At 39.1% G+C, this 66,242-nt stretch overlaps 8 protein-coding genes, 2 long non-coding RNA genes and 1 pseudogene across 13 annotated transcripts; 5 read left to right on the top strand and 6 right to left on the bottom strand.

Annotated features, from left to right (window-relative positions):
* The first annotated feature begins 5,782 nt into the window (after positions 1-5,782).
* On the top strand, positions 5,783-7,187 carry LOC106305314. The gene is made up of 5 exons (XR_001262959.1): positions 5,783-5,957; positions 6,325-6,402; positions 6,474-6,540; positions 6,724-6,781; positions 6,988-7,187. It is a non-coding gene; the product is annotated as an uncharacterized LOC106305314 (long non-coding RNA).
* Positions 7,188-14,270: 7,083 nt separating this feature from the next.
* Positions 14,271-17,701, top strand: LOC106301187 (diacylglycerol kinase 3). Its single transcript, XM_013737534.1, has 10 exons — positions 14,271-14,808; positions 15,759-15,881; positions 15,969-16,106; positions 16,175-16,260; positions 16,346-16,592; positions 16,672-16,742; positions 16,819-16,896; positions 16,975-17,062; positions 17,147-17,263; positions 17,355-17,701. Exons 1-10 carry the CDS (start codon positions 14,467-14,469, stop codon positions 17,511-17,513), a joined length of 1,449 nt encoding a protein of 482 aa, XP_013592988.1. The 5' UTR covers positions 14,271-14,466; the 3' UTR covers positions 17,514-17,701.
* Positions 17,702-18,314: 613 nt separating this feature from the next.
* Positions 18,315-20,080, top strand: LOC106304253 (small nuclear ribonucleoprotein E). The gene is made up of 6 exons (XM_013740661.1): positions 18,315-18,440; positions 18,549-18,575; positions 18,654-18,716; positions 19,485-19,563; positions 19,675-19,720; positions 19,834-20,080. The coding sequence occupies exons 1-6, from the start codon at positions 18,399-18,401 to the stop codon at positions 19,841-19,843; spliced, it is 267 nt and encodes an 88-aa protein (XP_013596115.1). The 5' UTR covers positions 18,315-18,398; the 3' UTR covers positions 19,844-20,080.
* Positions 20,081-29,364: 9,284 nt separating this feature from the next.
* LOC106302047 (signal recognition particle receptor subunit beta) lies at positions 29,365-31,586 on the top strand. 2 transcript variants are annotated; one of them, XM_013738561.1, is made up of 7 exons: positions 29,365-29,443; positions 29,860-30,018; positions 30,350-30,432; positions 30,548-30,634; positions 30,728-30,870; positions 30,965-31,096; positions 31,203-31,586. In XM_013738561.1, exons 2-7 carry the CDS (start codon positions 29,877-29,879, stop codon positions 31,390-31,392), a joined length of 777 nt encoding a protein of 258 aa, XP_013594015.1. In that variant the 5' UTR covers positions 29,365-29,443; positions 29,860-29,876; the 3' UTR covers positions 31,393-31,586. The 2 variants fall into 2 exon arrangements, with proteins under 2 accessions (XP_013594015.1, XP_013594014.1); XM_013738560.1 differs by having other exon boundaries at positions 29,365-29,447.
* A 940-nt stretch (positions 31,587-32,526) lies between these two features.
* Positions 32,527-35,429, bottom strand: LOC106302372 (annotated as a pseudogene).
* Positions 35,430-36,371: 942 nt separating this feature from the next.
* Positions 36,372-38,904, top strand: LOC106307080. 3 transcript variants are annotated; one of them, XR_001263264.1, is made up of 6 exons: positions 36,375-37,200; positions 37,324-37,362; positions 37,461-37,648; positions 37,760-37,944; positions 38,033-38,417; positions 38,504-38,904. It is a non-coding gene; the product is annotated as an uncharacterized LOC106307080 (long non-coding RNA). The 3 variants fall into 3 exon arrangements; XR_001263263.1 differs by having other exon boundaries at positions 36,372-37,200; positions 37,324-37,385; positions 38,033-38,904; XR_001263262.1 differs by having other exon boundaries at positions 36,374-37,200; positions 38,033-38,904.
* A 2,457-nt stretch (positions 38,905-41,361) lies between these two features.
* On the bottom strand, positions 41,362-41,880 carry LOC106302371 (uncharacterized mitochondrial protein AtMg00810-like). Its single transcript, XM_013738895.1, has one exon. It carries the CDS (start codon positions 41,878-41,880, stop codon positions 41,362-41,364), a length of 519 nt encoding a protein of 172 aa, XP_013594349.1.
* A 13,166-nt stretch (positions 41,881-55,046) lies between these two features.
* LOC106302370 lies at positions 55,047-55,805 on the bottom strand. The gene has a single exon (XM_013738894.1). It carries the CDS (start codon positions 55,803-55,805, stop codon positions 55,047-55,049), a length of 759 nt encoding a protein of 252 aa, XP_013594348.1.
* Positions 55,806-55,852: 47 nt separating this feature from the next.
* Positions 55,853-56,730, bottom strand: LOC106302369. Its single transcript, XM_013738893.1, has 2 exons — positions 56,368-56,730; positions 55,853-56,245 (listed from the first exon to the last, which is right to left on the bottom strand). Exons 1-2 carry the CDS (start codon positions 56,728-56,730, stop codon positions 55,853-55,855), a joined length of 756 nt encoding a protein of 251 aa, XP_013594347.1.
* Positions 56,731-61,140: 4,410 nt separating this feature from the next.
* LOC106302368 lies at positions 61,141-61,698 on the bottom strand. Its single transcript, XM_013738892.1, has one exon. The coding sequence runs from the start codon at positions 61,696-61,698 to the stop codon at positions 61,141-61,143; it is 558 nt and encodes a 185-aa protein (XP_013594346.1).
* Positions 61,699-62,101: 403 nt separating this feature from the next.
* LOC106302367 lies at positions 62,102-63,373 on the bottom strand. The gene is made up of 2 exons (XM_013738891.1): positions 63,107-63,373; positions 62,102-63,058 (listed from the first exon to the last, which is right to left on the bottom strand). Exons 1-2 carry the CDS (start codon positions 63,371-63,373, stop codon positions 62,102-62,104), a joined length of 1,224 nt encoding a protein of 407 aa, XP_013594345.1.
* Between the last annotated feature and the right edge of the window lie 2,869 nt (positions 63,374-66,242).

The following is a 66,242-nucleotide window of genomic DNA, read 5'->3' as shown; positions in this document are numbered from 1 at the left end:
ACAGAAGAAGTTGAATGGGTTAGAAATTTTTTGGAAGATATTCCTATGTGGGAAAAACATGTGCCAGCTATACGCATACATTGTGATAGTCAATCAACTATAGCTCGGGCTCAGAGTAATCTCTACAATGGTAAATCTCGTCACATCAGAAGACGACAGAAAACCATTAGACAACTTATCTTAACTGGTGTAATCACAATAGACTACGTCAAATCGGCTGACAACCTAGCGGATCCATTTACTAAAGGTATGCCACGAGATGTTGTTGCTAAATCATCAAAAGGAATGAGTTTAAAGCCTATGACAAATGAGGATCCTAGATTGCAACCCTACCTATCATGACTGTAGATCCCAAGACGTAGGTTCAAAGGAAAAACAAAATCTAACCAAAGCACTTGAGACAAAGTAGTTTCTTCCCAGTTCCTAAGATGATAAAAGTGCTAACGAATGTGAGAAGGATAAGCGTAAGCTTTTAATGATTCCATAGCTTCTAAAGCGGAGTATTACTCAATACTTTTCATGGTCAATCACCTAATGAGTGTGAAATGGGTTCGTTTCTAGGAAAATGAATGCAATGCTATATTCTCTAAGTTCACTCATGAAAACCAGAATTAGTTCAGGGCCACAATGAACATAATACAGAACTAAGTTCTACGAGAAAATGAAGATGTGTTATGCATGTTGTCTCGGTCTATATAAAACACTGGTTGGTTCAAGATATCATGTCCACATTCTGGTAAAGTAAACCCGACAGATATTAACTATGAGTGGTTCAAAGCTTAAAAATGCCACCAACTCAAATACAGTGAATTTTTCGCAAACACTCTCGATAAGTCAGTCTGTTTAGTCATTAGTATAAGTCTAGTCAGTAAATTTTATATAGTTTTAGAGTCTATCGAGTCTGCATTTAGTCGCATATGTTTAGAGTCATTTCTATTCATTTGGAGGATTGTTGGACCCAATTATTTAGCCCATTGGCTAAAATAATAAATGGTCAAATGTGAAAACGAAATGGGCCTCCAGGTTTTAATAAAAAGCCTTGTTGGCTTAGGTTAAATGAATGAAGAAGTGGAGCAAAGTCCCACATCGCCTAGCAAGAGAGAAATGGAGCAATATATATATATATATATATGTTCCCTTATTATCATTGCTTAAACGGCTTCAGGGGATAAGATGGCTCCCCACGCGCACGTCGCCGCCGCCGTACGGCCGGCTTGGCGTGGACTTGGGTCTTGATAGAGGGACTCCAGCCCAATAATATTCTTTTTTGACCAATTTAAGCTCAATTTTTTGCCATTCAATTTGGGAAAAAAACAGCATGCAATTTTATTTAAAACGAGAAGTAGTTTGTCTAGAAAATAAAAACGCCATGCATTTTATCCTCTCGAAATTTTTAAACAAGATAAGAGAGAGTCTAGGGAAATAAGTTTTCAAAACTCAACTTCCTGTGATCTCCGCGAGATTTCCACCAACGTGCGCACGCGCTGCATCAGTTACGGAAAGTGGTTCGTCTTCTCCTCTTTAAAAACTCTTCTCCTCTTTCATTTCTCATTAAGTTTTTACGCAACAAAAATCACCAAATCCCTCAGTGTAAGTGTAGAGAGTGTTTCGTAGATATATTAGTTCGTTAGGGCATTCACGAGTGAAGCGTGAATCGTCTCCCACGGTTGTATCCTGGGACTCGATATTCGTACAGTTCCGTCTCACTACAGAGCGAATATTCAGAGTTAAGAAAATAGATTGTATCTCGACTCCATGTCCGTTTCTGAAAAAGGTTTTGTTTTCTCGGTTTCCATCCGAGTTTGATAATCGTTTCTTTCCTTAAATCGCTTTATTTATTACAGTTATTTCAATTCGGTTTCCGGTTTTTAAAGAGTTGTTGGGTTTTGCATTTCTCATGTAAAGTTTCTTGATTTCAACGCTCTGTCCAAGGCAAAGTGACGAAAATGTTCATTCCCCAGAGGAAGCAGTTTCCGGCGACCGACCGGAAGGGAAAGGTTGTAGCTTTGGCCGGAAAAATCCCGACGCCTTCTCAGCCAAAGGGTCTATTTAGAGCCGCCTCTGGTTCAATGATATGATGAATGATTAAAGGACGTTCAAAAAGGTTGGCTTTTCAGAACAAAAAATAGGAAAACTTGAGATGCTGGGAAATAATTTTAAACATATGGCACTGTCGAGATAATATTGATTCTTTTGGAGAAAGAAGGTTAGTGATGAGGAGGTGGTAAGAGGGAAGTAGCGTTGGTAAAGACGTGTCGTTAGGGAGGTATAGGAGATACGAAATGGGATCATTGTTTTTTATGTTTTTCTGTGGTATTCTTTTCTATTGAATTTAAGTGTAAATTTATTTTTCCAATAACTCACAATAATCTTAGATATAAATTATTGATGAAATCCATATTTTCCAATAAGGAGAGTTTTGATAGGAATTTTACAAATACCATATCCAATAAGCATGGATTTGTTAAAACTTTTACAAATACTATATCCAATAAGAGGGGATTTGGGAAAAAACTAAAAAAGGTTCAAATCCCTAATACAATAAGCCTCCCTTAAAATACCAAGACCTTTAAAAATATATTTACAAGTTATCCCCGATAAAACTAAATATTTACCTTAACAAGATCACATTTCAACTTGCACAATAAGAATTGACCAATCCACAATAATTTATCTTCAGCATGTAATAAGTGAAAACCACTCCTCAAATATGCATACAAATCTAAATGTATGAGATAGCTCTGCCAAACCGCTCATCACCGCTGCAAGTTGTAATACTCCACTTATATGTGGGGTTAGGTATTTGACTATCTTTAAGTAAAATAGTTAAGATTGGTAATACAAGGACTTATTAGACAACTGATGAGTAGGATAACAAAGGAGGTGATAATTGTTAAGTGTTTTGTACCGGGTTGACCTAGGAACTTGAATTTGGTGTGGATGTGACCAGCATAAACCACTCTTAGAGCATGATTATTGGGGGTTCTTAGCGTGAGGTTCTTATTCCGCTAAGAACCCCACGCTAAGAACCCCACCTTGATAATCATGCTCTTATAGTTTATTTTTTGCTTTTTTTTTTTGTAACACTGCTAAAACTCTTCAAATACGGCTTCCTCTCTGTGAAGGAGGGGATCCAAAGTTTTACACACAAACACTCAAATACCAAAAGTATACTTCCTATTCTGAAGCTCCAAATAGTTTTTTTTATGAAAGCTGTAAGCATATATCTGATGAAGCTTCAAGGTAGCGTTTCTGCTATAAATTATATGCATGTTCAAATTATATATCCAAGTAAATAACAGGTCGTTAGTCTGCAAAGTTTGTTCAGTTCAAAGTTTTCGGTATTAAACTTTATGTTATCTGTTTTATGATCAACTTAAAAAACGGTTTGTCTGACAATTTCAGAAGAGAATTGTTCAGTTCAAGTCTTACCATCTACCATGTGATATATATGATTTGCTTAGTTTATGATGTATTTTAATCCAAAATACTATATGGTTATCGGCATGGTCTTCAAGGGGAACCGGCTGTACACAAGAGAAAAGCTAAAGGAAAAAACAATTTAAATTATTTAATAAGAACAAAAAGGATTATGCGATGGTGGAGCATCTTATCATGTGGTTAATTAAATCCAAACTACTTTACTTCAAAGATGTAACGTGAGTGGGTTCCTCCTTGGTGGCGATGCCACAATAGAGACAATTAATAACCCCCACTTTTAGTAAACTATGTAAAACTAACCAATTCATAAGTTTTTACAGAATTGTACATCATGAAGATGGTCGGAGAGAACCATTCAAATCGTTCCACGGCGATTTTAGGTATAGTTTATATCTGTCAAAAAAATTCAACGTTTATATATAAAAAAAAAATTGAGATGCTATTAAAAATCTCAATTTCCTATACAACACTTAAACGTGTTTTCTATTTTAACATTTATTTATTTTATTTTTATAAATTATAAAAATTATTATATCAAAAGCTTACAACCGATAGTTACATCTGTATTATAAAATAAATATGTCTATCGATTATATTTGTACTATTCTGAATTGTATTATGTAAATATACACTTGACAATAATTTTATTTATATTTCGTTGAAGATTTGGAGTAAATTTTTTTAGTTAATTTGTCGATCCCCAAAACTTCTACATCAAGAATCCTATACAATAAAAAAAAATTTCTCTCTTCTCCTTGGACCACAAGAGCAAGAGAGGGTGGGCAAAAATAGGACACGGGGACTCTTCTAAAAAAACTTTTGTTTGTTTTCATTTCGTTTTGTTATAATCCAAGGTAGACATTTCTTCTCTCATACGCAAAGTCGGGATACTTTGATTGGAAATGCTTCCACGCTTTTGCATCTGAAGGATGTCTGATCTCACCATCTGTTGAGTGCTCCGCATGCCATCTCATTGGTTGCGCTGTGCGTTCAGACAGATACAACCTCTGCAACCTTTCCGTCAAAGGTAAATACCACATCCTTTTATATGGCACTGGAACTCTTCCAATTGTATCTTTATAACGAGGCTTTCCACAAAATTTGCATGTAACCCGCTGTTCATCCGCCCTCCAATAAATCATGCAGTTGTCGCTGCATACATCTATTACCTGATACGATAAACCAAGACCAGCTACGAGTTTCTGAACCTCGTAGTATGAACCAGGAGCTACATTATCCTCGGGTAGAATACCTTTTACAAAATCAGCAATCGCATCCACACAGTCTTCAGCCAAATTATAATCTGTTTTAATGCCCATCAATCTTGTAGCAGATGATAAAGCTGAATGACCATCTCTGCAACCTTCGTACAATGGTTGCTTTCCAGCATCCAACATATCATAAAATCTCCTAGCTTCTGCATTGGGTAAATCTTCCCCTCTAAAATGATCATTTACCATATGCTCAGTACCTACACCATAATCTACATCCGTTCTAATTGGTTCTTCTAATCTAACCGCTGGCTAAGGTTCGCTAGTACTACCATGTTCATAATCAGTTTCCCCATGATGATACCAAATTTTGTAACTTCGTGTAAACCCACTCAAATATAGATGAGTCCAAACATCCCACTCTTTAATAACCTTTCTATTTTTACAATTAGAGCAAGGACATCTTAACATACCTGTTTTTGCTTCCGGTTGTCGGTGAACTAACCCCATGAATTCGGTTATACCTCGTTGGTATTCTTCCGTAAGCAATCTCGTGTTCGGATCCAAATGAGGTCAATCGATCCAAGAACGAAAATAATTTGAAGAAGACATATTTTTTATGAATCAAATTCGTGTGTAAAGAGAGTAAGAGGGAGCATGAAGATATGGAGTGAATGAAGAGGAAGAGGAGTGCTTGTATATATAGATTAAATCCTGCCGACATACCGAGGAAATTCCGACGGAAAAGGCTAGTTAGTCGGAATTTCCTCGGAATTTTGTAAAATCCCCCAACGGCTCTCCAACGGCTATAATATTTCCTCAGAATTCATCAGAGTTTTCCTCGGAATTTCCTCGGAATATTCCGACGGACTGTAGTTTCCTCGGAATTCCGTCGGTATATTCCGAGGATTTCATTTTCCGTCGGAATGTCCGTCAGAATATCGCTGTTTTCTTGTAGTGGGCCCACTCCATACTTTCGCTGTCTTTTCTTTTGTCCAAGCAAACCGTCGCTACTGTCCCGGTTCCGCTTCCCATTCTCCTTTCGTCGCCGCCGTGACGTTAAGCAAAAAGGTCAATAACTCTAGGAATCCCACTAACTTTTCTTCAATGCATCTTCAATTCTAGAACCGTCATCTTCATGTAATATATAAACACGCTGTTTGAGAAGCTCAATTGCAGGTAAGAATTTTTTCTTTCTTCCACGACGTTCCTCCTTGGTTGGGAAGGGCGAAGATCATCTCCAAGCTCATCCTTTTATGGGAACCTCTCCGGATTGATATTGAGATGTTATTCATCGACAAACAAGTAATGATTCTCTTTACTATTCCTATATTCTCCCTATTTAAGAATCAAAAACCCTGACTAATTGCATTCACATAGGGCACTCTGATTACAAGGCTTCATCTCCCCTTATCGTGTAGCAAAATACGAAGTTATATTGCTATTGATGCCAAATATGAAAAAGTTGTATTTGGGAGTGATAAGTGAGAGTTTCCTGTGAGTTCGTGTTTATATCATCTGTTAAAACCCGAACAAATAAATCTAAGCAATGAAAAGCTATGGTCATCTGTGTATACTCTTTTTATCTTAACTATCCCCAGCAGTGTTATATATTTCTTAAACTTCCTCTTGAATTCTAACTTGGTATCTTGTAATGCAATTTTGTCAATAGAACTACTGAAGTCGAACCAACTCCAGAAGATATATAAATGGACTAAGGAGAGGAAGAAACTGCAGAAAGTAACTTCAGGTACATTGTGTCTTCTTCTTTCTACTCGGAAAGATAAATAATTTAATATGTTTCCATGTATTCTACCGCAGACAAATTAGAGGATTTCCAATATTCTAGCTAACGGCCTTGAAGAACAATGATATTACTTCTTTGGAGGTAGACTATATGCAGTTTTGGTATTCATTTTATATGTAACTACCAATCATTACCATGGACAATAACTCTAGCCTGATGTCCTTCACGTCAGGTCAAAGATATTAAAAACTGAAACATAGCCTGCTAGCATGTTTGATAGATTCAGTAGTTTTGACTCTTCAGGATGTTTTTTTTCTTAAACAGGGAACTGCAGCAGAAAATCATTCCAAATCGAAGTTGATCTCACAAAAAGATTCTTCAGGTTTTATTTGTTTCGTCCCTTTTTAGATTGTTAAATCGGTAACATATTTTTCCAGGATGAGATTGACAAGCAAGTCATGAGAATCCAAACGCTAGATTGAAATATACTCTCGATGATTGGTTAAATTTGCTTACGCTGATTTCATTACATCCATCATTTTATCTTAATCTTGATAGATACAACGTTTTTCTTGTGAGTGTGCTCAGGTTGCAGAGTTTTAGGGGCCATCAACTTTGACATACACCATAACAAGCCAGAAATTGTATGATGAGTAAGTATTTTCTGAATCGATTCAGAATAACTTACACATAAGACGGATGCTTATACGTTCGAAACATCAACCACTGTAAGCTTATGTGGCTTTGACGGCAGCGCCCGCCCCCTCAAGTGGTTCTAAGTACGGAGATGTTCAGACAATCCAGATCGTGAATGTGGCGGAGCTTGGCGCAATGGTACAACACATGTTATTGATGCATTAATATGCCAAACTCTTCCGATCTCCACTACTGCACTGTAACAAAAAGAAAATCCAAGGAAACAATAATGGCTCAGATATATTTGTGGTTTAAAGCAACAAAATAAAATTGTGGTCTTAGTATTTTGAAATTCCACGTTATTATACTTCTACTAAAATTATACTATTATTATTGTTATAATTTTGTTTTAAAAGAAGAACTTAAAAATAAAAATTTAAAATATGCTAAAAATTATTTATGTCATGCTTTTTTTTGTTAACCAAATGAATAAGATTGTAAAAAGTCACTATCAATATTCTCTAATAAACAATTAGAATATATTAAAAAGATAATGATTAATAGTAATATTAAATAAAGATAAATGGTTGATTTTAAGTTGTTTTTAAAAAGAGAGACATTGATCAAGCATGTATGGAATCTTTACCGGTATTAGCCAACTCTGTTCATGATAACCTCTTCTATAAAAAAAAAATCAACATCAACCTTTTGGCGGACCATCTATTTGCATCACTTACAAACTATCACGATTTAATTACCAAATACCTTTCCGCCAGAAACGCTGAGATTCACTATGTCAAAGACAACTAAGAATATTTCTATTAAAACAACACTGCTTAGGAGTCTATTATCTCTAAACAGCCGCAGAAGGTTTATATCAATGTAGTTCACCTATACCGCATTAGCAAGCTTATTTTTGCATTAGCAAGTTATGCATGAGTGAAATGACACTTGGAAAAAATATACTTGGACAAATTAGGAAGAACACAAAGAAAAAACTACACGATATTAATGTAGGAAAGACATCAATAACGTCAATGCACTAAACACTTGTAAAAAACTCCAGTGTTACTTAACAACACTCACAACAGCAAATGCCACAGTAACATATCTCTCCAACAACATAAAAAGATGCGACCAATCTTAATATTACAAGAAAATAAAAGAAATTATATATTCCATATAAAACCCACTCTACAAAAGTTTATATTTTATGCTCCAACCATTAGCCATTCAATTTGTGTATTCAAACAATGTAAACATTGTTCGGCTACTTTGAAATATTTTACTCACCTCGCATATGTACATAAAATAACAAATTCCTTATAAACAAAATAGACATCCAATTTATAAATGCAAAGCTGATCCTCAACATCATTGAGACTTCCATAATAACGGCTCCACAACTCTGACAAATAGCTACAACATCTTACCATTATAATATAAAAACCTCTGAATATTCAATCAATATACAATTTTTAACTTACTAAACGTCCACCCGAAAACTCACAACATCAATAATTATATTTTTGTTACAAATTTGTTTTTTTTTTAATTCTTACAAATATCAGACATTCTACTACACAATTAACAAATATTCATAGTCGGGTTTATGTTGACAGTGAGACCATTGATACTATTTGTGAAGATTTTTTGTGTTCTTTTGTTGTTGATGTTTTTTGTCGAGCTAAGATTAATTTGTTTTTTTTTTCATTTGGTTTTTAGAGCAAGCTTTGAAGTTTTTTTTTTGGTGGAGAGTGTTCTCTATCGAAATATTTTCTACATATTTTTGGAACTTCCCTTGAATTTGATATATTTTGTTTAATAAAACCATAATATAAATTGTAAATTCATTAAAAATATATATACGAACCGGCGCGTAGCGCCGGAATACCACTAGTATTTAATAAGGGAGAATTTTGTTTCTCGCTTTCATGTTACCATTATTCATCTTTACCACCAATAAAATAACATTTTCAAAAATACATTTTCATTAAGTGACAAAAGACTCTTATATCATTGTTCTCTATATATATAATAAATAACTATTTTAAAAAAGTAAATTTTTTTTTATGTTTCCGAATTATACTCTTTAAAATTCAAACATTTTATAAATTTTTTTTTTTTTAATTTCTTTTTGAAAATCGAAAATTATGTCAATTCTTCATATAAAAGTACATTGAAAAATGAAAAAAAATTCCTAGAATAATTATTTTTAAGTTTTTGTCACAAAAATAGCAATCAATGAGGAAAATGACCAAAAGAAGTTTTATTAAAGAGTAAAAATACATTTATACCCTACGTAGCACGGAAGCTTCATCAGACGTCTGCTTCCCGGTTCGGAACCGGAATTGGAATCGGAACCTTGTAGCAGCTTACGGAATCTTGCTTCCAAAACGCTTCTAAAATATTATCTTTAACAACACGTTGGAAGCTTACGATTCCGATTTAGAATCACATTTTCGTTCTTTAAAAAAATAAAATGTCTTATACCAATAAAAATATAAAGTTAGTTTTTGATTTATAAAAATTCCTAATTTTAATAGTATTGAATAGAGATAATAGAAATGTACAAATATTAAAATTAAGACAATAAATTATCTTTATGCATTGAGGTTTTTATTAAAGATAAATCATATATTCAAATATATTATGTCAATTGATTATACAGTATTAAAAATAATTAATATAATAATTTATTTTAAATTTAATTTATGTGTATTTTGCAGTTTTAATATGAAATCATTTTAAAATTATTATAAATGAATAAATGCTTTCTTTTAAATTTATATCATATAATTTTTATTCTAGATGTTTCAAAAAAATTCTTATATATGTATATATACGCTTCCAACGCATACCCACTTTCTAATTTTTTAATTAATCTCGCTTATGCGCTTCCATACGCTTCCGCTTACACATACCCGCTCCCGTTTCCGTGAAACATAGTTTATACTCTATATTAATTAATGTAGACTTAGAGTTTGAGTTAAATGGTGAGGTTTTAAAGATATGTTTCAAATTTAAAAAAAATAAATATTAAAATGTTTAAAATAAAAAGAAGTTATTTTGGTTATTTTTTTTATTGAAAACTATTTTTTTTGAGAAAAAACTAAAAAAAAAAGATATTTGAGAGATTGCCTTTGGAAAATTTAGATGATAAATTACAAAAAGAAAAACCAAAAATCCAACGGTGAATGATGAATACTGAATGTGAATGGAAAGTGTAGCTCTCAAAAGTAATTCCTGATTGGTAAGCACATTAACAACGTGGGGCCCATTCTGCGCAAGATCCACTCAAACTTGTCTGGTCTCCTTCGTTGCTTGTTTTACAATTACACCGACGCCAAACTATTCACTTGTGTACTTACGAAAACGCCACTCAGGGCATCTCTACTAACACTATTTTAGTGTCAAAGCCACATTATTTTAGTGTAATTTCAACGTTAAAACTAAGGTTTTCTCTAACCGTAACACTAAAATTCATACTGAAACTATTTTAATATTATATGTATTAAGTTTTTTATTTATCATTTATTTAATTGTATATTTTAGTAATAAAATAAGTAAATAGTGTTTTATTAGAATCAATAGTATTTTAGTGTGGTAAATAGTATCATACCAAATTGAGTGTTAAATTTTAGTGATGCACTAAAATAGTGCGATTTTTGCAGTTTTGTTGGAGAAAATTTGGTGCAAAAATCACACTAAAATAGTGTTTTGCAATTAGATTGGAGATGACCTCATTATAATTGTCAGTGATTTTATTTTATTTATTTTAAAATTAAATTATTCCCACATTATTTAATAATCATATTTAACCAATTTAAACACTATGGAACTGTTTAAAAAAAAAAACACTAATGGAACAATTTTAAATATAATAAATGAAATCATATTTTATTCTAACAATGTCTTAATTAATTATTTGGTTTTAATTTTGCCCAAAATATCATGACTTCAGTCTTTTTTTTTCACACTAAAAGATCATTCATCATTCATCCACAGGAAACTTACAGGGGTGAGATACATGGGTGGAATGCGGTTTTGATAAACAGAGCTAGCAAGAACATAAGTTCCTAGAGACATCAGCCAGCAGAATTACATGAATTCTCTGGAGCCAAAATTAAACTAAACAACCAAGATTAAAGCTCAGAACCATCAGAAACCTAGAAACATTAAACAAGAGCCAAAGCAAATGAAGCCGTCGCAGGAGGAGGAAAGAGATAAGCGCACACCACAGACACACTTATTGAGGGGAACTCTGTAACTCATGAAACAACTCCGGAACACACCTGACGAGCGCAGAGAACAGACAGAGAAACCCAAGAGAAAGAAGAGACATTTTACTTAACAAACCTCCAAAACCGGTGCAGAAGGACCATAGCCCCACATCCTTGATAGTTCGAGACATGATAAAGTTGAATAAAATCCAAATTTTATTTTATTTGCTGATTTATACACGTCAAAACAAATAACTTGTACCTTACCTAAATTAATATAAAACCTTAAAAGTATTAAACTATACTCCTTCCGTTTTTTAATATAAGTTGTTTTAGAATTGTGCACGTAGATTAAAAAGATTAAAAAATCATTAATTTTTTATATTTTGTAAACAAAAACATCATTAATTATTTACCTAACCACAAATCAACCGATAATAAAATAGAAGGTATATTATCATTGGTCATACAACATTAAGTGTTAATAAATTTTACATCGAAAACCGAAAACGTCATATAATTTGGAACATAAAAATTTTTCTAAAACAACTTATATAAAAAAACGGAGTGAGTGTTAAGTTAAAAGTTTCTTTTTATTATTAGCCAAGCAATATAAAACATATGAATAAATGGAAGAAAGAGAATGAACAGAAAAAAAATAGGAAAGGAGAGTAAATGTTTACTCCACTCAATGCTGGTGAAATAGTTTTCCCCACTTTCAGCCATATTCACCTAAAATACTTTTAAACTTGATTGGTAAATATTAAGCAGGAAATATAGTAAAACGAGAAAAAGACTCTCTCTCTTCCTTTACTCTCCCTTCTCTCTAAGATAAATTAGAAGATTTCAGCTCTAGCTCCGGCAATCGGAGACAACGGCGGCAGTGCCGGTGTGCGTTAGCTCCGACGCCGGAGGCACCTATCCCCTCCTCTCATCATGTTTTATCTTTGCTTATCTCCCTTAGTCTCTCTCTCAGCCATCGACATGTCTGGTGCTCTGGTTGGATTCCACTCGCCGGAACCCTAGATCTACCTCGAGGGGATATAGATCCGGTGTTAGGTGGTGTTTCTATGGAGTTTCAACGAGATGGCGAGGCTTGCTGAGGATAGAAGTCTGCTTTTTAGGGTTCGTCTTTGGAGGATCTCGAGTTTCCCTTTTATAGATCTATTGTCGTCGAGGCGGTGATGGCGCGTGGTGGCTGGACTATGCTCGCTCCTCTGGTTCTTCATCTTGTGTGGCTATTAAAGCCTTTTGTTTGTGGAGTGGAGTGTGTTAGCCTTCTTGGAGTCGGGGTATGGTGTCTTGTCTCAAATCCAAGTCGTGTTTCTGCTCAGAGGAGGCGATGGTGGCGTTCCATCGGCGCGTACACAAGGTTGCTTGTTGATCGTGTGGTCAGGGTTTCTGTGTGGTCATGCGTGTGCGTTGTTAGGAGGTTGCATCTTCCTTTGTCGTCTATGGTAGAGCTCGTTGTGCCTCTCATGACGCTCTTTGTTTTCTAGTTCGTCTCACTTCTAGGTTTGGGTTGTTGCTCGCTCGGTTGAGCTGTTTGGTGCCGCTTCCTTGCCACTCTTAGTCTCACCAGCAAGGAGTAGTTCAGAAGCGCAATGAGACCGTCCTAGGTTCTCTAGTTCTCGGGTCAAGGAGTCGGTTGGGGCCAGTGTTTGAGTCATCTTGGTCTTCGTCGGCGGGGTGACTTGATTGGAGTTTTTTAGCCATCCCAGTGCTGGGATTGCCAATTGGTGATCTTGGTAGGATTTGCTCTTTCTTATTGCAGGTACTAAAGACCCAAAATTTGGTTTGTTATCATCGCATCCCGATTTGTTCGGAGGTTCTGAGTTGCCTGATCTTCGCGGTTCTGTGATCCCGCACCTCCTCAGTCTGCGGTTCAGTAAGGTTCTGGTGGCGTCTTTCAAAGTTTGCTATCTCTTACATCTAACCCCTCGTGTCTAGCGCTTCATGTCGAGTCAAGATACAAGTTTTGGGGAGATTATCAAGATCTAGCTACTCCTGCGATGTCACGAGGAGTCCGACATCCGAGGAAACAAGGTAAATTCCACCTTCTTGTGGTCAACATTAATGGCTGAGAACAGAGATTGATTTTCTGAAGATACCGGAGCAAACTAGCGGATGGCATCGGTTAAGTGGGCGAGCGAAGCTACGTTTTGTAATGGTTAATTTCAGAAAATTTTGGTTGAACCAAGCTTGTATCAAACACTGAATTCCGGTTTGACCGGTTGATAAATATAGGTACTTAAAAAAAATAGAGTAATATTTACTCCAAAATGACTATCCGGTCACACTCATCAATTAACTTCCTTCTGTCGTAAAAAAAAAAAAGGAGTCATTTAACTATATTTTTTTTAACGCTGATTTATTATAATATTACAATTATGAGAAAGATTACACAGAAGATTCGACAACCGACAATACTATCTGCCTTATGAGGATCTACGCCTAACTGCATCCCCTGAGCCGTTCTACGAAGACCTACGTCTGGCCGGATTTTACTTGCACCTTGTTGAAGATCCATTGTAAGCATTTCTTCCATAGTCTGCATAATTGTTTAATAAATCGCTTTTTCCGGGAATTGAAACCTGGACCTCCTATACTGCGCAATCTGAAAGAAATTGCATAGTCTGAGATTTGAACCCTAGACCTGGATGTAAAAGATTTTAAACCTTAACCACTAGAGTACAGTGCTTCCACTTTAACTATATTTTGATGACAAAATCAATTAGTTTTACCCAGAAATGTATGTAATCTCTAGCTGTCCTGTAATAATATTCAAATCTTGGAGATCATTGTGATTTTACAAATAATCATTTAGAGGAATATAATATAACTTTCATAGAAATTAAAGATTTTGTCAAAGATCTTAAGACAATACAGAGTGTCAGTTCTGTGAATTAACACCTAGATGAACATTTTATGACGTCACATTAAATCCAACCGTGTCATTCCTTTTGAAAAAAACATATTGCTACACGTTTTCTTCGCTGTCTTCAAAATTCAACATCTCTGGAGAAAAAAAAAGAATATAAAAACGAAAAAACAAACAAACTGGTCAATGGAGATTGGTTGATTTGAATCCACAAGAAAGAGAAAAAAAAACCAGTCGTCAAAATCCAATTTTTGATTTATCTGGGTTTCGAATATTCTCCATTTCCACCAATCACAGCACGAAAAGTATTCACCTTTTTTGGGTTTAATGGATGCAACGACGGAGAAATTCGTTGCTGCACGGTCATCTACGGTTGATTCCACGGCGGCGATGAGAGGTTGTGGGCTTGCTAATCTGACGTGGGTCGGTGTAGACAAGGAGGAGCTGCGTCAGAGGCTGTTGATGCCTGAGTATCTCCGTTTAGCCATGCGCGACTGTATCAAAAGGAAAGATGCCACCGCGATTCCTGACCATTTGCTTCTTCCTGGCGGAGGTGTTGCTGATATGGCTCCTCTTGCGCCGATGGTTGTGTTTATCAATCCCAAAAGTGGTGGTCGGCATGGTCCGGTGCTTAAAGAGAGGCTTCAACAGTTGATGAGCGATGAACAGGTTTGGTTTTGTCTTTGTAACTGACTTCTTCTTTTTTTCTGGTTAAGACCAAACAAAAAATGTTTTTTTTTAATTGGGTTTGTGAAATCTAATTCATATATACTTTGTGAATGTAGCTGGCCTGATCTATGGATTGGTTTAGTGTGTAGCAGAGATGTGTTTTGTGTTCTGTCTTAATCAGATTCTCTTTTATTCTTTGCTTCAGTTAAGAAAATTATTCAACTGTTATAAATGTTCATTCTTGGTTGATGTTAGATCTTTTGGTTAGGTAGGGGAATTTTTTTTTTTTGGTCGTTGGAATGATAAGTTGACTCTTTAAGAAGGAACATTTTGAGTGTTCTGCAATGAAACTCTGTTTCTGGTTAAGGCCAAACAATTTGTTTTTGTTGGGTTTGTGAAGAGATTTGAAATCTAATTCATACCTACTTAGATTGTGAACGTAACCTGCCTGATCTATGGATAACTGATTGGTTTAGTGTGTAAAGAGAGATGTGTTTTGTGTTCTGTCTTAACAAGATTTTCTATTATTTATTTTTCAACTGTTTGTTTTTTTGTGTTAACCAGCGGGGTTGGCCTGGTGGTGTTGAGAGAGCTTCGGCCTCAATACGCACTCGTGTTCGAACCGCTGGCCAGGCAATTGGGGTATCTAATTCCCCATAGTACCAAATGGTCCGCCTCGCGCCGAGGGGTTGGCCCCTGGGGGTGGAAGTCCCTCCAGGTTAAACAAAAAAAAAAAAAAAAAAAAAAAAAAAAAAAAAAACTGTTTGTTTTGTGTTTCATGCTTAGTTGATGCTGGATCTAGTTGGAAAAATTGTGTTGCAATGATGAGTCGACTTCAAAGATTGAATATTTTGAGTCTTCTCTAATGCTGAGTTTATGTTTGAACGGTGGAAAATTATTTGGAATTTAGTGAATTTTTTTTTTCATTGGTGAATCTGTACAAAAAACAGGTGTTTGATCTGACGGAAGTGAAGCCACATGAGTTTGTTCGATACGGTTTGGCGTGTTTGGAGAAAGTGGCAGCTGAAGGAGATGAATGTGCCAAAGAATGCAGAGCTAGGTTGAGGATTATGGTGAGTGTACACAATATTTGTCCAGTCTCATATCTTCTTAACTAACGTTTTCAGCTGTTAAAATGTGAAATGTTGTTGGTTGGATAGGTTGCAGGAGGTGATGGTACTGTTGGTTGGGTTCTTGGATGTCTTGGAGAGCTTAACAAAGATGAAACATCACATATTCCTCCTGTTGGCGTCATCCCTCTCGGTACAGGAAATGATCTCTCAAGGAGTTTTGGTTGGGTGTGTCAATCTTTCTTCTCTCTTTTATGTTTTCACGACAAGTTTTCTTACTGGTTGCTTCTCTTTAGGGTGGTTCGTTCCCTTTTGCATGGAGATCTGCTGTTAAAAGAACACTCCATCGCGCAAGCATGGGCCCAGTTGCTCGACTAGATAGGTAAAAAAGAGTTTTGTTTTGCAGCTTTCTTTTTCTGTTTGTCTTTGCTGTTAATATGTGTGTGCTCTGCTATGGTTATTTGCAGCTGGAAGATTCTAGTGTCAATGCCATCTGGAGAAGTGGTGGATCCTCCTTACTCTTTAAAAGCATCCGAGGAAAATGAACTCGACCAGGGTTTAGAGGCAGGAGTAGACGCCCCGCCAGTGGCAAAGACCTATGAAGGAGTGTTCTACAATTACTTAAGCATAGGTATGGATGCTCAAGTTGCGTATGGCTTCCATCATCTTCGCAACACTAAACCATATCTTGCTCAAGGCCCTATCTCTAACAAGGTTTGTGTTCTACTATCTTCAGCCAAACTTGAAATCTATCTGTTATTATTTAACCACACAACGTGTTGCTTTCGTGCAGCTTATTTATTCGGGCTTTAGCTGCACCCAGGGTTGGTTTTGCACACCTTGTGTCAGTGATCCAGGCTTAAGGTTAGTTATTTCCGCTTCTGATTGTGATTGTTGTGTTAATAAATCTGTTGATTGTTTGTGCTGCTTGAATCTTCAGGGGACTTAGGAACATATTGAAAATCCACATCAAGAAGGTTAACTGCTCTCAATGGGAAGAGATAGCAGTCCCCAGAAAGTAAGCTTTCTATACATATATATATACTCTTCCAACTTATTACATTATATGATCTTAATGCATTGGTTTGTCTTGTAGTGTGAGATCAGTTGTGGCATTGAATCTTCAAAGCTATGGAAGTGGAAGTCATCCCTGGGGTAATCTAAAACCTGACTATCTAGAGAAGGTATTTGTTTCTTCTACTGTTTTCAATTCATCAAAATCATTGAACTCAAATATTTAATGGTTTTCTGTTTTTATTTTTCCTCAGAGAGGTTTTGTGGAGGCACATTCTGATGATGGTTTGATAGAGATCTTTGCTTTCAAGCACGGATGGCATGCGTCATTTGTCATGACTGAGCTCATCTCAGCCAAGCACATAGCTCAGGTAACTTAGATAAACACACCACTTAAAAATGCAGAATCATATAACCATAGCGTTGTACTAACAAGATTCTGGTTTTGGTGATCAATATTAGGCTGCTGCTGTTAGATTTGAGCTAAGAGGAGGTGACTGGAAAGATGCGTTCTTGCAAATGGATGGTGAGCCATGGAAGCAACCTATGAATCCTGAGTATTCAACGTTTGTGGAGATTAAAAAAGTTCCATTTCAATCTCTGATGATAAATGGGGCATGATCGCCTATTCAAAGCTTGGATTCTTAGTAGAAAAGGCTAATTGGTTTTGTATTTGGATATGATTATTTAGCCAGCATAGATAGCTGCTATGGTTATTGTTACTGTTGGTTATGTAAATCTCTGCGTTGTGAGAAATGAAGTTTGTGTTTGATACCATACAATACAAGTAAGGAACAAGCTCTCCCATATTCCTCTTGTGCACACAAAATAAATAAGGCTGAAGATAGTAAGCCTACAAGGAAACATTTATTTTGTACTCTGCCTTGCCTCCTAGTTTGTGCTGTAGACTTTGGTCTACAAGATGATTCTCTCAATGGATCACTTGAACTCTACATCAATGCAAGATGCTGCTTCTTAATAGGATTATCCTAGACCTTGGCATAATATAAATATTATAAATACTCAACATTATGTTTATTTTAATCCGGAATATAAAAATAGTTCAGAATATTATTGTCCAAATCAAAATGAGTTCATATCAAATAGACTTTAGAAAGTTATAAAACAGATCTAAACCCGATATATATATATATATAAATAAAGCCTAGGATTAAATTCGAAAACCTGAAAAATCGAAAAACACAACCCGGATGACAAAAAAAAAAACCCGAGACACAGAAAAAGATTTTTGCATTTTGGGATAATGAAAAAGAGGAGAGGAAGATCTGAAATTTTGGCCCAATAAGCGTATTATTGTGACTGGGCCGAAAGTTACACTTTAAAGATATGCGATGACCAAAACAAAAGTTTATTAATTAAAATGCTATAAAGAGCGCATCTCTGGTCGTGATTTAGGGTTTTATTAGTCTTCTTCTTCTTGTCCACCGAAGCTTGGGAGAGGGAGAGAGAGAGAGAGAGAGAGAGAGAGTTCAGACGTCGGGAGCAATGGCGAGCACCAAAGTTCAAAGGATTATGACCCAACCTATCGTACGTGCATCTTCTCTGTTATTGTTTCGACTACTCTCTCTCTCTCTCTTTGTTCTTTTACTAATTTTTCCTTTTGTTTTTTCCCGGTGGTATCGGCGGCGGATCCAGAACTTGATTTTTAGGTTTCTTCAAAGCGTAAGCTCCTTAATCACTCGAACCATTGGATTCGCGTTGGTTTATTGTATTCTGAGTCGTGCTCTCTATGTGATGCAGAAAGCTAGGATCCAGATTTGGCTTTTTGAGCAGAAAGATTTGAGGATTGAAGGAAGAATCACTGTAAGTCGCCATCGAATATTCTCTTGTTTCTCTGTGAATCTGTCTCTAACAGAGCTCCATAAGCATTAACTATGTGATTCCTAGATTAGTTTTCTTCGGAAATCGATTTTGAATACTAGTGATAATCTCTAAGCTCTGTTGCATTTGTTACGTGCTGGCAGATTTGCTACTCCACCGAACCACTGATAATAGAAAACTATCCTTTGATTCTTTGGGATTGTCTACGCTTTATCCTTGCTTAGACTGCGTTTTTATTGTTATACCTTTGTTGATGAGTTATGAATGATTGAAGCTGTTCTTTTAGGCTGACTCTGTTAAATTCAGAGAAACGTGAGATGTACGATGGAGTCATTGGTTTTAACTATGTAGCTGTCTTCATTCTTTCAGTTTGATTTTTCTTAGGGTAAAGATTGACTCTCTCCTTTTTTTAAGAGACTGCTTATATCTCAGATATTTGACATGTATGAGTTCTGAGTGTGTCATTCTCATTGGTTTTACAACTTGGAGTTATCTACTTGACTTGTTTCAATTTTTATTGCAATACTATGATTCTTCTTGAGTTAATAAGATTCAGGCTTTTCTTAGACTGACTCTTTGCTAATTCAGAAAATCTTGACTTTGGATGTTCCTTGTTCACTTATTATTAACATTTTTTTTTTCTTGAGTTACAGTTGAAGTTTTTTCGTAGCTCTATTATATTGATTTAAGATTTGTGATTATGACATTCTTATTGATTTCCTCGCTTCAATTTCTCTTCTTTTTCTGCAGGGGTTTGACGAATACATGAACCTAGTGTTGGATGAAGCTGAAGAAGTGAGCATCAAGAAGAACACCAGAAAACAACTTGGTGAGTCTTTTTTATTCCTGGACTCGCTCTTTGATAACAAGTCTCTCTCTCTCTCTCTTTTTATTTGTTATCTTATGGTTCAATAACCCTGTGTAAAATGCCTATTTTCAGGAAGGATTCTACTTAAAGGAGACAACATAACGCTGATGATGAACACGTAAGTAACACAACAATCTCCACTCTTGTCCTTTTTCTTTTATGAAATAACAACTTGGATTTATCACACAACGAGAAATTGAAAACACACAATCATTTTTTTTATGTTAACAGGGGAAAGTGATGACTATTCTCTCAAGAAACACTCTCAAGGATTAGTATATCCAAAGCTTTTGCTAAGTATATGTTGAGTTGAGCTCTTCTTCTTCTTCAGTTAACTGACAATGCCTTCTTCGTTATCGTGTAATATTGCAATTTAGTAAGCTAGTAACAAGGTTTGAGAAATTATGGAGTTTGGTGGAATCTTAAGGATGGTATTGCCTCTTTTTGGTTAATGGAAATTACTATTTTCGGGAAGATTCAAATTAACCGTCTCAGTAGACCAAGCAGAATAATATCTTAGAAGTAGAGAAGGTTATTAATTTGAATAGTGTAATTGTTAACATAGAAATGAAGTTATCTATACCACCTACAAATTATTAAAAGTGAAATACCTTTTGAAAACAACTCTTACTATTTTTAATATTTACCACCTTATGGCAATATTAATTATTTTGTTAAATTTTTATGCGAAAATTACATGTTTACCATTTTCATACTACCATTTTTCATTTTTACCACCATTAAAAGGATATTTTGAAAAATATTTTTTTTATCAAGTGGCGAAAGACTTTTATGCCTTTATTTTTTATATATATAATAACTAAATATTTAAACAAATAAAAATGCAAAAAAATGAAGAATAATTTTTTTAATTTTTTGGTAATACACTATACTTTCAAATATAAACCCTTAAACGTAAAACTCAACTCTAAACCCTAAACCATCAATCCTAAACTTTTTTTTTGGAAATACAAACCCTAAACCCTGAAGCATGAACTCTAAACCCTAAACTCCGAAACATCAACCCTAAACCCTAAACCTTCAGCTCTAAACCCTAAAACATCAACTTTGAACTATAAACCCTAAACTTCAACTCCAAACCCTAAACCATCAATACTAAACCCTAAACTATCAACAATAAACCCTAAACTCTAAACCCTAAAACATTAAATCTAAACCCTAAACCCTAAACCCTAAAACTAGAGCTGATGTTTTAGGATTTTAGGGTTTAGGGTTGATGTTTTAGGGTTTTGGGGTTTAGGGTTCGAATCTCTGAAAAATATAGGGTTTAGGGTTTACGTTTAGGGTTTAGAGTTGATGTTTTACGGTTTAGATCTGAAGGTTTAGGGTTTAGAGTTGATGATCTAGGGTTTAAAGGTGATGTTTTAAGTTCAGATTTAGGGGTTAGGGTTTACGTTTAGGGTTTAGAGTTGATGTTTCATGGTTTTGGGTTTATGGTTGATTCTTTAGGGTTTAGAATTGATGTTTTAAATTTAGATTAGTTAACCTTATGTTTTTTTTTTTGTCAAAGTTAATCAAAAGGTTATAAATGTTTTTTACCCTTCATTAAAGATGAGGGTAAAAGTGATTAGTGTAAACATGAAAAGTGCTACTTTGAAAATGATATTTTTGGCAATTTTCCAATTCTTATTTATCTAAACTTACCAGGCTTAATTAATTAACCAAAAATTATTTGTTTTTTCATTAAATTATTCTCTAACCAAATTTACCAAAATTACACTTGTCCTATGACATAATTATTCTCTAACCAAATTTTACTAGAAATTAAACAAATTTATTTAAAATGTAACTCAACGAAATACGACCATGACAAACGATGAACAGTTTAACCTGAAATATTCCAAAAACTCCTAAAGTCTTGCATCCGTAGTTATCCAGCTATATTCATGGAACATAATTTTGGTCAAGTGTTTATTTGAATGTTCAGAAGAAGTGATACAGCGGAAAACCGCGTTCTTGAATGAGACGAAGTCGAAGAAGTTTGACATTTCAACTTTATGTGTCCACTATACGGTTGATTTTGTTTGCTGCGATCTGTATATATATCCACTAATGGTCGAGACATGAGGGAAAAACAACAAAACAATGACAATGAAGAAAACAATTCAAGCGTTTCTTCTTTTAAGTTTGGTTCATATATTTCTATGTGCATCTTTTCAGGTTGGTGTGACAGAGGCTACATTCCGTCACCTAGGTCAGTGTCTCTTTATTCCGAAAATATTTATCACAGTTATAGTTTAGTAAGTTTTTATTTTACATAAATCCTCTCATCTCAGCTTCCTTTTAATTAGTCTTTTTGGTGTCTAAAGAAATGGCTAATGTGTTAAAAGGTGTGGGTGTTGTGAAACAAACACGAATGATAGGAAGACAAATGATAGGAAGACAAATGATAGATGTAGGAGCTCCCCCGGCTCCTCAAGATGGACATGGCCGGTTCTGATCACAGCTAGAAGAAACATTTGTTTTGGTCTTTAAATTGTAGAAATCTATTATACATGGATTTCATGGTCCATATATTGTCGAATATCGAATTAATTTTTTTGTTGAATTTTATATATTAAAACAAATATAAAAACAATTCTCTAAATTTCAAATCTGACTCTGGAGATGGAAGACAAGTTAAAGCTCCTTAGATCATTTCCAATGGAGATTCTTTCCATTGGAGTTCTTAAAATATGTATCATGTATATATATATGTATGTATATATTATATAGGTAAGTCTTTGTCTATAGGGTTCCACAAAAATTGTGTACCCCATAAATATTTATACATGTATAATATATACATATACATGTATAATATATACATATACATGATACATATTTTAAGAGCTTCAAAGACAAGAATCCCTATTGGAGGTACTGTTATCGAACACGAACAGGAGAGCATTATAGACTCGTTCCTCCAACACCTCCTCGTCTAACCTTAATTCATGCCTCGCTACAAGAGTTAGCAACTATATTTTTTTTAAATAGATATTATTAGGGGGGGGGTTGAGATTCCATTTATTGGTTTGTGAATTTTTAAAATCTAAATAGAATCCATTGTTATCGGAGTGATGATTTTTAAATTCCACTCAAAATCTTTTGTTATTGGAAAAGTTTAGTTTTCATTGATTTTAAGATTATATTAAAATCTATTGTTATTGGGATATAAATTTTCTTTATTTTTACTCATAGTACTCAACTTTGAGAATATCATCTATGTCCATAAGATTTTTGAAATCAATGTAATAAAATACATTCACATGCAAAAACTCAAATTGGAGAATAAAATAATATACAAATCACAACTTTAACATAATACAATTCACAACTTAAAAAACTAGAAAAAAATTAAAAATTAAAAATAAAAATTATAAAAATAGTTTTAAAAAGCACTTTCGAATTAAAAAAAAAACATTTCAAAAATAATAATTCAAATTTTTTTTACAAAAATTCAAATTTAAAACTTATATTTCGAAATTATATAAGAAAATATTTTTTATTTTTTATTATTTATATATCTATAAAGTAAGAAGTAGAAATTAAATTTTTTGGTTATTTTATTTTTTGAGATCTTTTTTGTGACAAAAACTTTTTTAAAAATTGTTTAAGAATTGCCTTAATGAAATGATTTTCTTTCCATTTTTTTCTACCACCATTAATTTCTTACTTTAAAAGTTAATAACAATCAACAGCTATACACAAGTAATGAAAATCTATGTAAGAAAGTATTTGATAAAATTTGTAAAATCTAGTTAACTTGTAAAATCCTCTCAACTATTGAAATCTTCAAATTCCACAGAAATTCATATTCCAATAACTCCCTAAGTCAGTGTATTTAATTTAATTTTACTTTGATTCTATTATTTCTATATTTCATTGATCACTAAATAATATATAATTAGGTGTTGATCAGCACAACGGTTATGATGTCAGAATACTACATATCAACATACTCTACATGAATTATTTACTGCATACGTATATATGATACAAATTTAAACATCAACTATAATAATTAGAATGAAAAGTATATAATATTTAAAAAGTCTCAAATGTTAAACCATAAATGTTGAATCACAAAAAAATATTATATCAAAACTAAAAATCATATTAATGTCCGCACTTGTGTGGGGCCCTCCACATAGTTGCAATCCCCAAAACTATATTTGCGAAGTGATTTTGCCACATGTCCTATCTATAATCATTTTTATAAAAAAAATGATGACATAGCTAACAAGATTGATGACATGGCTTATAGTTAATATGACATGGACAATCACATTTATTACTGACATATATTTTTGGTACACTTTATAGAATAACTAATACATTACATTTAATGTTGATTTATATTTTTGTTAAACTTCTTAAAATATGGTAATAATTCATAGATCATCACTAAAATAAATATATTGAAATACGCATTATAAATTTCGAAATATATTATTTAATTGTATTTTTATAATTATACAATTTTTATTACTAATATTTTTAAAATTTTCTACATCTTTTAAAATTTTTTAATAAATTGTTAATTGTAATTTCATTAGTTTCTTTTAGATATCTACAAATTTTAAAAATATTGTTTAGTTATAATTTTTAATAACTATACAATTTTTATATGATTTTTAGTAATTTTATACAAGTTGATTTAATACATTTAACCAAAATAAATAGATAAAAAATTTATCTAAGATTCGAATTTTAAATATAATACATATATATTATTAAATGTAATTTAAAATAAACAGAATTATTTTTTCTTAATTTTATGCTTAAATAATCAACTTTATATTAAATATTAGTCAAAAATAATAAAATATATAATATTAATAAATTTCATTTTAAATATAATTTAACTTTTAAAAAATTTATCATGGTGCAGAAAAACACCTAGTTAGATCTTTATATTCAAGTAGTTTTATACTATAACACCATTTGAATTACTAATATAGTCGTGAAAAACAATTGGTCGTTTTTATACTCCCAAGTACTGATTTTAATTCCTCAGCGATAGGATATAACATATCGTACACTAGCCTTCGGCCCGGCAATAAACGAACAAGAAGTGACGGCTATCCAAAGTGTTCACGACATATTCGGCATTTAGTCCAAATTCAGTTTTTTTTTTGTCATTTCAATCTTAGATGACTATAAATGTTTTTAACACTTAGAAAATTAATCTTCTTTGCAGAAAAACCTTACTCAAAAAATTTCCGATAAAATCAACTTTAAAAGTGGGTCGTTACAGTTCCCTCTTCTATTGGGAATAACACCAGTCTCAAATAATATTAGTTGGATGCTTTTTCAATACCCAAAAAGTATTTCTCTGCTTAAAAAAAAATCTTGGTCTCCAGAAACTGCTGAGTTTTTAGATGTTATATATCTTTGTCGTGTAATAAGGTAGGTGAATAAAAAGGTTTAGTTGTGGCATTTAAAAGCTTGATGGTTTAAACTTCAAAAGACGTTAACGTTGCCTTTGTGCAATTCATGTTTTATACTTTCTTTCTTTTTAACTTCTAAATTACAAAGAACAGGTAATGAAATTGGGTTGACCAAAAAAAAAAAAAATGGTAATGAAATTGGATAAATTAAAAGTAATAGACCGATAAAATTATATCAAGAAATCATGAGGTTGCATAGAGTGTCATTTTAAGGGAAAAAAGAAAAAGAAAAGAAAACCAACAACAAATTGTTATAGAGACCTATTAGGGATATATATCTCACATCGGGAATTCTAAAGGACTTTAAGTAATATATAAAAAGGTTATGGCTAATCCACTAATCATCAATTAGTTTTAAGTTGGAAACTCATTATAAATTCGAATCTAACATGGTATCAGAGCTCAAATCCTAAATATCCAAACTTCTAATTAATATTAACCCTTCCGACCGGGTATAAAGGTCGTGATTAACCCTTCCGACCGAGTATAAAGGTCGTGTTAAACTCGCTCGACCGAGTATAAATATCTTAAAGTTTCGAGATTTCTGGCTGATAAGAACCATCATCTCGAGAAGGGGTATTAGGGATATATATCCCACATCGGGAATTCTAAGAGACCTTAAGTAATATATAAAGGGCTAGGGCCAATCCACTAATTACCTATTGATTTTAAGTTAGAAGCCTATAATAAACTCGAATCTAACATGACCTTTGACTATCAATGTGATTCGGGAAAGCAAGGAGCCTATACATAGGTTTGATAGTGTAGCTGCCGCCAGCGAGCCTCACGCTCGCTGGTGAGAATCTCTTCTCCTTTCTCCCTTCGTCTAGCCTGAAAACCTAAATCTCACGTTATTCTCATCCGAGAAGTAAATATATTTTCAGGCGTCTGTAGAACCCATGAGCCTAGTTCTTCCTGGTTTGTGTCATGATCCTTGTGTTTTTGTTGATTATAGAGTTTGGTTAATTTGTATGTATAAAATAATATGTTATGAGATAAATTGGTATATAGAGTCATTGTGGTTGGGATGCTATGGTCCTTCAGTTTAACTGATTAATTCGCGTCTAACAATTGTTTTGACTAGCTGTTTGAATGTTTTCATTTATTTTTTGGTATTTATATTACTTAGTTATTTGAATTATATTGTTATTTAAAAATAATGTATGTGTTCATGTTTGCATTAGATTTTTTGAAACATCAAACTTCTTATCGTTATCGTTAGGAAACGACAAGTCAACAAATGACATAATTGTAAACTAAATTTTAATCCGCACGTCCGTGCAAATATTTTTCGTTTTATAAATGTATTTAATATTTTTACAAATGTTTTAAATATATAATTTCTATTTTAGTGTTATATATTGTGTAACTCAATAATATTATTGTTTATATTTCATATTCGGTATTATTAATATATAGCAATTTGTTTAATACATTTTACTTTGCTATTAATTTTTATTACTTGCTAATATATTTTCGAATTAGTTACAATAAAATAACAATATGAAATAATCAAATAGAGAACATCGTTCAAAATAATTGTTTTCTTTAATTTATACATTTTGCATATAATACATTTTTAAATTTTATTTATTTATTTATATTTAAAAAAAGAAATATGTGTAAGATAATTTATATTACATGTTGTGTTTACAAAAATATTTTAACTTATATCATTTTAGTATTTTATGGGATTTATGAGTAAAAACACTCCTTCTTTAAATAATATAGTAAATTTTATACATAGTAGCATCTATCATATATTTTAGTAAATTTTATTGATATAGGATATTTTTGGATGTTATGATATTAAGGTTTATTTTTTAAATTAAAATTTTAAAATATTAGGTTGCTTTAATTTTTATAACATATGTAGTTTGTTTTTTGTGGCGCATTTCAAAAAATTATTCTTTATTATCTTTGATTTTATCTTTTGTAAAATTTGAAATATTATCATTTTAAGTTTGAATTTTTATTTTCAAAATTTTATATTTTGTCAAGAAAACTTTACAACATTACACAACTATTTTTGAGTTTAAAAGATTACATGAATTTTGAATATGTTTTTTAATAACATTAATATATTATTTTATAAAAATATTAAAAATTTTGGAAATATTTTCTAAATTTTTGTCAACATATTTTGTTATAATAAAAAAATTTATCATTAAAATTGATTTATCATTAATATTTTAAATGAATTATTAAAAAGAGAAATTACATGTTTACCACTTTCATGCTACCACTTTTCATTTTTACCACCACTAAAGAGATATTTTCAAAAATACATTCTTCATTAAGTGGCAAAAGACTCTTATGTCCTTGTTTTTATATATATAATAAATAAATATTTAAATAAATAAAAATGAAATAAAAATAAAAAATAATTTTTTTAATTTTTTTCGAATTATACTATTTCGAAATTCAAACCCCAAACCCTAAAATTCAAATCTAAACCCTAAACCATCAATCATAAACCCTATTTTTTTTTGAAATACGAACCCTAAACCCTAAACCATCAATCCTAAACCTATTATTTTTGAAATACGAGCCCTAAATCCTGAAACATCAACTCTAAACCCTAAACCCCGAAACATCAACTCTAAACCCTAAACCCTAAACTTCAAATCTAAACCCTAAACCATCAACACTAAACCCTAAACCCTAAAAGTAAACTCTAAATCCTAAACCCTAAAAAATTAACCATAAACCCTAAAACATCAACTCTAAACCCTAAACCCTAAACTTCAAATCTAAACCCTAAACCATCAACACTAAACCCTAAACCCTAAAAGTAAACTCTAAATCCTAAACCCTAAATCCTAAACCCTAAACCCTAAAACCCTAGAGTTGATGTTTTAGGGTTTATATTTGAAGATTTAGGGTTTTAAGGTTTATAATTTACGTTTAGGGTTTAGAGTTGATGTTTTAGGGTTTAGATTTGAAGGTTTAGTGTTTTAGGGTTTAGAGTTGATGTTTTAGGTTTTAGATTTGAAGGTTTAATGTTTAGGGTTTAGAGTTGATGTTTTGGGGTTTAGGGTTTAGAGTTAATGTTTCATGGTTTAGGGTTTAGAGTTGATAATTTAGGGTTTAAAGTTGATGTTTTAAGTTTAGATTTAGGGTTTAGGGTTTACGTTTAGGGTTTAGAGTTGATGTTTTAGGGTTTAGATTTGAAGGTTTAGGGTTTAGGGTTTAGAGTTGATGTTTCGGTTTTAGTGTTTAGAGTTGATGTTTCATGGTTTAGAGTTTAAAGTTGATGATTTAGGGTTTAGAGTTGATGTTTTAAGTTTAGATTAGTTAACCATATTTTTTTTTTGTCAAAGTTATTCAAAAGGTTATAAATGTCTTTTACCTTTCATTAAAGATGAGGGTAAAAGTGATTAGTGTAAACATGAAAAGTGATATTTTGAAATGGTATTTTTGACAATTTCCCTTATTAAAATTTGATAGTTTTCTAATAGCATAGTTTTTAAATAGTATATGAACTAAAGATTATTATATACGATTATATTTTTTATATAAACATTTTTTAAAAATATATTTTTGAGAGTTTCAAAAAAAAAAAAAAGTTGTAGATATTAAAAGTTTAACCTATGTTAATAAATTTAATTTTGCATAAATATTATATAATTTAAAATTTTTAACCCATTTTAATGGTGAGTGATAATTTATTTAAATGAAACAATTTTAAAAATAAAATTTGTAAATTTACCTATTTAATATAATTTTCTCATATTTAATTCATATGCACTTCTATTTTTATATAATACATAATATAATTATAGAATTTATAAAAAATAGTGTAGGATTTTTATTTTCTTGTTTTATAATAATATTCTAGTTAATATTGATTTATAATATTATTATATTATCTTGAACGGAATTAATTAATGTGTTATTTATAAAAATATTAAAAACATTAAGTAAAATTTTGTTAGATTCTTTTTCAACAGATTTTATTATAATTAAAAAAAATCAAATTTATAGTTGGTTTATCGTTAATGTAAATAATTAAATATGTTAGATAATTAACCAATTTAAAGTTATTCTTAAAAACATGTTTATCTTTTAATAATAAGGGGATTTATATTCTGTTGTCATAATTTGATTGCTAAAGGCATTTCTGTAGTTAGTGATCCAAAAAAGGTAATCAAGTGGCATTGAATCTGTAGCAATATAGAGTTTGGTTTAATTATTGGTTCCAATTTAAACCGATCGCTAACTATTATATGCGTTGACTCAGATACGTAACTTGTTTAAGTCAGATTTATCCCTGGATCTGACTATAATACCCTTGACCAACTTCAAAATATACCAACCAAACCTCTCTCTCTCTCGTATTCTCATCTTGAGAACGAATCTCTCATCTTCTGCCGTACTTCTCATCAGTGAGTGAGTTTCTTCTCTTTTCTATACCTCGTTCTCTTATTTTCCGGCACATTCTCTCAATTCTCGTTGTTTATTTTCTGGATCTAGGGTTTTACAATTTCTCCTTTTTCGATCTGAGTTTTGTAAGTATCGGTGTTTGAATCAAATGTGTATGTGTGTGTGTTTTCCTCGTTGATCTGCGAATTATTTAACTTTTTGTGAATTTATCCTGAGAATTTCCATATAAATTGAGCCCTTGCTCATATACACAAGTACTGATGGATTGCACAAGATCTGTTCGTTAAAATGCCTGAAAGAAGCTGATCACTTTAGCTTATCTTTCTAGCTGTTGAGTTCTTTGCTCTTTGATCATTAAATTTGTCTGCAGCTTACTCGTGTTTCCTTGGAGCTTAAAATCGTTGTGTTTTTAATGCAGACGAAGCGGTGGAATCAATGGAGAAGAACTTGGAGGATTTGAAGATTGTGGCGGAGCAATGGTTGAATCAAGGAACTGAATTTGTTCAACAAATACCACCGAATCAACTTTATGCTGCCGTTGGCGTTCTGTTATTTACTATCCTCTTCTTCTTCTCCAGTAAGTAGTAGACATCACATTCTTCTTGAGTTTTATATTCGGATCTGGATATTACTCTGTTTGTAGTAGGCATAGATTTTTTTTTTTATCTATGTATAAAACTGCGATAATTTTGTTGCATTCTTGTTTGTGGTTGAGAGGAGTTTGATGTTTTCAAGATGCCACTTTAGACTTGTATAAGCTCACTGAGTGTTAAGGTGCTTCTGTGTTTCTTGTTTCCAATTTTTTTTTTATGTCTTTGGAATATCTCCTTTTGGTTATACGTTAAATAAATAAAAAATCAAATGTTTTGGTGGTTAATGAATGTTGTCGCTTCTGTTGCCTTGTGCAGTTCGCTTGTTCAGGCGTACGAAGTCCAATACTGTACTCCTCTCTGGTTTAAGCGGAAGTGGCAAAACCGTTCTCTTCTATCGAGTGAGTGTTTATGGTTTTTTGTTCCTTTCCTCATTCCAAGTATGTCTTCCGGTCAAATCCCTCATAGTGTTCCTCTTGGAGATTAATAGACGAGTTGATTTGCATTTGATAACAGCTCCGAGATGGATCTTCTCATCAGGGTTCTGTGACGTCAATGGAACCTAACGAAGGCACCTTTGTGCTCCACACTGAAAACACACAGGTAAAGATACATCTTCACTTTAGTTTTGTTTAAGACGCTAAAGTGTTTTTTTTTGTGGACTACTAAACAGACATTGCCGTGTTTGTTTGACAGAAAACAAAGCCCGTTCATCTTGTTGATGTTCCTGGGCACTCTCGGCTTAGATCTAAGCTAGAAGAATACTTGCCTCGAGCAGCTGCTATTGTGTTTATTGTAGATGCACTTGAGTTCCTCCCAAATTGTCGTGCAGCTTCAGAGTAAGTTAATTACCTCATAAGAAATGCTTTGCTTAGGCATAATAAAGTGACTCTTAGAAGATGAACACTTAAACACGGTTTTGTACTTCTCCAGGTACCTTTACGACATTCTTACCAATGCAAGCGTGGTTAAGAATAAGATCCCAGTGCTGCTTTGCTGTAACAAGACGGATAAAATAACTGCACACACTAAAGAGTTCATCCGCAAGCAGATGGAGAAAGAAATGTAAGATTGATTTTTTTTTTTTTTTTTGATTGAATCTTATCTGTTTTCCTTGAAGAGAAGCTCTTGTTGATGTTCCTTTCGGTGGTAATGTGTGTGTGTTTTGCAGTGAGAAACTCAGGGTATCGAGGAGTGCGGTTTCAACAGCTGACATAGCCAATGACTTTACTCTCGGGATTGAAGGAGAAGTATTTTCCTTTTCGCATTGCTTAAACAAAGTCACTGTCGCTGAAGCATCTGGACTAACAGGACAAACAGAGCAAGTTCAAGAGTTCATCAGAGAATATGTTAAGCCATGACGTGCCGAAATGTGTGAGCATCAATCATCAATCATCAATCATACACTTAAAAGTCTTATTTGTACATGACTATGATTTGTGATCATATTGCTGGCGGATTTGGATGATGAAATCGTGTTAATTCCTTAGAGAGTTTGTTCTATGACTGGATCTTTGAGCGTTTCATCCAAGGAATTTCATTATCGTTTTCCCTCTTCTCAGCTATATTTGTTTATAGTTTTTTCATTCTCTTATTCGCATTTTAAATCTTTTAGACACATGAGAAATTGGGGATGATAAATTGTGGTGTGTTGTATAGTTTGGCCGCACAAAAAAAATACTTGAACCCAAAATCTGAACCAGATAAAAACATAACCCATACTTAGATTTTGACCCGTACCCGTGCGGGTTTTTCAAAAATATGTTGCTATTTGTTTTTTTATGTGGGCTATATAAAAAATCCAAATCCGAAGAACCGAACCGATCTTAATCCGAAAGAATAGTACCAAAACCGAAATGAAATTGATTAAATATCCAAATTATTCAAAATTTTGATATTTAGAGATTTGAAACCGAATATGATCTGAACTGAAGTATTTCAGATACTCAAATGTATTCGAAAAAGATTTATATACTTATACATATTAATTATTTTTAGATTTAATGTATATAAAAACATGCAGAATACATATGATACTTTTAAGTTGGTTTAAATACTTGAAAATATCTACAAATAGTCAAAAATAAATATTTAAAATAGTTAAAGTATAGTCAAAACACCAAAAATATTTAAAATAATTATTGATTCTCGATCTAAATATTTAAAACAAACCAATTTATATGTTAAGTTTAGGTATTCTAACATATGTTATTCAAATTTATATGTGATATTTTATTTTGTTTATAGATTTTGAGAAATTTAAAGTATATAATGAATTAAAAATTTTAAAAATAATTTAAATAGGTTATCCGAACCCGCAAAGATCTAAAAGAATTTGAACCGAAATTTAGAAATATTTGAATGAGTCTGAAATCTTTGACCCCGTAAACCCGAAATCCAAACAAATCTGAACCGAACCCGAAAGGATACCCGAAAGCCTACCCCTAGTCACTGTTATATATCATTTTTTTTTTGTCGACGCCCATCTTCTTAGATCAAGTGGTAGTCGGGCATGAGTCGTTCCGAAGAGACGCTCTGTCCGGCTGGGTCTGATCTATATGGGAAAAGAGTACACCACTATTTCTCGCCTCTTTCGCAAGAGAATCCGCACGCAAGTTCCTGGATCTGGGTATGTGGTCAATGCTAAAAACTGAGAATTCGGCCTGTAGTCTTTTAAAGGAGACTAGCTCGGAGGCAAAAGCTGGCCAGTTGGTAGGATTTGCAATCATGTCTACCAAGTCGGAACAGTCCGTCTCTATATGAATCATGGTGCAAGGTAGGTCTCGCAAACATGTCATCGCCCATATGAGTCCTTCCATCTCAGCATGGAGAGGCGATAGGCTGTTCCGGCATCTTTGGAGGCCAAATCTCTCGACTCCCATTTGATCCTTGTAAAACCACCCTAGACCACTAACCGTGCCATTCTCAGTCCATGATGCATCGATTTGACAGGTCGGGCGTTGAGGGTCCGTAGGGAGAGTCGAGCTAGTCGAAGGGACAGTCTGTGGCTCCTCTTCCTCGCTGTCCTCAAGAAGGTTGACTTTTCTCCAGCATTCCGCTTCAATGGAAGCTAGCTGGAGAGTATCCATTGGTGATATCTCCTTTCCATTAAAAAACTTGTCATTGCGTGCCTTCCAAATGTACCATAAGATCCATGGGAATGTTTCGATAAGTGGTTCCATATAGGCCACGTTTTTCTTCTTCCAAAAAAGGAAGTTCATGTTTTGATAAATAGAGGTACTCGGAAAGTAACCCGGAAGGGACGGGTAGTCCGATAAAGCCCACACCTGAAGGGCGGGGGGCATTCAAAAAGAAGATGGTTAATGGTTTCCTTAGGATCACCACATCTAGGACAGCTCCTATCAGTGCCCAGGTGTCTATAAGCAAGTCTTTCCGTCGTCGCAATGCATCCTGTCAAAGCTTGCCACATAAAGTGCTTCATCTTCCCAGGAGCATGGATGCTCCACAGATGGCTCTGTAAACCAGTGATACTAGGTTGTACAACCTGAACCTCAGCGCCACACGCTTTGGTCTTTTGTAGCCGGTTATATCCTGATTTAACTGAGTAGACGCCCGATTTTGTGTAGTTCCATGCATACCCGTCCATGGACCACGTGTTACTCGGTCGCAGTTTTAGGATAAGCGGGATATCCTCGGGGTGAAAATATTCTAATAAAAGATTAGTATCCCAGTCCCTTGTATCACGCCTAATAAAGGAATGAACAAGGAGTTTTGGGTGTCTATAAGTAACACGATCAGACGGTCTCGGAGGGCGAGCATCAATATCAGGGATCCAAGGCTCAGTCCAAACACAAGTGTTGAGACCCGCTCCGATAGTCTTTCGTAGGCCCGATTTTAGGAGCGGTTTTGCTGCCATAATACTACGCCAACCATAGGAGGGTGAGTAAACCTTACGATCTTCCAAAGGGTTTGAACGGTTGTAGTATCGTCCTCTCAGAACTCGGGCGAGAAGGGAATTTGGGAACTGTATCAATCTCCAAAGTTGTTTTGCTAGCAAAGCAACATTAAAATCATGTAAGTCTAAGAAGCCGAGTCCTCCCTGGTCATGAGGAACACAAATCTTATCCCATGCGATCCAATGTAAACTTCGGTTATTTTGACTCGAGCTCCACCAAAAATTTGAGATTGCACTTTTTAATTTTTCTACTATGCCTTGTGGAAGCAAGTAGCACGACATACTGTATGTCGGCACAGCTTGCGCCACTGATTTTATTTGAACCTCTTTACCCCCTTTGGAGAGTAATCTGGCCGACCACGAAGTGACGCATCCATTGAGGCGATCTTGTACACATGAGAAGACTTTCATCTTAGATCCACATATTTGTTCAGGGAGTCCTAGGTATTTTCCCATTCCTCCTTCAGAGGTAATCCCAAGAACGCCTTTGATGCTTTGTTTAACGTTATGATCCACTCTATTTCCGAAGATAATGGAGGACTTAGCCGCATTTAACCTTTGTCCTGAAACCTTTCCATAAGAGTCCAAAATATCTAAAATTTCTTTGCACTGTCTCATTTCTGCCTTGCAGAAGAAGAGACTGTTATCCGCAAAGAGAAGGTGTGATATCCGGGGGCTGGCTCGAGCAACTCGTAGTCCTAGAATGCGCTTCTCTTCCTCCGCTCCTTTAAGGAGAGAAATCAGAGCTTCAGTGCACAAAATGAAGAGAAAAGGGGATAGTGGATCACCCTGCCTCAAGCCTCTCGTGGGGGTAATCTTACCCCTGGGTTCTCCATTAAGGATCACCTGGTAAGAAACTGATGTGACGCAAAACATCAAAAGATCGACCAATTTTTCTGCAAAACCCAAGCGTAGCATTAGAGACCGAATAAAACTCCATTCCACTCTGTCGTACGCTTTACTCATGTCCGTCTTGATAGCCATGAAGTCTTCTCTAGCTCTGGTGTTTGTCCGGAGAGCATGAAAATTCTCTTGTGCTAATAGGATATTATCTGTGATCAAACGACGTGCCACAAAAGCAGATTGGGTCTCTGATATCAGGTCAGGCAGAAACCTCTTGAGGCGTTTAGATAGAAGTTTCGAAATGATCTTGTAACTGACGTTACAGAGACTAATAGGTCTAAACTCAGACATCTCTCTTGGTTTTTCTTTCTTCGGGTTCAAACAAATGTTGGTTTGGTTCAGCCTCGGGTCAAAACTCCCATCAATAAAAAAATCTTTCACTAGTCGGATGATATCTTTGTGCATAACATGCCAAAATCTCTGGAAGAGTCTACTCGTCATACCATCTGGGCCTGGAGCTTTATCCGGATTAATATCAAACAGAGCTTTTTTTATTTCCTGTTCTGACGGTTTAGCTGTAAGAACATCATTTGTTGTGGCTGAAACTTTATTTTTAATATAGCGAAGTGAGGTATCCATATCAGTGGGTACAGAGGTAGAGAAGAGTTCTTGGAAATAGTCAACAGCCACCTTTTATATTCCAAGATCGCTCTCAACCATCCTGCCCTCTTTGTCCTTGATACAAGAGATCCGGTTCCTTGCTCTTCTTTGTTTAGTGGTAGCATGGTGGAATTTCGTGTTTCTGTCCCCTGCTCGATGCCATTTTGTTCTACTTTTCTGTTGCCAGTGGAGGTCCTCTTCCCGAAATGCGGTGATAAGTTGCCGCCTTAGATCTTCTAACTATTCAAGAGTAGTATGATCATCCTCTTGAGCGAGATCAATCTTGTTTTTAAGCTCTTCAATAAGTTTTTATGAATTAGACGGATTGTTCTTTCTCCAAGAAATTATGTTCCGTCGACAAGAGGTCACTTTATGGTGAAAATCCAAATCATGGGCTTCACTGAAAGGACCCCAACCTGAAACAACTGTCTCTTTGAACCCGGGTTTCCCCACCCATCTCTTTTCAAATCTAAAACTCTTCCTCGATCTTCTGTAAATGGATTGTATACGCGCTAATAATGGTCTATGATCTGATCCCCAAAGTCGTAAAAATTCTACATTAGAAGCTGGAAAGAGCGAGTGCTACTCTTCGTTTGCAACTGCTCTGTCTAGTTTGCATTTCACCTTTTCCGAGCGTCTTTTTCCCACCCACGAAAACGAGTTTCCTTTATATGGAAAAGCTAGCATCCCACAGTTCTCCAACATGGTACAAAATGGGAGGAAAGAATTTTCCGGTCTCCTCCTTCCTCCTCTCTTTTCATGATTACCCGTAATTTCATTGAAGTCACCAATCATAAACCAAGCGAAGCTCCGGTTTAAACTCATTCGTGTTAGTCGCTCCCAAACTAAATCACGATTTCTTATAACCGGATCACCATACACAAAAGTCATATAGATAGGGTGCCCTTCAAGAGTAGATTCAATATCAATCATGTGTTCGTCTGCATACAAAATAGAAACAAGTGGATCATCCATGTAAAAAAGATCTAATCCTCCACTACGACCACAAGGATCGACGGTATAGACGCGATCATAACCAAAAGAAACTTGCACATCTTGCAAAAGGGATCAATTGTTTTTTGTCTCCGATAAAAATAAAAATCTAGGTAAAAAACAGTGATAAAATTCTTGAAGGTGTTCTTTTGTCAAAGAAGCTCCAGCTCCTTGACAATTCCAAGCAATAATATTCATCACGGGACTCTCGGTGGCCTTCCACCAGCCACTTTAAAGTTGTTGTCTTTGGGTGATGCTGTCACTCGAGCTTTCTTTTGATCCACTGTGGGAGATGGGCCTAAATTGCCTGGTTTAGAAACATTTGTCCCAAGGCCTGATCGAAAAGACTTTGGAGATCCAAGCCCAGCAATGTGATTACGCTGTCTCAAAGTAACTCCAATCGGCGAAGGGGGACGCATCGATCTTTTCTTCTTCTCCCCCGACGAAGCTGAGACGCGAGTCGACGGAGAGCCAGACTCCTTCCTCGGACTCCTTCTATTTGTATCAGCATCAGGATTAATCGCCTTACCCAAGCGGGATTCAACATCATTATTTGAAACTACAGTGATGGGGCTTTTGATTCCAGGATCGTCCGTTCTCAATCGATTCTCTTCTTCAGTCTATAAATCTTCACCAAGTAGGTCATCCTCCTCCATCAAATCGATATCTTCCTCCCCAAAATCATTGCCATCTGCATCTCCAAAATCATTACCATCTTCTAACCAGTCTTCTTCTTCAAGAATTCTCTCATTAAGAGGTAAACCAACTCTCTCAAGATTATTAGGGATCATAGATGGAACTTGTGGGATTGCTGCATCTTCAACCATAGTTCCTTCCTCTTCTAAAGTCATTTCATACCAGCTTTTTGTATTGTCTTTAGGTAAAACAAGGGTCGGCGCTGGAGGGAGATTGACAGAAGGTGTGTCTGAAGGAGCTTCAAAAGTTAAAACTTTTCCTAGCAGAACTTACTTCATCTGAAGCCTCATCAATTTCTGAGATTTTTCCTTTGAGTTTCAGGTCTGTAGAGGCTCGCGATTGGAGATTAAGCCTGAAAGGTCTCTCTCTGGTATGCTCTGGAGAAACCGTATTTTGTCTTGCTGGGTCGGCTGAGGGGTTTGGCTCTGCGATCTGTGGAACAGCTGCAGCAACAATTTTTGGGCTACAAACTGTCTCCTTAGACAGGTCACGAGCTTCCTTTCGGTTAGGTGAAGCATTCCTGTCCCTTTCTTTGTCTTTATCTCTTCGAGAAGCCTCTCTTTGTTTACTTATTAGAAAAGATTCATCATATCTTCGTTTATTGTATGAATCTCTATTAGGAGGATCCCTTTGTCGATCACTGTGCGTCTTCTCATACCGATGGTCAAAGCGGGTTTTAGGGCGAGGATCAACTCGTGGATCATACCGGGAGTCAATGCGTTTCCAAACGCTATCCCGGGTGTCCCTGTGAGTGTCCTCCCCACTGCGCCTATCCTTGGAGGCTTGAGGTTGCGAGCGCTTAGAGGTATCTCCTGTTTTTTGAGCTTCGAATTTATTAGAGTATGCAGGGTCCCTGTCTTCCTCTAAGTTTAAACTTTTTTCTTTTCTCTCAGCTTCAGTGAGTAGGGGGCAAGACTCGAGCTCATGGGAGATACGACGACAATGCCTGCAGTAGCGATGGAGGTTAGAGTAGACAAGCTTAACCGGCACAATCTCACCTGACGGTAGTTGGGCACGTAGAGCAAACTTCAGAGGAAGGTCCATGTTTATTTCGACTTGGACTTTGGTAGCTCTAGCTTCAATTGGCCCCACTGTCCCTAGCCTTCTTCCCAGGGATTCAAAGATAGGATCCATCCAGAAGTGCCTTGGAATACCAATGACACTGATCCAGAAGGTCATGGTGTTGGGGAAAGTATCACTGATATGAGGGATCCAACGTTCTAAGGATAAAGCCCATTTGTTGAAGTGGCAAGGCCGCTTGCTCGAGACTTTAACCAGGTCAGCCTATGTATCAAAATCAAATTGGAACCGATGGTTTCCTAGATCCAGGCCTCTTACTCTTCCTTCCACATCCCATATACTAGGCCTTGGAAGTAGAGATATGAGATCCTCAACGCTGCGGCTTTCTGTGTTTGAAAATTCTCCCTACGAGACTGAGTTTGAACTGAGCAATCAACTCTGAGTTGTCGACATTAGGCAAGATGACTAGGTCATCATCATCTTCTTCTTGTGTCTGCGATGAGCTGCCGTGGAGATGTGAGACAAGAGATGAGGCCATCGCTGTTGAAGAGAAGTTCGAGAATGGAGGTGAAGAAACAGGTATCTACCGAAATTGTATCCAAGAAAACCAAAGAGAGAGGTCAAAGAAACAGCAGCCACCAAGTCTTCCTTTCTAGGAGCTTGGACTTAGATAAGGAGAAAACTGTCAGAGTATCAAGTAGAGGTAGACAAACTGAGCCATTACTTAGATTGGAAGCTTGGTGAGTGAAAGATCTACTGCTCAAACAAGAAACTCAAATATGAAGAGGAGAGAGCTGTCGAGGTCTTTTTGAGCAGACATTATCAGATCTCTTTCAAGTTCTTCAGAAGCTGGTGGCGAGGAATGGGTAGGACGAATCAGTGGCTCAGAGGCATCCCGGATCTGTTCGAATCAGGCGGAAAGAAGTCGGCATGCCGGAGCCGTACAGAGTTTCCGTACTGTCGCCGTTGAGGGGGCAAGAGCTTTTTTCACTTTGTTCCCCTGTTACATATCATATATATATATATATAGTATAATTAATCGTATTTTATATGTACTATCATATAACTAATCATGTAATTAATAATATTTTATATGTATCATCATATAAATAATAATATATAATATTTTTAAAATTTAATGTGAAATATAAAAACCATAATTTAAGTTGGTATATGAAATTGGATTTTTTCTTGTATTTTTCTTATATATATTGAAAACATTATTTTAATAATAGTTATTGGAAAATATTTTAGTAAAAATAAAATTTTGACTATATGTATATTTAAAATCAATTTTTGATATAAATAAAATTTAAATTATTATTTTGATTTGAAATATGTATATAAAGTTTAAATTTTATTTTATGATTATTTTAGAAAAAAATGCTTTTAGGTAGTTAGATTAGGTAATTTACGTATATTTTAAAGTTGACTCAAATAGATAGTTTATCATAATATAATGGACTTCCAATTTTTATTACTAACATAAGCTCATTACTTTTTTTCTTAATATACTGCTATCCATGTTTCCAAACACTATTATATTTTTTTATATTACTATTCATGTTTCCAAACAAATTTTTTTTTTTTAAACTGCTATCCATATTTCAAAGCTATCCATATTTCCAAACAAATTTCATTAATACTACTATTCAAATTTCCAAACAATCTCAATGTGTACTTCAGTTTTAATAATATAGATAGATGGCTCTAGCTCTTCCCGAGAAATATTCGAATGAGGCTTAAATATCTGATCCGAATCAAAATTTGAACTAATATCCGATAATAACTTGATGTTAGCTACATCATAACTAGTAATCTTTGCTTACCTAATTTGAAATAATTTATACTTTCGAGCATTTTGAAGAAGTTCAAGTAGTTTTTATACTAGATTTTGGTTGATTAGTTTCTAATAGTATACATTTTAGTGTTTTTTTCTTTTGAATAACTTTGGATATAAGGCGAAATCCAATCTAAGTTGAATCTGAAAAAACCGAACCTAATCTGGTTACATATTAATTTTTTTTTTGAATGGGGATTATCAATTTATCAGTATAGCCAGAAACCCCGAATTTGACATATTCAACATGAAGTTAAATGGTTAACCAAATCCACTGATTAATAAAATTTAATAATGGAAATCAGTGTTTTCTATATAAGATTAACAAATTAAAATGGTTTTGAATTGTTTGAAAAACTTTTGAAGAACAAACAAATATTATTAGGCAATGACATTTGACATAATTGAATCTATCAATTCATTATTAATGAATGATTATATTTGACATTTGACATAATTGACTCTGTCAATTCATTCTAGCCAAGCTAAGCTGGAGAATCATAAACAATCCAGACAAGTTACTGAGCCGCATCCTTCTGGGGAAATACTGTAATTCTGAGGACTTCATGACAGTATCAGCAAAGAGTGTGATCTCGCACGTTCATAGGATGTGACTTGATTATGGAAAACGCAGGCTGTGAAGTGGGTAATGGAGACATCATAACAATTTGGGATAAGCCGTGGCTCAGCTGCGAGGCCCAAGAAAGACCAATGGGACCGGCGCCGATGGAGTTCGAACACCTAACTGTGGCGGATCTCATGCTTCCAAACTATGAATGGTGTAAGAAATTGAAGAACAGAGTGAAGAACAAGAGAGAGAGAAAGAGTAAGGAAGGATTTCTTATTTCCTTAGATCTGAAAAATGTCATTACAATGGGTTATCAAGAGACATAAACAAAATAGAATATGCTTACTCTAATAGCCAAACACCCTTGGCTTACTAGGGAAGCTAAAATATAATATCAGTCTGCTTTTACTATAGCTCCGCGGATACTGTTCATTCTAGCAGGTCTTGCTTAATTTCTTTTGGCAAGCCTTGCTAGATAAAGACTTCTTACTCTAGTAGTTCTTCATGTCAATACTCCCCCTCAAGCTTTACCATAAGGTATGGTTAAGCTTGGAACCCATGAAGACATCTTTCATTAAAACCTTTTGGTGAAAAATCCAATGGGACAAAAACACACAAAGGAAAAAGAGTAGATGTTTCATGGCTTAAGGGGATCATGATCTAGCCATTTCTATGAGTCCCAATCTCGGATGAATGAACTCACAGACTTTAGAACTTGCTCCTTTGGTGAAGATATCAGCTAGCTGGTCTTCACTTCTAGTGTAGCAAGGTAGAATGATCTTCTGCTCCACAACTTATCTCACCTTGTGACACTCCACTTCAATGTGCTTTGTCCTTTCATGAAACACTGAGTTTAAAGCTATATGAATGACCGCCTGGTTATCACAGTGCATGGTAATTGGTGTTGATGTCTCTATGCCCAAGTCTCTTAGCAAGTTTCTGATCCAAATGAGCTCAATTGTCAGTTTCCTCATTGCTCTATATTCTGCCTCAGCAGTTGAACATGATACCACCTTTTGCTTCTTGCTTTTCCACGTAACTAGATTGCCTCCGATGAAGGTGCAATAACCTGTAGTAGACCTCATATCCACTCTATCACCAGCCCAATCTGCATCACAATATCCCACAATCTCTGTGCTCTTGTTGCAACCCATCCAAACACCTTGACCCGGAGCCTCCCTTAGGTATCTCATGATCCTTTCCTCCATATTCCAATGATGAACCTTTGGTGCTTGCATATGCTGGCTGACTTGGTTTATAGCAAAACAGATGTTTGGTTTTGTAATGGTGAGATAGATAAGCTTCCCAACCATCCTCCTATAGAGCTTGAAGTCTCCAAATGGTTTGTCTTCAAACTCTCACTCACGCAAGACTTTGTAGCCTTCTTCAAGTGGTGTTTTAGCTACTTTTGCTCCAAGCTTCCATGCCTCATTTAAAAGATCAAGTGCATACTTTCTTTGAGATAAGAAAAGCCCCTCTTTAGAGCGGCATATTTATATCCCTAGAAAGTACTTTAGCTCCCCCAAAGCTTTAGTAGAGATGATACTTTTCTTGTCACTTCCTGTGATAATAATATCATCCACATAGATCAATATCACCACAATTCCTTGCTTGCTTGTGAGAGTGAAGAGAGTATGATCAGCTTCTGATTTTACAAACCCTCTTCCATTGAGAGTTGTACTCAGTTTGTGATACAAAGCTCTTGGTAGCTGTTTTAATCCATAGATTGTTTTCTTCAATCTTAGGACATTCCCTGCCTTGACCATACCTTCCATACCCGGAGGTGGCCTCATGTAAACCTCATCCTCTAGCTCTTATTGAAGAAAAGCATTCTTTACATCCATCTGCCAAAGATCCCATTCCAGGTTCACTGCCAAGGAGAGAAGAATCCTTATGGTGTGGAGTTTAGCTACTAGAGCAAAGGTATCCAGATAGTCTTCTCCATAGACTTGAGTGTATCCTCTTGCAACCAGCCTTGTCTTCTTCCTTTCTGGTTTTCCATTGGCAAAATATTTGATGGTGAAGAGCAGGCGGCTTGTAACAGCTTTTTTTCCTTTAGGAAGCTCAGTTTCATACCAAGTATCATTCTTGATCATGGCACCAACTTCATCTCCAACTGACTCTGTCCACTCTTCATGCTTCATGGCTTCTTCATATATCTTTGAAACATACTCTTGATCCAGATTGCTGATGAAGGCTACATGCTCTTGAGGATAAGTTGCCAAAGAACAGGTTGCTTGGATAGGGTGAGCCACTGCATTGCTGTCGAAGTACATTCTGGTGTCGACCCACTTGGATGGTTTCTTCACTCTTGTACTCCTTCTCAATGGTTGAATCTGTTGCCCTTCTACCACTGTCTCTTCCTGTCTTTGATCTCCATTAAACTAATCTTAACTAGACTGATCAGATTCATCTCCATCTTGATCATGTGTGCTTGCTGAATCATATCCTTCTTGCAGCTGTGATTCAGGTTCATTGCCCCCCTCAGGATCAGGATGAGTTGTTTCAACAACTGGTGATGCTTCTTCATCGTTTCCAGCAGGTGGTGGTGAGGTAGAAGTCCTTGGCACCTCACTACTCTGAGGCTGACTGATGCCAAGAATCTCCAGAAAGATTCTCAAGTTGTTTGCCCTATCTGAAGGTCCTTGTGAGAGGTGTTGAAGGTTTTCCCAACTCTTTTCCTCATAGTACCCCTTAGATTCCACAAATTTGACATCCCTTGAGACCATAACTCTTCTTGAATCAGGAATGTAGCACTTATAACCTTTCTGCGTGTGGGAGTATCCAATAAACATGCCCTTGACAATCTTGACTTCTAGCTTGTTTCTCATTTCTCCTGGTGTCAATACATAACAAACACACCCAAACACACACAAGTGATCAATTGAAGGTTTGATTTTGTTTAGTACCTGAAAGGAAGAGGCATCTTGGAGAACTTTGGTGAGGATTCTATTGATCAGATAGCATGCTTATACCACAACATCTCCCCAAAATCTTTAATGGACATTGGGGTGGAACATCATGGTTCTTGCAACCTCCATAAGATGTCGATTCTTCCTTCAGCAACTCCATTTTGTTGAGGTGTGTATGGACAGCTTGTTTGATGGATTATCCCATGTTTTGCTAAGTGGTGTTTGAAGGCATTGCTGGTATATTCTTCCCCATTATCAGACCTGAGAATTTTGATCTTGGAATTGAAATGGTTAGATATATAGTTTTGGAAGTTAATAAAAGCTTCTAAAACGCTATCTTTAGTTTGAATCAAGGTGAGCCAAGTATATTTTGATTTTTATCTATGAATGTAACAAAATACTTATGGTTCTCCCTAGATACACAAGGTCCAGTCCAAACATCAGATATCCCTATAGGATAATCCATTGACACTTGCTATTGATCGAACACACTTGTTTAGGTCATTAGATCTAGTTAATAGACAAGTCCAAAAACGCGAGAGCTGATTGACTTGTTGCTTAGTAGTTGAGCTCTACATTATCATGCATGCAACTGATTAGGCATCTGTAGGATTATAATTTCAAGTTTCCTGAATAAAAACCTTAAGTTTAGCTATTTCCTTTTAACCACCAAAACCTCAACCAATCAATCGAGCAATTACTTGTTCAACAAAATTGCAAATTTACATTTTAATCATTAAACCATCCAGCTTAACAAATCCCATTAGATTTATTAGGTTCCCTAGCTCCTTGTGGATTCAATCCCTAAGTACTACAATTTAACCTCTTATTTGAGAGAGTAAATTCACTCTTTAGGGTAATTTGAGTGATATCAAATTTGGTGCCGTTGCCGGGGAGCTTTGATCGCCTATTAGATTTAATTTTGTTAAGTTTCAGACATAATTTTTTTTTCTTGGATTTTCAGGTACATGTCCAGCAGTACCAGAAGCAACAAGGAAACTCAAATGCTATTCTCACCAGATCCTGCAATTTTGGAGCATTCAATCCGCAAAGAAGCACGCTCCTTATTGATCGACAACAACACTCTTTCGTCCCTCGATTCTCGTCAACCACCATCGACCCAAGCACTAGTCCTGTCTACCGATACTCGCTCACCACCGTCGACCGACATCCTCCATCCGACATCGATCGATACTTCAATCCGGACATCGATCGATACTGAGCTGCGAGACATGGTTGCGACTTTGATTCTTGTACGTGGTGAGAGAGGAGACCTGTATGGCCATGAAGGTCATCTGCGTAATGCAACAGGTCAGAGGATAGACGCTCAGGGGGTGCAATCGCTGAGCCTGATACTGATGATACAGGAGCTCTCCACCTGTAGATGAGGCCGCTCGACCCAGAACATTGGCTGACTACAACCGTCCTGATCAGTTCTACACCAACAGATCAGCCATTCGACCTCCAACTATTCAGAGGGATTTCGAGTTGAAGCCGCAGTACTACACATTCGTGGGACAAACACCCTACTATGGGTTATCTCACGAGCATCCTATGGACAATCTGGAGAGGTTCGAGGATCTCATATCTGCTATTAAAGTCAAGGGAGTCTGTGAAGACTACCTCCTATGCAAGCTCTCCAAGTACTCACTTCCTGAAGATGCTTCGCATTGGCTTAAGCAGTTACCACCAGGATCTCTCACATCCTGGAGCGACATCAAGAATGCATTCTTATGCAACTTCTTTGATGAAGCACGTGCTGAAGACTTGAGGAGCAAGATTGCTACATTCACTCAGCAGCCTGCAGGATCATTTAGAAGCTCATGGATCAGATTTAAGTCTTACCCGAGAGACTGGCCACACCATGGATTCAATGAAGTACAACTGCTCAATACTTTCTATAGAGGCATTGCGGTGCAGTACCTGATGGCTCTTGATGCTTCCAACAATGGGAACTTCAACACCAGGAATCCTGAGGAGGCAGTGAAGGTCATTGAAAACCTAGCATCTAGCAGCAGCACCAAGAACACTGACTTTGAGAGGAAGAGATTTGCCACCATCCTTGGGAATGATCAGATTGATGAAGTGAAGGCAAAGCTGGACAGTGTTCACAAGCTTCTCAGGAAGCAGGTCTGCTTGGTTGAAGATGCAGAGGCTGTAGACACCAAGGGTAGAGCAGAGGAAGCAGATGTGAACTTCATCAGTGGAACTGGATTCCAAGGTTCTGGAAACCAGGGTGGAAATAGAAACTCCTATGGAAATATGGGCAATTTCAGCCAGAGCTCGCAGCACCAGAAACCCTACAAAAACAACTACAACAACAACATGGGTTATGGAAGCTCTTACTACCAGAAGCCACCACCGCCAACTCAAGAGAACAAGATTGAGGAGATGCTTGATAGAGTTCTCGAGGGACAGCAGCGCATGACAGTGGACTTCAATGGGAAGATTGATTCTGTCTACATCAACTTGAACACAAAGTTTGAGATTTTGAGCACTCATGTGAAGAAGCTGGAGATGCTGGTTGTTCCGACATGAGAAGTTGTTAAGAGGCAGGGAGCCTTGACTATAGGGTAGCAGATGATGTGATGAAGCACCACGTGAATGCCATCATTGGGGATGATTTTAGGCAAGTGGTGAAAGAAGAGAAGCTACAAGAAGGAGATTTCGAACTAGAGAGTCTGATGAGTTTCAGCAGATCACATTGGTGTCGATCGACGCCAAGCCACGAACATCGGTCGACAGAAGTCACCCAAAACCGATCGACATCCTCTCCTGGACATCGATCGACAACACCTACGGAGTCAACCGCATCTTGCAATGCCATGAGGATCATGACTCACAAGGAGTTCGCAGCAAAACACCCACGTTTGCCCAGCCCTGTCTACGTAAAAAACGATCGACATTCTGAGCCCATCATCGATCGACATCAGAAGACCGCTATTGATTGACAACAGCCAGCGTCCATCGATCGACGAGCACCTATTACATACCGAGTGTATAAGCCAAAGATAGATGTTGCACGTCTTAATGCACTCACGCCCAAACCCAAACCTTCAGAAAACCCACCTGAGGCCGTCAGGACACCTTCAGATGATGGAGTAGATCTATGGAAGTTGATAGGGTTCCTACGAGAAGGACCCTAAAGAATGAAAAGGAAAATGAAAGTTTCTGAAAAAGAGTCTTCAGGATTCCTCTTGATAAGCCATTCGATGAGGCTTATTTTACCCACAAATTGTGGATGTTCTTCAGAGAAACCAGAGAGACAGAAGAAGACATTAGGAGAATGTTCTGTGAAGCTAGAGAACAGATGAGGATGAGGGTTACATTAAAGAAGAAGAGTGATCCTGGGCAATTTGCAGTACCATGCACGGTGAAGGGTATTGAATTCCCACATGCCTTGTGCGACACAAGAGCATCACTCGGTATCCTACCTAGGATTATGGCAGACCATCTGGGTCTGCAGGTGGAGCCTTCCAAGGAATTGTTCACTTTTGTGGATTGTTTTCAAAGAAACTCAGGAGGAATTGTTAGAGACCTAGAGGTGCAAATTGGTAATGCCCTAGTTCCAGTAGATTTCCATATCTTGGACATCAACCTGAACTGGAACTCTTCTCTATTACTTGGGAGAGCCTTCTTGTCAACAGTGGGATCAGTGTGCAACTTGCAAACCAACCGGTTGTTCTTAACGCTCATATATACTCATTTCCACTACAACCCTATTCCAGTCAATAAGCCACAGACGGCCTCCAGAAGAATCAATGATCCAGGAATCATTGTAGCATGCCACTGTGGAGTTGAGTACGAGACAGAATACTCGGCGTCAACCAACATTGCCTACTACCCATCGATCGACACTAACGTCGAGGCTTCCTGAGACGGAGATTACTCAATTGGAAGTTGGCCATATGATCACCATCACGAGAGCTACGCAGTAAAGACAGCATACCGTGATCAAGGAGCTGATGAACTTCATGAGGGCAGCCCTGGCCGGGGGAAGGGACCCAGACCCGAGGGCAGGAATCCGGAACCTGGAGGCCGGAACCCAAAACCTGGAGGCAGGAACCTGGAAGCCGGAAGCTGGAGTAATCTCTTCATGGAATATTTTTCCCCAATAGAGCATATTACATATAATGCAAAGTACTGCCTTAGGAGCCTACACGCTCATTCTCAGGCAGGGAGCATATTACGTATAATGCACAGTACTGCCAGAGGAGCTTACGCGCTTACTATCAGGCAGGGATCATAATAAGTATAAAGCAAAGTACTGTCTGAGGAGCTTACGCGCTTACTCTCAGGCAGGGAGCATATTCCATATAATGAAAAGTACTGCCTGAGGAGCTTACGCGCTTTCTCTCAGGCAGGGAGCATATTACATAATGTTATGGGATTTTTGTGTAGGATCTTTGTGAGCAGAACGATGGACAAGGCTGGTATTCGTATAGATTTAGAGAGAAATAGACTTGAAGAGATGTTTTATTAGATATAACAAGTTGGAAGTACAATGTATTGAGTAAGAACCCTAGTTCTAGCCGCCTATCCTTAAATCTCTAAGTCTTGAAGTGTCTAACAAGTTGCCTAACAAGTTGCATGCATGATATTGTAGAGCTCAACACTTATAACCAAACAACTATGCTCTCTCTTTCTAGGTTCGTTTATTGACCAGTGTCGATCGATGATTCTATATGAATATCGATCGATTAATTATTCGAAACATCGACCGATTATTCTATTTGAATATCGATCGACGCTATTGGTCAAGCGTTAATGCACAGGTTGAATGTGCTCACTAAGCTCACTAGATCAGCTCTCGCCTTACTCTAGCAAGAATCTTAGCTCAATTAAAATGGTTTTAGGATGAGATTAAAGCTATCACTTATATCTAACAATCCTAGGGTAATTTCTAGGTAGCCAATCTAGAATCAGACATTAATGACAATCCTAATGATTAATATCACAACTTAACAATCTATAACTGGGGCTAATCCTTCATAACATATTTAAACCCTAAAATCTAACAAGAGAACTACTCAGACATGGTAAGCAATTCATGACAGCAATAAAGTATGAAAACTGCATTAGAATAGTAAATAAATATCAATGGAGTTCCAATCACAAATATAACTTTGGATCTTCTCTCCAATCTATCAAAATCCTAGAAAACCTTTGCTGTGAAAATAGTAAAACAAGAAAGCACACTTTGCCTCTAACATGTTGGCAAAGCTTATATAATTAGGTTAAAACTCGTAAGGGGTAATCTTGTCAATTGGTGAAGGCTTGGGCTTCAAGTCGGCTGTGACCAAACGGGCTTTCTGCGCGCTTCGCTGTCGATCGATGTCAAGATATGAACATCGATCGATTATTCCTCTTAAATATCGACCGATGGTCGAGCTCGATGGTCATCTCGGGTGCTTACTCCAAATATCTCCAAAATGCTCCAAAATCATCACTTATCTCCAAATCACTCCCAATCCAATAAATATACTAAATAGACTCTATAATATGATAATTAATAGTTAAAACACTTATAAACCATGGGTAAAAATGGGTCAAATCCATGGTCTATCAGTTCCCTTTATATAGTCTCCTTAAGGTGGGCCTTAGTCGGTTGGAGTAGGTTAAACTCTTCCATATTCAGAAATATGGAAGGTTCTCCTTATCGCAAGTTTCCGTTTCTCAGGGGAAGGGGACGGACTCTGGGACCGGACCCGGAACACTTCGCAGCGGGGACCCGGGGTGCCTCCTAGCGGGGACCCAGAGGCCGGTGTCCTGCCTGGGGTCTGGAGAAATTTAATACTTGAGTATTTTTCCCCAACACCACCTTTCTCTTTAGGTTCTACAATATAAGTGGTAGTGGAATTCTAGATAAGCCGGATTGCTAGGTGGATACAACGCCTTTGAGTACTCGTCAAATGACATTGGAGTTGTTCCGCGAAAGAAACCCTGCATAATCGCCGGGAACACTGCTGCTCTACCTCCTTCAAAGGAGCCTGAGAAAATGCTAAATCTACATCAAGGAGTTCTGTTCTTCATATCCTCTACTCATTTGGAGCAAAGGGGAGTAAAAGATGTCGGAGAACACATGTTTCCGCTACTATTCATCCAAAAGAAAAAGCCAAACCTCTGGGTTCCGGCTCCCAGCTTCCAGGTTCCGGCTCCCAGGTCTTTTGGGACCAAAGATGGGCCGTTGTCCGCAATTCGGACCCTCTTTGGGCTGTATCGAGATTTAAGCGTTTTTTCGATTTTGCTCGGGAAGTAGCCGTTGGTATAGGCATGGTTCTTCTAACGGAACCCTGTTTCTTCGCATAGCTGAGGCAGTTGGTGTTAATTTAACCGTAACCTGCTCTACTACGAAGAATAGGAAACTGTTCGAGAGACATAACCTTCTCAACTTCCCGAATACTTTCGACGATGTTTTTTAGACGGAAAATTGGTTTCGTATCCACGGACCCGAAGACTGAGTTATGGAAACTTCGGACGAAGATGCATGGTTATGGGATGGGACCGGGTTCGGAATGGTCCACGGAGAATTGGCTGCGCTCGCCGGGCGAGCTGATCCGTGCCACGGTCGAGCTCGTCGGGCGAGCTGGCCCATGTCACGGCCGAGCTCACCGGCGAGTCGACCGGCAACACAGTCATGCTCGCCGGGCGAGCTGGCTCGTGTCGCGGCCGAGCTCGCCGGGCGATCCGTTTCGGCTGTTCGTTTTCTCGGCTTTTGAATTTTTGACAGAGATTCGGTTTTTCTGAGGACTTTTGGACATCGCTTCCGTCGTGACCTATTTTGACCCCTACATTCCTCCGATTAACAAATTTCGACGGTGTGAATTCCGGTTCCCACAGGGACCGTATTCGGCCTCCCTAGGAGAGACTACTACCGGTACCTGTTGGGATTTCGCATTCTACAGAAGCCACTGTCAGACTTATTAAGTTTTGCTGGTGTGGATGAAAATCCAAGTGCAGACTTTACCACTCTCCACGTCTGGTCAAGCAGTCGAGTGCTCCCTGTATGTCACAGTACTTTGGTACTTTTATATAGCGTCCCCTGTATCATATAGCCTGGAGCGTTTTAATACAGGCACTTGCGCATATGATTTTTGGGGACCCCGATATCCCTTAGGCTATACAAGGGTTTTAGGTAGTATTGACAGTACTCAGGTTTGCGCAGACCCCTTCCTGCTTTATGTCTCATACCCATTTGTTTTCACGTGGAAATACCACGTATCAGTGAGGTTGAGCTGGGATTAGAACGTTTTGTGGAACCTGATCCATCCCTATATGCCCCTTTAAGTATTGTGGCTTTCCTACTACTTTTATAGTCGGAACTATTTCATTATATAAGCTTTGTGGTGGTCGAATCGCGGGCGATAACGATTGATCGAGAAATTTTGAAGAACGAGGTAGTCGAAGAATTGATCGTGAGTAAACTATGAGTCGAATAAGTTGATCGACCATAGGTAGAAGATGTCTTAGATTGATCAGACAGACGTTTTGGAAGCATAACATTTTTGGAAGCAAGCACGACGGAAAAACCTGAAATTGGACGAAAGCCTAATTTCGGTATTCTGTAATATTCTTCGAAGAGGCTGGAGGATCGGGAAATATTTTTAAGGGATATCAGAATTCATCTGGAGTCTTTTAAAATTATTTAGAGCATCAGAGCGGGAGCGGAAAAATATTCTAGATTGATCGCGGGACGAAAATTCACCAGAAGGGCCAAAATCGCGCAAATCGACCGAGAAGCTCGAGGTGGCTCTTTGCATGGGTTCAGAACGTAGTGTCAACTGTCCAGATAGCTGAGTGTCTATAGAATCTCGAGGTGTCACCGTGCATGGTAACAGTCCATGCCGCCTGACACATAGAAGCACGAGGTGGAGCGGCCAAGCACGAGATGTCGCGACGCATGCAACCGAAGCATGCTGATCGACATGTGTGAGGATGTTTGGCGCCTTGCATGTGTTCCAGTCATGCAGCCTGACATCTGGGAGGAGTGGTGGTGTCCTGCATGTGTCCTGGACATGCAGCCAGCCATGTGGAGCATGAGGTGCCACCGTGCATGCGTCCGGAGCCATGCGGAGCGCACACGGGCGGCCACCAACAATAATCTGATTGGCTGGTGTTTTCTATAAATACTCAGCCACCCCCTTCAGTTTCAGACATCCAGAACACACCAAAGCAAGTTCAAAACGTGGCTATAGAGAGAGAGAAAAAAAGAAAGTGGTCGATTTAAGAGTATGGTCGATTCTTAAGACCGATACTCCACCGAGAAGGCCAGTTTCGTCCAATCGATGATTCTCTATGATACGATTATAAGGTGGAAGATCTGTCTAAATCAATCCGTACATTACAGTCAGTTCCTTTGATGGTCAAGTGAAGGTGCTGTCCAGAGTTAGATCAGTTCCACGGGTTCAGATCAGTCGAAGTTCTGCTCGAGACTCCGCCAGGAAGTTCGAAGAACTGTCCAGAAGCTAAAGGAGGTTCTGTTCGAGTCCAGATCAGTACATCAAGACCTGTTAGTGTCTTCATGATCAAGCCGAGGCTTTGTCCAAGTCGAGTCCAGTCCAGTCCAGTCAAGTCGTCCGTCGGGTATTGGCCAAGTCCTCTCCGATCAACCAGCTGCTTCTCGCCTAGAACACTGTGAGTTGGCTTGTGTGAATTCCACTTGAAATTTAGGATAGATCGAGTTGCATACAGTTTAGAATGATCACGTTATTGCATGGTAGAGTCCTTAGGGTTATTTTATTTATGGAACCGGACTCAGTTTAGTAAGGGCTAAGCTGAGAAGAAATGGAATTAAGACTGAGATAATAACCTGACTAGGACTAGGATGCATCATGATTCATATTCTTGCGTGTTGATATGGTTGAGTGCAGGTTCCTGTTATCTTTAATGATAGTTTCATAGCAAGAGGCTGAACTATCTGGGTAACGGTTTGATTGAGTTGTTTAGTATTGATATTGTTGTTTAGTTGTTTAGTAGTTAGGCCATATAGGCCGGACTACTGGTACTATTGGTTAAGTCTTGTGGAGTCGAGTGTCTAGTTAGGATCTGGAACTTTATCATTACGTTAGGTTCTAGATTGAGTTTGTGTTGTGTGAGTGCTGCCGAAAGTATGTGCGTAACCCGCCCATACTAGGCTTGTTTAGGGGTGATTAGTGTTTCCTCGCCCTCGTATTCAGCGGGTTCAATGAAACCCCTTATTCTCTGGATCGGGAAGACTCAGAGAGACGAGATCATGGCCTATGGCTGAGTGCTTACACGATGGTGTAATGTGGCAGTGACCCGAAGGACTGTGGGCTGTCGCGCGGTGACCCGAAGGACTGTGGGCCGCGGTCGGTTGAAAGTTCCTTCTTCTGGCCTTTGTATTAGGAAGATAGGATATTGTCAATAGAGAGGAGGAACACGAAGTCACCAGGGACCAGGTTAGAGTGTTGTGTTAGAGTGTCGTAAGGGTTATGGAACCCTTGAGTTTGTGTAGCATCAATATACCGTGTTACGAGATAGATCGAGTCCTAGGTACTCATAGTATCTTATTATTATGATTGTGTTTGGTTGTTGATTGATTTGTTTGCAGGTTCTGACATTAAGTCATAAGTCTGGTTTAGGTAACAGATTAGGCTTGGTGTGTATTTGGTTAGTGTAGGCCTGATGTTGGCCGGTATGTGTTCGAGGGATTGTTTGTGAAGGGTGGTGGATATTAAAGCTAAGTGGTATCATTGGTTGGCCGATCATGTTCTTGTCTTATTGTTGGTCGACCGGCTAATGATACTTGTACAGTCTAAGTATCTAACACTACATGAGTACTGAACTCAGGTGTATATATGGTTAACTAGGGATTGGTTGTTGACTTGTTTGTCTTGCAGGTTCCCGTTACTTGAAGCTAAATCATGGCAGGAGGCCAAGTCTAACTTAGTAACGGTTTGCTTAGCCTTAGCTTTTATTGCATGCTAGGGCTAGATTGATTGTTATTTTGGGTTGTTTGGGTTAGAGTATAGGTTGCGGGTAGAGGCCGCCAGGTCACTAAGTAATAATAGATTACTCATTCAACTCCGTTGTCCTTTTTGCAGGTCGCTTTAGGTAAGGATGATCGGATAGCTTGGTGCTGGACGTTAGCACCGCCGGTGTAGATTTTCATGCCTTTTGTAAACGGTATTGTGAATTGTGCTATGTTGACTCGATTTGGCATTAGGCCGGGCCCAGTCTTGCGATATTCAATGTATGAATATTTCTTGAATCAATAAGGAAATTGTTTTTATATGCTCTTCATGAGTACTCGGATATTTGACTAGTCCGGTCTAACACAACGTTAGGTCGTGGTACGGGTTGAGAAGCCTTAGGCCTTGATCTTACGGAAAATGCTAACTCTTGGCCAGGTCGCAAAGCCTTTCGCCTTGATTTAGCGGGACAAGTTAGTGGATGAACTGGTCTAGGTCGTGGAGTAAATTTGTGACTCTGACCGGATCGTCCGTAGCCGTCACGTAGCGCCTCCGGACCATGGTGTTGGGTTGGACGGTCAGTCATGTTCTTGTTTGATTGTTAGCTCGCCGGTTGGCTCAATCATCTCCAACCCTGGGTGTTGGACGGTTTATCAGTCATGTTCTTGTTTGATTGTTGGCCGGTTGATCGACCATATTTCTAGGACGGTTCGGGGGTGTTGCATTCATCCTTTCATCGTCTGGGAATAGTCCGTCGGGGATCGAATACTCCAAGTGGTTTCTCTACTAGTTTTCGCCTAAGGCTTATCGGGTTCTCTTCTGACCTATGGGTCCTTGCATTGGTCGTAGGTTGAGCTTGCCCCAGGGATCCTATACTGATAGCTATTTTCTTCGGGACCTTGGGGGGGGGGGTTTAGAGATCTTCTGCCCCGACGTCATGGATGATCCTACTTCGAGGTGTGTGCCCCTCCTTTGGAAAGGCCAAGGCGTCGTAGGGGATTTAGGATTCCATGGACTGGGTCTGCGATCGTCTCCACCTAGTTGATTGAGGACTTCGAAAGCTTTCTGAGGTCTGATCCCTTCCAAGTGTACGCAGAAGATTTGTCTCCCGAGTGGTCCTTCACGGGGAAAATGAGGTATCTGATCCTGCTTCTTGGTACTCCTTATCTGGCCGGAGTTTTCTGGGTGCCGAGGTATCTGACAACATGTGGAGATGACACCTGCGGATCGTCGCCCTCTCCGAGATGGGGAATGATGCTTCTCTGGGCCAAATTTGCTGGAGCTTATGAGTTTAGCGCGGATCCTCGACCCTGAACTCTTCCTTGGGGTTATTGTCGCGGGGAACCGGTTCTCCAGATATGATGCTTCCTATCTGGGCCTTGAATCGAAAGGACTATGGGTTTTGACTACCTCCGAACTAGCTTAATTCGAATCCAAAAGAGACCATGCGAAGCGGTCGATGCTAAGCCGGGGAGAATTCCTCGGCCTCCTTCTCTCGTTATTAGTCTCTGGTCCCAATAGGTGTGGAGCTCAGGACCCATGTTGTATTTGCTATAAGACATTTGTCTTCCCCTTTAAGGTGGTCTGGTAGCAGGATCGAGAATTTTCTTGATCACCCCTGACAGCCTTGATGCCTCAGGGAGCAGGGAACTTCACCATTTGATGGAGTGTTGAGGGTACAGCTCCCATATCATGGATCCATGGTCTTCCCAAGATCATGTTGTAGGATGATTGGGAGTCAATGAGGAGGAACTTATTTGACATGTTGATTTCTTCAGCATAGACAGGAAGGACCACTTCACCGGCGGTTTGCTTCACCTCTCTGCTGAATCCCACGAGTGGGGTTGTCTTTCTAGTTAAGGCACTTTCATCCAACCCCAGGTCCTGATAGGCAGTCTGGAAGACGATGTTGCTGGAGCTTCCGTTATCTACTAGGATCCTCCTTACCAAGCAGTTTGCTACGGTAAGCGATACTACTAGAGCATCATGATGGGGAGCCAGGACTTTCTCTTCCTCCTTCGTTGTGAAGCTTATCTCGTCAGTTCCCAAGAGTAGTCGTTTTGATTTAGACGTCTCCAGACCAAGTTTGGCGTCTCGAGTGCTCTTCTTTGCAGCTGCATGGTTTATGCCGCTTATCTCCGAACCTCCGGATATGACATGGATCACTCGGCCCTGTTGAGGTGGTGACGCGGGTTTGGTTTCAGCAGATTTCCTGGCTGTCTCCTTGCTTAGGAGGTTCTTTGCCTTTTCCCAGAGGAACTCCCGAAGGTATCCCTTTTGGAGTAGTTCGTTGACTTCGATCTTCAATGCGACGCAATCTTCCGTCTTGTAACCATGGTCACGATGGAACTCACACCAGAGGTCGGGATTCCGGAAGGAATCGGGTGCCCTCATCTTCGAGGGCAATTTAACCTATTGACCCATCCACCTTAGGGTGTTGATTAGCTCTGGTTGGGATACAGACAAGTGTGCGATATCTGGCAAGGTAGACACTGACATCCCTTCCGCTCTCTCGAGTGGACGGCTCTGGTTAGGAGGTTCTTCGCCTTTTCTGAGAGGAACTCCCGAAGGTATCCCTTTTGGAGTAGTTCGTTGACTTCGATCTTCAATGCGACGCAATCATCCGTCTTGTGACCATGGTCACGTTGGAACTCACACAAGAGGTTGGGGTTCTGGAAGGAATCGGGTACCCTCATCTTCGGTGGCCATTTAACCTGTTGACCCATCTGCCTTAGGGCGTTGATTAGCTCTGGTTGGGATACAGACAAGTGTGAGATATCTGGCCAGTTAGACACCGACATCCCTTCCGCTCTCTCGGTGGACGGCTCATGTACCTGCCCCCTTGGTCTTTTATGGGTTTCTGGGAGGACCTCTCGTCTCGATCTCTCTCGTCTTGCCTGGTTGCTTGTTTCTGCTGAGTCCTAGCGCGGGTTGTGACGTCTTCCTCCCATTTTACCTGGGCCCAGGCTCGGGATAATACGTCTTCCATAGTTTTACACTGATACTTGGTCAGTTCCTTGTAGAGATCCATGTCTGGGAGCAGGCCTCTTTTGAAGGCTGAGATTGCTGTGGTGACGTTGCATTCAGGAATCGATACCTTTTCCTGATTGAACCAATCTATGTAATCGCGAAGGGGTTCGACCTGATGCTGGAGGATTTCATAGAGGCTGTCCGAGGTTTTCTCCATGTTCCGGCTACTTGCGAACTGCTCCACGAACCCATCGCTGAGAGTTGCAATCGAAGATATGGATCCGATAGGTAGATTAATGTACCATTGAAACGCGGGTCCGATCAGGGTTGAGCCGAATCCCTTACACATGGTGGCATCGCGGGACTCCCTTGGGAGTGCTACAGCTAGCATTCTTGTTTGTACTGAGCGATGTGGTCGTCTGGGTCCCCGGTGCGGTCATACATCTTTATGTTGGGGAAGGAGAATTTTCTCGGCATCTCGATCAGGGTGATGTTGTCTGTGAAAGGAGTATCGGCATAAGAACCAGGATTACTTTTCCGAATCGGAGGTGCCACCCAGGGGAGCCTTTCTACCATAGATTGCATGGCGTCGAGCTTCTTGGAGAATATCTGGTCCAGATAGGTGGTCAATGAGGACTGCAATGCCGCGGCTCCTTCGGCTGTTTCCTTCTCGGAGTCTGGCTCGGAGTTGTTGGATATTATTTCATGCACTCATGTGTCTCCAGCTTTTTCTCCTGATGCCCCGGCTTCACCTGAAGGCTGTTGTGCGGTACCTCCTGCGGTGTTGGGTGTGTCCAGGCTCGGAATGGATCGGACCTGTGTGCGGAAGAGGCACTTCTTGTTGCTTGCAATGTTGAGGGCTTGATTCTTGTCTCGGAGAACAAGGTTTTCAGATTCGAGCTGAGTAAGCTTCTCAGCACTTTGCTCCAGCTGCTTCGAATGCTCATCTAGCTTTTCCTCCAGGCATTGAACTACGGAGGAAAGCACAAGATTCTCGGTAGCTTCCCGAGCCTAGTGCAAGTCGGTTACCTGGCTTTGTAATCCGTCGAGTTGCCTTTGTAGCTCGGCTTCTCTTGGAGTAGATTCTGAAGGGTTGTCTTGCTCATCCCCCGCCATCGTCACGTAGTTTAGATTAGTCCCCTCCTTCTAGCGCCAAACTGTTAGGGGATTTTTGTGTAGAATCTTTTAGAGTACCACAGAACGATGGATAAGCTGGTTTTATTAGAGGATTAGTAGGTATTTCGTAGGGATTCGAGAGTAGTGAAAAAGAAAGAGACTTGAAGAGATCTTTATTGAATAGAACAAGCAAGGATTACAAGTATTTTTGGTATGAACCCTAACCCTAGCCGTCTAAGTATCATCTCTGAGCCTCAAAGTGTCGATCCCTTGTTCTAGGGTTTGGGTTCCCCATATGTAGTCGTCTATAGGTCGATTGATGTAGATGGAAGTCTTCCATATTCGGAAATATGGAAGGTTCTCCTTATCAGCAATTTGCCTTTTCTTCGAGCTGGAGGCGGTTCCTGGAGCCGATACCGGGGTACTTGATACTGGGGCTCCTGAGCGTTCCTAAAACGGGGACCCAGAGGTCTGGGTCCTGCCTGGGGTCTGGAGGAAAGTAGTACATGAGTATTTTTCCCCAACACCAAGTACTTGGAGAACTCCATGGCTTTTCCATCGGGGTGCATGAGATTTTATACTCTTATTACTTTGCTCCTTTGGCGAACAAAGACGAGTTCTACCACCTTCGATCCCGTGATGGTGCCCCTCTGGTCGAGGAACCTTCGAGGGGTGTCAGGGGTAGTCACCCCTTCGGGGATGGCTGGAACAGCCGGTACGTGTTCGTGAAGATTCAGGAGCCGGTGGGTTACCCTACGTCTTGGCGTACCGTGGGTAAGTTCTTCTTACGAGTTTTGAATTTTACCATCCTTTCGGGATCTTGATCCTGACATTTTAGCTTTTGCTTTGTCAGATGTATCTCGCCCGGTTTCCTTCGCTGGAGAAGCAGTGGTGAAGCTTATAATGGGAATTCCTCGGCGATTCCGCTGGGTGACCTTTCTGGTGAGCAGGGAAGCCTTGCGTCATAGTCGCGTTTGGGGTAAGCCTTCCCTATCTATCTGATAGGACTCTGTCTTGTTTTGTTTCTCATTATATATATATATATATATATATATATATATATATATATATAAGGTCTCCGGTATCGGTTGTCTATGACGAGTATCAGAAGGTTAAAGCGCGGAAGCGGTGTCTTTCTTATACTCCTCCACCAAGACTAGCGAGGGGTGCTTTATCGGCTGAGGGTCTATCTTCCATCTCGTCAACAAGCACCGAGATTATGTCTAACCGAAACCTTCTGGTAGATGCTCATCGAGGATTAACTAGCGAGGCACTCCTTCTCCGAAGATTGATAGGTTGATCATGTGTTCTTTAGGCCGAAGGGCATAACCTTGTAGCAATATATCCCTCTGGACGTCATGAAAGATGTTCTCTCCTGGTCTTCCGGATGCATAAGTATCTGATTGTTGCCGGAAACGCGTCAATGAAGCTCATCAGCTGGTGCCCCGCGGTGGTGTCTTCCCACTTGTCGATATAAGGTAGTGGGAAGGGGTCCTTTTGACATGATTTGTTGAGATCCGTGAAGTTGATGCACTCTACACATCTCGTTATTTTTCTTGACCACGACGATGTTAGCTAGCCAATCTGGGTACTGAACCTCATGAATGAACCCCGTGTCGAGCAGGCTCTTCACTTCATTGTTGATGATCGCGTCTCTCTCGGGGGCAAACTTCCTTCTCTTTTGTCTGGCGGGTTGATGTAAGGGGTCCACCTGCAGCTTGTGCATGATGATTTCCGGATCGATCCCAGGCATTTCTGCGTGGGACCAAGCGAAGCAGTCGGTGTTAGACCTGAGGAAGTCTATCAGTCTTCCTCTTAATCCTTTGGTCAGCTTGGAACAGATCTTGAGATGCCGGGTCTTATCTCCTTCGACTAATAGCACGTCATCCATTTCATCTACCTCTGGTTCCTCGGTGTGATGAGCCGGAGGCTTGCTCTGTAATTGCTATAAGATCTTGGTATTTCCTTTCAGCGTGGTCTGGTAGCAGGAGCGGGAATATTCCAGATCCCTTCTAATCACGTTTATTCCCAGAGTGTAGGGAATTTCACCATTTGGTGAAGAGTCGAGGGGACGCCCCCCCATGTGTTGGGTTGGATAGTCAGTCATGTTCTTGTTTGATTGTTGGCTCGCCGGTTGGCTCAATCATCTGCAATCCTGGGTGTTGGATGGTTTATCGGTCATGTTCTTGTTTGATTGTTGGCCGGTTGATCGACCCAATCATCTGCAATCCTGGGTGTTGGATGGTTTATCGGTCATGTTCTTGTTTGATTGTTGGCTCGCCGGTTGGCTCAATCATCTGCAATCCTGGGTGTTGGATGGTTTATCGGTCATGTTCTTGTTTGATTGTTGGCTCGCCGGTTGGCTCAATCATCTGCAATCCTGGGTGTTGGATGGTTTATCGGTCATGTTCTTGTTTGATTGTTGGCCGGTTGATCGACCATATTTCTAGGAAGGTTCGGGGGTGTTACATTCATCCTTTCATTGTCAAGGGAATAGTCCGTCGGGGATCGAATACTCCAAGTGGTTTCTCTACTAGTTTTCTCCTAGGGCTTATCGGGTTCTCTTCTGACCTATGGGTCCTTGCATTACTCGTAGGTTGAGCTTGCCCCAGGGATCCTATACTGATAGCTCTTTTCTTTGGGACCTTGGGGGGGGGGGGGGTTTAGAGATCTTCTGCCCCGACGTCATGGATGATCCTACTTCGAGGTGTGTTCCCCTCCTTTGGAGAGGCCAAGGTGTCGTAGGGGATTTAGGATTCCTTGGACTGGGTCTGTGATCGTCTCCACCTAGTTGATTGAGGACTTCGAAAGCTTTCTGAGGTCTGATCCCTTCCGAGTGTACACAGAAGATTTGTCTCCCGAGTGGTCTTTTACGGGGAAAATGAGGTATCTGATCCTGCTTCTTGGTACTCCTTATCTGGCCAGAGTTTTCGGGGTGCCGAGGTATCTGACAACATGTGGAAATGACACCTGCGGATCGTCGCCCTCTCCGAGCTGGGGAATGATGCTTCTCTGGGCCGAATTTGCTGGAGCTTATGAGTTTAGCGCAGATCCTCGACCTTGAACTCTTCCTTGGGGTTATCGTTGCGGGGAACAGGTTCTCCAGATATGATGCTTCGTATGTGGGCCTTGAATCGAAAGGACTCTGGGTTTTGACTACCTCCGAACTACCTCAATTCGAATCCAAAAGAGACCATGCGAAGCGGTTGATGCAAAGCCGGAGAGAATTCCTCGGCCTCCTACTCTCGTTTCTAACTAGTCGCGTACCTTTCCTGCTATTAGTCTCTGGTCCCAATAAGTGTAGAGCTCAGGACCCATGCTGTATTTGCTATAAGACATTTGTCTTCCCCTTTAAGGTGGTCTGGTAGCAGGATCGAGAATTTTCTTGATCACCCCTGACAGCCTTGATGCTCAAGGGAGTAGGGAACTTCACCATTTGATGGAGTGTTGAGGGGACAGCTCCCATATCATGGATCCATGGTCTTCTCAAGATCATGTTCTAGGATGATTGGCAATCAACGAGGAGGAACTTATTTGACATGTTGATTTCTTCAGCATAGACTGGAAGGACAACTTCACCGGCGGTTTGCTTCACCTCTTCGCTGAATCCCACGAGTGGGGTTGTCTTTCTAGTTAAGGCACTTTAATCCAACCCCAGGTCCTGATAGGCAGTCTGGAAGACGATGTTGCTGGAGCTTCCGTTATCTACTAGGATCCTCCTTACCAAGCAGTTTGCTACGGTAAGCGATACTACTAGAGCGTTATGATGGGGAGCCAGGACCTTCTCTTGCTCCTTCGTCGTGAAGCTTATCTCGTCTGTTCCCATGAGTAGTCGTGTTGATTTAGACGTCTCCAGACCAAGTTTGGCGTTTCGAGTGCTTTTCTTTGCAGCTGCATGGTTTATGCCGCTTATCTCCGAACCTCCGGATATGACATGGATCACTTGGTCCAGTCGAGGCGGTGACGCGGGTTTGGTTTCAGTAGATTTCCTGGCTGTCTCCTTGCTTAGGAGGTTCTTCGCCTTTTCCCAGAGGAACTCCCGAAGGTATCCCTTCTGGAGTAGTTCGTTGACTTCGATCTTCAATGCGACGCAATCTTCCGTCTTGTAACCATGGTCATGACGGAACTCACACCAGAGCTCGGGGTTCCGGAAGGAATCGGGTGCCCTCATCTTCGAGGGCAATTTAACCTGTTGACCCATCTACCTTAGGGCGTTGATTAGCTCTGGTTGGGATACAGACAAGTGTGAGATATCTGGCAAGGTAGACACTGACATCCCTTCTGCTCTCTCGAGTGGATGGCTCTGGTTATTAGGTTCTTCGCCTTTTCTGAGAGGAACTCCCAAAGGTATCCCTTCTGGAGTAGTTCGTTTACTTCGATCTTCAATGCGATGCAATCATCCGTCTTGTGACCATGGTCACGATGGAACTCACACAAGAGGTCGGGGTTCTGGAAGGAATCAGGTGCCCTCATCTTCGGTGGCCATTTAACCTGTTGACCCATCTACCTTAGGGCGTTGATTAGCTCTGGTTGGGATACAGACAAGTGTGAGATATCTGGCCAGTTAGACACCGACATCCCTTCCGCTCTCTCGAGTGGACGGCTCATGTACCTGCCCCGGTTCCTGCCCCTTTGGTCTTTTCTGGGTTTCTGGGAGGACCTCTCGTCTCGATCGCTCTCATCTTGCCTTGTTGCTTGTTTCTGCTGTGTCCTAGCGCGGGTTGCGACGTCTTTCTCCCATTTTCCTGGGCCCAGGCTCGGGATAATACGTATTCCATAGTTTTACACTGATACTTGGTCAGTTCCTTGTAGAGATCCCTGTCTTGGAGCAGGCCTCTTTTGAAGGCTGAGATTGCTGTGGTGACGTTGCATTCAGGAATCGATACCTTTTCCTGATTGAAGTGAGCTATGTAATCACGAAGGGGTTCGACCTGATGCTGGAGGATTTCATAGAGGCTGTCCGAGGTTTTCTCCAGGTTCCGGCTACTTGCGAACTGCTCCACGAACCCATCGCTGAGAGTTGCAAACGAAGATATGGATCCGATAGGTAGATTAATGTACCATTGCAACGCGGGTCCGATCAGGGTTGAGCAGAATCCCTTACACATGGTGGCCTCGCGGGACTCCCTTGGGAGTGTTACAACTAGCATCCTTTGTTTGTACTGAGCGATGTGGTCGTCTTGGTCGCCGGTGCGGTCATATATCTTTATGTTGGGGAAGGAGAACTTTCTCAGCATCCCGATCAGGGCAATATTATCTGTGAAAGGAGTATCGGCATAAGAACCAGGATTACTTTTCCGAATCGGAGGTGCCACCCCGGGGAGCCTTTCTACCATAGATTGCATGGCGTCGAGCTTCTTGGAGAATATCTGGTCCAGATAGGTGGTCAATGAGGACTGCAATGCCGCGGCTCCTTTGGATGTTTCCTTCTCGGAGTCTGGCTCGGAGTTGCTGGATATTGTTTCATGCACTCGCGTATCTCCAGCTTTTTCCCCTGATGCCCCTGCTTCACCTGAAGGCTGTTGAGCGGTACCTCCTGCGGTGTTGGGTGTGTCCAGGCTCTGCAAGGATCAGACCTGTGTGCGGAAGCAGCGCTTCTTGTTGCTTGCCATGTTGAGGGCTTGATTCTTGTCTCCGAGAACAAGGTTTTCAGATTCGAGCTGAGTAAGCTTCTCAGCACTTTGCTCCTGCTGCTTCGAATGCTCATCTAGCTTTTCCTTCAGGCATTGAACTTCAGAGGAAAGTTCAAGGTTCTCGGTAGCTTCCCGAGCCTTGTGCAAGTCGGTTACCTGGCTTTGTAATCCGTCGAGTTGCCTTTGTAGCTCGGCTTCTCTTGGAGTAGATTCTGACGGGTTGTCTTGCTCATCCACCGCCATCGTCACGTAGTTTAGATTAGTCCCCTCCTTCTAGCGCCAAACTGTTAGGGGATTTTTGTGTAGGATCTTTTAAAGTACCACGGAACGATGGATAAGCTGGTTTTATTAGAGGATTAGTAGGTATTTCGTAGGGATTCGAGAGTAGTGAAAAAGAAAGAGACTTGAAGAGATCTTTATTGAATAGAACAAGCAAGGATTACAAGTATTCTTGGTATGAACCCTAACCCTAGCCGTCTAAGTATCATCTCTGAGCCTCAAAGTGTCGATCCCTTGTTCTGGGGTTTGGGTTCCCCATATGTAGTCGTCTATAGGTCGATTGATGTAGATGGAAGTCTTCCATATTCGGAAATGTGGAAGGTTCTCCTTATCAGCAATTTGCCTTTTCTTCGAGCTGGAGGCGGTTCCTGGAACCGATACCGAGGTTCCTGATACTGGGGCTCCTGAGCGTTCCTAAAACGGGGACCCGGAGGTCTAGGTCCTGCCTGGGGTCTGGAGGAAAGTAGTACATGAGTATTTTTCCCCAACACCAAGTACTTGGAGAACTCCATGGCTTTTCCATCGGGGTGCATGAGATTTTATACTCTTATTACTTTGCTCCTTCGGCGGACAAAGACGAGTTCTATCACCTTCGATCCCGTGATGGTGCCCCTCTGGTCGAGGAACCTTCGAGGGGTGTCAGGGGTAGTCACCCCTTCGGGGATGGCTGGAACAGCCGGTACGTGTTCGTGAAGATTCAGGAGCCGGTGGGTTACCCTACGTCTTGGCGTACCGTGGGTAAGTTCTTCTTACGAGTTTTGAATTTTACCATCCTTTCGGGATCTTGATCCTAACATTTTAGCTTTTGCTTTGTCAGATTTGTCTCGCCCTGTTTCCTTTGCTGGAGAAGCAGTGGCGACGCTTATAATGGGAATTCCTCGGCGATCCGCTGGGTGACCTTTCTGGTGAGCAGGGAGGCCTTGCGTCATAGTCGCGTTTGGGGTAAGCCTTCCCTTTCTAACTGATAAGACTCTGTCTTGTTTTGTTTCTCATGATATATATATATATATATATATATTTATTTTTGTTTCAGGGAACGTGACAAGGTCTCCGGTATCGGTTGTCTATGACGAGTATCAGAAGGTTAAAGCGCGGAAGCGGTGTCTTTCTTATACTCCTCCACCAAGACTAGCGAGGGCTGCTTTATCGGCTGAGGGTCTATCTTCCATCTCGTCAACAAGCACCGAGATTATGTCTAACCGGAACCTTCTGGTAGATGCTCATCGAAGTTTGACTAGCGAGGCACTCCTTCTCCAAAGATTGATAAGTTGATCATGCGTTCTTTAGGCCGAAGGGCATAACCTTGTACAATAGATCCCTCTGGTCGTCATGAAGGATGTTCTCTCCTGGTCTTCCGGATGCATAGGTATCTGATTGTTGCCGGAAACGCGTCCATGAAGCTCATCATCTGGTGCCCCGCAGTGGTGTCCACCTACTTGTCGATATAAGGTAGTGGGAAGGGGTCCTTTTGACATGATTTGTTGAGATCCGTGAAGTTGATGCACTCTACACGTCCCGTTATTTTTCTTGACCACGACGACGTTGGCTAACCACTCTGGGTACTGAACTTCATGAATGAACCCTGCGCCGAGCAGGCTCTTCACTTCATCGTTGATGATCGTGTCTCTCTCGGGGGCAAACTTCCTTCTCTTTTGTCTGGCGGGTTGATGTAAGGGGTCCACCTGCAGCTTGTGCATGATGATTTCTGGATCGATCCCAGGCATATCTGCGTGGGACCAAGCGAAACAGTCGGAGTTAGACCTGAGGAGGTCTATCAGTCTTCTTCTCAATCCTTCGGGCAGCTTGGAACAGATCTTGAGATGCCGGGTCTTATCTCCTTCGGCTAATGGCATGTCATCCATTTCATCTACCTCCGGTTCCTCCGTGTGATGAGCCGGAGGCTTTCTCTGTAATTGCTATAAGACCTTGGTATTTCCTTTCAGCGTGGTCTGGTAGTAGGAGCGGGAATATTCCAGATCCCTTCTAATCACGTTTATTCCCCAGAGTGTAGGGAATTTCACCATTTGGTGAAGAGTCGAGGGGACGGCCCCCATGTGTTGAGTTGGACGGTCAGTCATGTTCTTGTTTGATTGTTGGCTCGCCGGTTGGCTCAATCATCTGCAATCCTGGGTGTTGGATGGTTTATCGGTCATGTTCTTGTTTGATTGTTGGCCGGTTGATCGACCATATTTCTAGGAAGGTTCGGGGGTGTTACATTCATCCTTTCATCGTCTGGGGAATAGTCCGTCGGGGATCGAATACTCCAATTGGTTTCTCTACTAGTTTTCTCCTAGGGCTTATCGGGTTCTCTTCTGATCCTTTGGAAAGGCCAAGGTGTCGTAGGGGATTTAGGATTCCTAGGACTGGGTCTGCGATCGTCTCCACCTAGTTGATTGAGGACTTCGAAAGCTCTCTGAGGTCTGATCCCTTCCGAGTGTATGCAGAAGATTTGTCTCTCGAGTGGTCCTTTACGGGGATAATGAGGTATCTGATCCTGCTTCTTGGTACTCCTTATCTGGCCGGAGTTTTCGGGGTGCCGAGGTAACTGACAACATGTGGAGATGATACCTGCGGATCATCGCCCTCTCCGAGCTGGGGAATAATGCTTCTCTGGGCCGAATTTGCTGGAGCTTATGAGTTTAGCGCGGATCCTCGACTCTGAACTCTTCCTTGGGGTTATCGTCGCGGGGAACCGGTTCTCCAGATATGATGCTTCGTATCTGGGCCTTGAATCGAAAGGACTATGGGTTTTGACTACCTCCGAACTAGCTTAATTCAAATCCAAAAGAGACCATGCGAAGCGGTCGATGCTAAACCGGGGAGAATTCCTCGG

This window comes from Brassica oleracea, chromosome C7, assembly GCF_000695525.1.
Source record: "Brassica oleracea var. oleracea cultivar TO1000 chromosome C7, BOL, whole genome shotgun sequence".
In the NCBI taxonomy this organism is placed as follows: Eukaryota; Viridiplantae; Streptophyta; class Magnoliopsida; order Brassicales; family Brassicaceae; genus Brassica; species Brassica oleracea.
Note: the sequence above shows the minus strand (reverse complement) of the source record. Positions and strands in the feature narration are given on the sequence as shown.

Bases quoted from the DNA above. Each gene is read 5' to 3' on its own strand.
- LOC106301187 (XM_013737534.1), top strand. From the start codon at position 14,467: ATGGATGCAACGACGGAGAAATTCGTTGCTGCACGGTCATCTACGGTT. The intron at 14,809-15,758 runs GTTTGGTTTTGT...TACAAAAAACAG, and splicing joins AGTTGATGAGCGATGAACAG to GTGTTTGATCTGACGGAAGT. The intron at 17,264-17,354 runs GTAACTTAGATA...GATCAATATTAG, and splicing joins CAGCCAAGCACATAGCTCAG to GCTGCTGCTGTTAGATTTGA.
- LOC106304253 (XM_013740661.1), top strand. From the start codon at position 18,399: ATGGCGAGCACCAAAGTTCAAAGGATTATGACCCAACCTATC. The intron at 18,576-18,653 runs GTAAGCTCCTTA...TATGTGATGCAG, and splicing joins TTTTTAGGTTTCTTCAAAGC to AAAGCTAGGATCCAGATTTG. The intron at 18,717-19,484 runs GTAAGTCGCCAT...CTTTTTCTGCAG, and splicing joins GGATTGAAGGAAGAATCACT to GGGTTTGACGAATACATGAA.
- LOC106302047 (XM_013738561.1), top strand. From the start codon at position 29,877: ATGGAGAAGAACTTGGAGGATTTGAAGATTGTGGCGGAGCAATGGTTG. The intron at 30,871-30,964 runs GTAAGTTAATTA...GTACTTCTCCAG, and splicing joins AATTGTCGTGCAGCTTCAGA to GTACCTTTACGACATTCTTA. The intron at 31,097-31,202 runs GTAAGATTGATT...TGTGTTTTGCAG, and splicing joins AAGCAGATGGAGAAAGAAAT to TGAGAAACTCAGGGTATCGA.
- LOC106302371 (XM_013738895.1), bottom strand. From the start codon at position 41,880: ATGGTTGGGAAGCTTATCTATCTCACCATTACAAAACCAAACATCTGT.
- LOC106302370 (XM_013738894.1), bottom strand. From the start codon at position 55,805: ATGAGGGCACCCGATTCCTTCCGGAATCCCGACCTCTGGTGTGAGTTC.
- LOC106302369 (XM_013738893.1), bottom strand. From the start codon at position 56,730: ATGTGTAAGGGATTCGGCTCAACCCTGATCGGACCCGCGTTTCAATGG. The intron at 56,246-56,367 runs GTAAAATGGGAG...CCAAGGGGGCAG, and splicing joins TATCCCGAGCCTGGGCCCAG to GTACATGAGCCGTCCACCGA.
- LOC106302368 (XM_013738892.1), bottom strand. From the start codon at position 61,698: ATGGGTCAACAGGTTAAATTGCCCTCGAAGATGAGGGCACCCGATTCC.
- LOC106302367 (XM_013738891.1), bottom strand. From the start codon at position 63,373: ATGGCGGTGGATGAGCAAGACAACCCGTCAGAATCTACTCCAAGAGAA. The intron at 63,059-63,106 runs GCAAGCAACAAG...TGATCCTTGCAG, and splicing joins AGAATCAAGCCCTCAACATG to AGCCTGGACACACCCAACAC.